Source organism: Acipenser ruthenus, chromosome 2, assembly GCF_902713425.1.
Source record: "Acipenser ruthenus chromosome 2, fAciRut3.2 maternal haplotype, whole genome shotgun sequence".
Taxonomy (NCBI): Eukaryota; Metazoa; Chordata; class Actinopteri; order Acipenseriformes; family Acipenseridae; genus Acipenser; species Acipenser ruthenus.
The window spans coordinates 106,707,010-106,779,098 of record NC_081190.1 but is presented as its reverse complement, the minus strand read 5'-3'; the positions used below and the strand labels follow the sequence as shown (position 1 = coordinate 106,779,098).

Genomic DNA, 72,089 nt, shown 5'->3' with positions numbered 1-72,089 from the left:
TATTATTTTTAATGTTATTCTGCTGGCGATAGAGCAGTGGTTTATTATGTATCGTGCATGTTGTTGAGCAAAGTGTATTTGATATATGATGGCGTATTACTGTATTTAGATTCCTTAATGAAGTTGCCGTAGCTATATGTGGAACAAGGGTTTTGTTATAGCCATATGTTTGGTAACCTTCCAAGAGAAGGGGTAATGCTGATGTTCAGTCTTTAATGGTTAGGGATTCGAGAATAGTTTAACGATCGCGTTTGTAAACAAAGACGGTACAGTGCTCCCCCTATATAATGCTGTAGTTGGGAGCCATAGTTAAGAGACCATGCTATTTGTGTTCCGCCTTATAACTAGAATACTAGTGTTTGTGTAATGGCATTATGGGGCAAAGGGAGCCATGACCGTACCACCTTATAACCTGTTCCGCAGTATAAAGGGCTGCCTAATAAAGGGGGAGCACTGTATTCATGCAGGTTAAACAAATACGTATAAATGAGAAGAAACATGTGTAATGTAAATGATATGACTATTTATTTTAAATGGAATGAATGTTAAATAATAGTTTATTTTTGTATAAAATTATTCCAGGTGTAACCGGTTATTGAATAATTCACTAATTATCATTTAATGCCGTTTCTTTCCTTAGGAGGGAACAGTAGTATTAGGTGGTTAGTGGTGAGCTTGTCTTGTGAATGTCAGTCCGTGTATGTATAACCTGTTAGTCATTTGCAATCTGAGTGAAGTATCCATTATGAAAATAAATATTTATACCTGTGAACACTAGCAAGTTGCTGTTTTCTGCATTTTAAATACCTCCGTGTTCTTGAGAGAATTATTCAAGTTGAATATACCGGTAGCCTCCTAACAAGCTAGGCCCATCATTGAACACCACTAAACCTGCACCCAGTTATGAAAAGCATGAGGCTGGCTGGTAGGAATTCAACTGCTTCCTTGTCTTTGCTGAAGGTAAAAGCCAGTATCAATTGGACCTTGTATGCATGTATTTGCCCCCTGCAGCTAGACTATCTGGTGCTTGGCTGTATGTCTTTGTTCAGCCAGCAGGTCCAGCGAGATATGCTGTTTGCCATGCTGCATGAGGACTGCGATCAGCAATGGAAGGTGATCTGTCTTTTGGTGAACTTTTCAAATGGCTGGCAAGCAATTTCTGTATGAGGAAGAGTTTTACAGTTGATTACCTCACAGATATTTCATTGATTTTTTCTCTTGGAAGGATCTAACCAATTCACTGTATAAACAAAAAAGGCAGACATTTCCGGGCCATGTTTGAATGGCTTCTTGTGTTTGAGCATTATCAAATCCAAGAAGATTTATCATGTTGTAACTGTTATCTTATTGGGCTAGCCTTGATTTAATGATTTTACTGTAGAGGTTATTTGTTATTTTTTGTTATGTGTTTATGAATGAAGGGTTGTGGCAAAGTGGTTAGCAGTGTGCAGGTGCAGGTTATCAACAGACTGACAATTATAATCCAGGTGCAATGTTGTTTAATGTTTTTTTTTAAATCCAATGGCCTGATGGCAAAACAACAGTAAATAATAACAATGTTAATGAAGCAATACAACGGCATGTATTGCTTATTTGTAATCCGCGGGTTTGCCCCGAAATAATAACAGCCCTGTTTCAGTTCACCCACACGTAACACAAACACAAACACAAACACCAGCACACAGTGCATGCTCTAGTGCTCGTGGTGAATACAGTTCTTTAGTGACAACAAAAGTGCAGTGTTGTTGATCCGGGTTTAGTGCTGGCCTTTGTCGACAGCTCCGGATCGTGTTAGCCATCCAAATAATTACAAACAGTATTATTAACGATAAACAAAAACGCTCACGTTTCACAATACAGGTTCTCCTTCTGGTCCTTTAATATAACCATTCACAAAGGAACAGATCACATCACTGCATCCCCTTTTTATAATGTCACCCATGACCCCTTGGTCAATGAGCACATCCGCTCCTCCAATCCGCAGATGCCACGCCGTTTCCCTTCTGGGTCATTGAGTTCATATACCGTAGCTTTGCCCCCTTTCTAGATGGCCGACTTCCACCTAACCCTGGGAATAAACTGTCGTGCCATTTAGTCCAGGGCACTCTGTTCCTTTTATGCAGCTGCCTCGCAGGTCGGGAGGGAGATCTAACACCAAGAATCATTCGATCTCTGTCACAAGGGTGTTTAGCTGTTAAAGGTTAGGGATGATGGCCTAACTATTAAAGGGCTTATATGGAAATGTTGGTTTCTGCTCTGATTTCTGTCATTGAAGGGCTAAGCTAGAAAGATTTCATTAATAATGTAGTAACATAGTCACTACTAAATATTTAAAACATAATTTGTACAAAGTAAACATTATTTTATGTTTATTTATGACTATATAAAGGACATTTTCTTTAGTCTCTGATATTATACGTTGAATGTTAGAGGTTTGTCAATTTTTTGTCGGCATGAGATCATTAATGTGCCATATTTTAGAATATAAGAAGCTTCCTTATCCTTGCATTTATAATTGAGTACCAATCAATGACAATGATTTCTGCATTCTGCAATTTAAAAGCTGATTGGAATCCAGGGCACAGACATTTTTTACTGTTGTACAGCCATACCAATGCCTTAAACTGACAATAAAAATATGCTGCAAAATCAGCAAATGGAATTGATTAGTCATATACATGTTGCTTAAGAGCTACCACTGTGCAAATTGGGAAGTGTATTTTATTTGTGCAATTAACATGTTTTAGTCCATTTAATATTACCTAACAACCTAAACTTTCTTAAAGGGAATTAGTAAGAAATCAATTTCATATGAAATTAGTAGGAAAGCATTTAGTAAAATCTTACTTCCACATTCCTGATTGATGATCATTTATAGCCAAAAACAATGTTCACAAAAAGAAATGTTTATTTTATTTTTTTGTTGTTGCTGTTGCTATATTTTACATTATAATTGTATATTATAAATAATAACCAATGGCTTGGAATGTCCATTCTCACTATTTATGACCTCATCCAAATTCCCATGCTATCTTTTACCATCTTAATTGGAGATGCTAAAAGTCATCCTGTAGCAAGCCATCTTTTATTCTATATTCTTCTTATTGATTCTGTTGTTGATTGTGTTGTCCCTGCAGCATCCCTCCTTGCAAGCGGCAGACTTGATCTCATTATTACAGAGTATATAGTATATACTGAAGATAAAGAAAAAACAACAGTGAAGCAGGTTTCATTTTTCATATCGTAGGTTTACAACACCCTGAGGGAGTTTTAAGTCATTGTAGCTTGTTTCTGGTATTTAATATTCAAAATGCATTTGCGCCTTTTGTTTTGAGGTTCTCTAGGGTATCTATCAACCAAGTTGCCTGGCAGCCACGCAATCTGCTTCCCTGAGATATGCAAGTGACTAATTTTCAATCGACCAGAGACTGGACTTAAATAAATACAGGTATTTCGCCAGGCTGCTCCTGTACCTTATGATAAGCAGTTATTTTAAAAAGAAAGTGAAATTGAAGGCAGCACTTTGTAAAATGTGTTACCTTGAGAATGAAGAATGCTAGCGTCATTTTAATGATACGTACCTATGTTAATTGTGGGACATTATCTTAGTTAACTGACGCAATTCATTTGAAAATATGTACATCATTCTGTAGGAGGAGAATAGGCAAGGGAGGTGATAATGTGGTAACAGTGCAGTACCCAAGTCAAAGAGATAGTCATTTGCATAGGTCAGTGGTAATGTGAAATATAGGCAGCCATTCAGGGATCAAATTGTTTTTCCATAAATTTATATTACACTCTTATAATGATTTGTTATTATTTGTTTATTTAGCAGACGCCTTTATCCAAGGCGACTTACAGAGACTAGGGTGTGTGAACTATGCATCAGCTGCAGAGTCACTTAGAATTACATCTCACCCGAAAGACGGAGCACAAGGAGGTTAAGTGACTTGCTCAGGGACACACAATGAGTCCGTGGGTGAGGTGGGATTTGAACCGGGGGCCTCCTGGTTACAAGCCCTTTTCTTTAACCACTGGACCACACAGCCAATAATGATGACTTAGCATGTCTAACATAGCTCTTTTTTTGGGGGGGGGGGGGGGATGACGGGATGACAGAAAATACATTAATTTTGGAGTGTAAATATTTAGACATTGATTCAAGGGTGAAATACTTGAATGGAACATTGGCTTTCACTGAGATTAATGCTCAATAAAAATGCCTTCTGCACAAGTTGCCATCTTAATGTGTTTAGCATACTAAATTCTGAATATTTTGTTCTGCAAAGAAATAGACAGTAACCAAATGCAATTGTTCTGTGTAGTCCAGAAAAAGAAAAACAAGTCATTTGCAAGAAGTTTTAAGCCTCTGTAAAGTATACATTATTTGCTATTAATATGCTGCAGCTTTTCATGGTCAAAAATAATTGTAATATGCAGTGAAGTGTGACACACTGCCTTTACAGATACTTCTGAATCTTACCTGTAAGACAAGTTGATGCCCTTATGGAAAAAACATATATTTAATATCTGTAATCCATATTCTTTTATATGTTGAAAATATGATGCACCATATAGTTTCCTTAGTCTGTAATCCATATAAAATAAATATATGGATGTGACAGGATAGCTGTAGGGGTGACATCAGACCAGAAAGGAGTACACAGACAGACAGTAGTGGCAAGTGAAACTGAAGCGCTGCGGTGCTCAGTGATTTATTGTAAAATAAAAGGTTTAAACAGAAAACAGTACACCGCACTTGTGGCCAAAATAAACAGAGAAATAAAACGGACTAACACTTAAACAGTGGACTAACAGACAAACAATCACGGTGACTAAAAATACTTATATTTTCCTTTTTATATTTTATTCTATTTGGGTGCAGCCACATTCTCACATGTTTTTGGCAGGGACAGGAATTAACCCCATCCTTGCCAACCATCACCAAAACACACAAACACACCCACGCTATTTACAGGCAGAGCACTTGCTCTGCCACAGTGAGCTCTCTGCTAAGTATGTCACACTTAGTGTCACACTTATACTTTGCTTGAACAAAAGTTATTGTACTTCTTGCTCTTATTGTATTACTTGTATTGTAACACTTGAAATGTATTTGCTTACGATTGTAAGTCGCCCTGGATAAGGGCGTCTGCTAAGAAATAAATAATAATAATAATAATAATAATAATAAGTAACTGTAAAGAAATGCTATTTCTACAGGAGCGATGGTTCCTCTGAAATTAAAGGTCCTGTGAGATTCTGTAAGAACGTAATTGCACTTGCAAATTATTACACTGGACATCACAGCTTCATTTTCTGCCCTGAAGTACTTGATCAAATAATTATAACTATGAAATCTGGATTGCAATGGCACGCCAACCCTAGGCTTATAGCAAGTCCACTGTCCCAAGTCACACCAGAATTATATTTAGCATGTTTATTTAAAGTGTAATATAGCCTACCATAGGATTTTGACATTATATTTAATTAAGTCTAATTAATTACTTCCAGTTCAGGTCTTTGTTCTAACCCTCTCCCTAATTATTGAATTGAATCAATGAAACCCCTGTCCAGGTCCTAATGCATGTACTCATTTTATTATACCTACTGTATGAAACCTGGAATGGAAAGGCTTTGTCTACCCCTGACATAGACCCACACACATGTGAACATGCTCCCTAGATGTATCATCCTAATTGAGAGTGTGCTAGTGGCAAGAGCAGCAGAGATCAAACTTACATATTTTTGCTATAAGTTATATTATCTTAACCATTTCAAATCTACTTGAAGGATACTTTGGGTCTCTTATGGTCCTATCATCACATTGATCAGGGTGTCTGTGGTTTACCTTGTACTTGGATCATTACATTTGCTGAGCAAAATTGCTGAGCTATTCAGAGATCCTGGAAGTGTCATGTGACTCTTTACTGGGAGTAGAGGTGACTCGGGCATTCTATTATTTTGTGTGTGTGTGTGTTTCTCAGGAGTGCAGTTCATCTCCATGACCATGACCTTGCAGATATTTAAACAATGTGACATTGCAGCTTCAATCTCACAGCCATCACACTGATCTTTGGCTGGATAGCACAGCATCAAGAACATGTACCTAATTTCTGCAGAAAATTTTCTGTTGGTGGATTTTAGTGTCAAAGCAATTTGCAGGTTTGTCCAAGCACATGTGTTAATCATTTTAAACATCATGCTGAACAGTTAATTATGAGCTACATTATATATATATATATATATATATATATATATATATATATATATATATATATATATACAGCTCTGGAAAAAATTAAGAGACCACTGCAAAATTCAGTTTCTCTGGTTTTACTATTTATAGGTATGTGTTTGGGTAAAATAAACATTTTTGTTTTATTCTATAAACTACTGACAACATTTCTCCCAAATTCCAAATAAAAATATTGTCATTTAGAGCATTTATTTGCAGAAAATGAAAAACTGGTCAAAATAACAGAAAAGATGCAGTGTTGTCAGACCTCAAATAATGCAAAGAAAATTAGTTCATATTCATTTTTAAACAACACAATACTAATGTTTTAACTTAGGAAGAGTTCAGAAATCAATATTTGGTGGAATAACCCTGATTTTCAAGCACCGCTTTCATGCGTCTTGGCATGCTCTCCACCAGTCTTTCACATTGATGTTGGGTGACTTTATGCCACTCCTGGCACAAAAATTCAAGCAGCTCGGCTTTGTTTGATGGCTTGTGACCATTGATCACATTCCAGAGGTTTTCAATGGGGTTCAGGTCTGGAGATTGGGCTGGCCATGACAGGGTCTTGATCTAGTGGTCCTCCATCCACACCTTGATTGACCTGGCTGTGTGGCATGGAGCATTGTCCTGCTGGAAAAACCAATCCTCAGAGTTGGGGAACATTGTCAGAGCAGAAGGAAGCAAGTTTTCTTCCAGGACAACCTTGTACTTGGCTTGATTCATGCCAAAGCTGCCCGATTCCAGCCTTGCTGAAGCACCCCCAGATCATCACCGATCCTCCACCACATTTCACAGTGGGTGCGAGACACTGTGGCTTGTAGGCCTCTCCAGGTCTCCGTCTAACCATTAGACGACCAGGCGTTGGGCAAAGCTGAAAATTGGACTCATCTGGGGGTGCTTCAGCAAGGCTGGAATTGGGCAGATTTGTCTTTGTGAAGGACGCATGAATCAATCCAAGTACAAGGTTGTCCTGGAAGAAAACTTGCTTCCTTCTGCTCTGACAATGTTCCCCAACTCTGAGGATTGGTTTTTCCAGCAGGACAATGCTCCATGCCACACAGCCAGGTCAATCAAGATATATATATATATATATATATATATATATATATATATATATATATATATATATATATATATATATATATATAATATATATGTAGCTCATAATTAACTGTTCAGCATGATGTTAAAAATGATTAACACATGTATATATACTGGTTAGCCCTGTTGTCTTTGCAGCCGATCACAGTAAGAATGAGAAATTGGAAGCAAGTTAGGTTGTAGCACAAACACACCCCATCACAAATCCAATTGCAACCATCGCAAACCAAGTTTTTTTTTCATCTTTTGCTTTAAGGTTTATAAAGAATAAATAATGTCAGCATGTTAAACAAGTAAGCACTTACAGTATTTGGCTTTTAACAAGCCTTTCTCTTTACTACTTTAAACTGTGTTCCAAGTCTTTTAAGCACTGTAGAAATACATTTCTATAACTGCATTCTTAAAAAAATACCCAGTTTGATTTTGCTGAGCTCCCTGGATCTCTGGAATATAATTTATTTGTTTGCACTGAAAACAATAGAACATTTTTTTGAGTTTACTGAAAACAATTACAAATGAAAAATAATAATATAAGTTATACTCATACTTTTAGAGCTTCTTAATTCATATTAGAAAGTCGCTGTTTGATTAAATATTCTGTGCTTTGCTTCTAATCTCCACTCGTTCCCAGCACATGCCATCACTGTTTGCAAGCAAACAGGCAGATATATAAAACTGATAAGACAGAAGGACTGATTGATTTATTATGGATGCAGGAAAAACACGTTAACAATTATTATTATTATTTATTATTATTAATTTCTTAGCAGATGCCCTTATCCAGGGCGACTTACAGTCGTAAACAAAAATACATTTCAAGAATCACAGTACAAGTAATAATACAATTACGAACAAGATAAAAATACAATGACTTTGGTTCTAGCAAGTACAAGTATGACAAAACAATACGCTGTTCAGCATCTACCTAGAAATCTGTCAGTGTGAACTTCATGTTTTTATTCCATTATGAACCTACACAAAGGGGAAATACAGAAATATAATGTGTTTGTGTAAAAGAGGGAAGATAAAAAAATACATTATCTGAAATCAAATGAACTGAAGCACAATCTCGTAAATGCATCATTGTATTACAGGCTTAATAAGTGCAAATGCAATGAAAGGGAAACATAACGTTTCTGTTTTGCAAAACACATAATAAAAATAAAAATAATGCTAAATGCACTATTTAAGAACACAATATATATACAGTTCCAGTAATGTCTAAATCAGATTGGCAGATTTTACCCGAACTGAAGTCAAGATAGATGCTGTAGCCAGAGGTGAAAGTAACTTTAATTTCTTAGCAGTGTAGTGTTATTTTCAGGTATGCGTTAAGAAGTGATACTCAGCTCATGCATGCCTAAACAACTTCCGCTAAAAAAGCAGGGAATCGCCCATTCAAATCTGGTACATTGTGCTGTTTTCGGTCTTTTATGTCTTTTTAAACTGAATTTATCATATTTTCTAGACTTTTACATCATCTTTTACACATTTTTGAAGTAATTTATCATTTTTCCACCATTAAGAAAATAGTATGCAAATATTTATCATATGCAATACATTGGGTCATGTTTTTTCTTTTTAGAGAAAATGATTGCCTGTTTCCAGTTTAAGTTTGCAAAAAAGTATATATACTTAATGGTAAATTGTCTTTTTGACAATAGGAAAACACCCATCGGATCGCAATTGATTGCACCTGTAACAAAATCTGACTGGGAACCACTTTCTGACATTACGTGGGTCAGGTTTTGGTATGCGTAACACATTCTGACGATGTACCACTTTGTAACACTACACCGGCTCTATAGTCCAGATCACGGCTTCTATCAAAGTGAAAAACAACATCCAGAAACTTGAACTTACATTCAAACAGTATTCCAATTCCAAAAGAAAAGAAAAGAAGACAGTGACGGCCAGGTTAAAAAAGCCATCCAAAATAGAATAATCTAGCTAGAAAAATTAAATCGAAATATATATATTTTTTGTATTTGTATTTTGTATTATTTGTGCATTTTTCCTGAGGGATATCAGACAATGTCCGTTAGGTAAATTGTTCCCCCACTACTACCACTCGGTTAATGAAAATTGATTTGAGTTTGTTTCAAGGACTTGTTATCGAACTCGAGTGTCGAAGTCAAGGCCTCGTGACTCGGACTCGGACTGGAATGATAGTGACTCGGACTCGAACTCAGACTCGAGGTTTGAGGACATGACTTCAAGTCGGATATATATCCTAAAGTCCAACTTCCACTGCCTCCAAGTGGCATGAGGGTGACAACAGGTTCTCAAGATCAAGACAAAGTACAGCGGGGTCCCCTGACTGGAAGGTTCAGCCATGCTGTGAAAGCTTGAGTATCATATTTGGCCAAAGTGGAAGGGGCACTCACCAACCCGCCTGGCCAGTGTGGTGAGTTATGGCCAACCCCACCATGATGAAAACACAGACAAAAACATGGCCCTCATTCTCCGGAGGCTGGATTGCCGCCGACCAAGGCAGCGGTTGGTTAGGCATGAAGGCAGAGGGTGCTAAGAATCACCACGTTACGATTTTAGGCTGCCACAGAACACTGACCCTGGTCATGTACAAATGCAGATCTTTTTCAGGTGAAACAACACTTCAAGAGTTGGAAGAAGAACTTGGAAGAATCAAGTGGGACATCATAGGACTAAGTGAAGTACGGCGAAGACGAAGGACTACTAGAACTCAAGAGTGGACATCTTCTCTTCTACTGAGGCACTTCAGATGGACGAACATGAGGCATTGGATTCATTGACCACAAGAGAATAAAAAATAACATACTAGAGATTGACAGCATGTCAAAGAGGTCCGCAACACTGATAATGAAAGTTTCAAGGAAGTATGAACTTCAGGTCATCCAAGTATATGCACCAACAACAAGCTATTTGGATGAAGAAGTCAAATATTTTAATGAAGAAGTACAAGAACTACACGAAAATGGGAGAGCCACTATAAGTTCATCATCGGTGACTTCAACGACCAAAATAGGAGCTCAGCAAGAAGATGACAATTCGGTCGGCAAATTTGGAATATGGCTAATTTGCAGAGAAGAAAAACTTATTCATCATGAACACCTTCTTCCAGAAGAAACTCATCAGGAAATGGACATGGGGAGGACCCAACGGAGTGAAGAATGAAATTAACTACATACTCACCAACAAGAAGCACACTGTACAAGATGTCTCAGTACTAAACAAATTTAACACAGGAAGTGACCACAGACTTGTAAGATGCAAAATACACCTAAACATAGCACTAGAGAGTGAAAATGATGATGAAATCCAACACAATTAGTGTAGAAATGCCCCAGAAGCAAAGTCTGGTGTTTCAACTGGAATTGAAGAATAGATTCAGTGCTCTTCAAGATCTGCAAAAAGATGAAGCAATCGAGGTAAACAAAATCTATGAGGAAGTGATGCAAGAAGATCACACAAGAGACAAAAGACCTCATGAAGAAAAGAAGGGAAATGAAACAAACAGCAGCTCTATATATATCATCATCATCATCATCATGCCTCCCCAAGATTCTTCCACAAAAGCCTGTCTGCAGCGTCCATCATCCACGTTGCTCCAGCGTGTTTTGCCATAACACTGGCAGCACGCATTGGTTGAAGACTTTCCTCTTGAGGCATAAGGGTAGTTTCCCTTTCAGAAACATGCTTAATCTTCCAAAGGCACTCCAGACCATTTTTGCTCTTCTGTTGATTTCGCACATTTGGTTCTCCGTTGCCGAAACTAACTGTCCTAAGTATACATAGTTATTGACTTCTTCAAGCTTGATCTCATTGACTTTAATTGCCTGTGGAGTAGTATATACCCTGATGAAGGCTTTGCAACCGAAACATTGGTTTCTTTCTCAATAAATTTTGAAAACTTTTAGGAGTATGTTTGAGTGTGCGGCTTCCCTTTTTCTTTGTGGTATATTTATTGAACATGACTTGAATCTTCTTCAGGTTCATTTTCAAAACCGCTTTGATGCTAGCGTTGTATGGTTCTTGCAAATCGTAGGTGATTCAAGTAAGCTCCATTGATCTTCAGCGCCTTATTTTCCCAATCCAGTGTTTTGAAAATGTCTTCTAGGTTGGTCATGAAGAGCTTTGGGGAAATTGTATCTCCTTGACAAACTCCTTTTTTAATCTTGATTTTGTTGCTGTTTTTATGGTTTTTGAGAGCTTAAACAGATCTTGTGTAAACAGAGTCAAAGGCTTTTTCAGTCGGTGAATCCCAAGCAAACTGGTAGTTCGTACTCGTTTCTGGTTTGAATCACTTGCCGTACAACTTGAAGATGATCCATTGTGCTAAATCCACTCCTGAATCCTGCTTGCTCATTTGATTGTGCCGAGTCAAATGTATCTTGAAGTCTGTTGGTGAGCATTATATATTTTTTTAAATGTAGTTACTGGTGTTTACATTATAGACTTCTGAAACTTTTGTTTTTCATCTGACATGTTTATTTTGTTTTTATAAATCTGACCATATTTTTGTCCTGTAAAGTGCTTTGAGATACACCTGTATGAAGGGTGCTATATAAATAAACTTTGATTTGAATCTCATGTTGCCTCCTTGACTGCTGCTGTGTTAGCAAATACAGAGTAAACCAATGGTTACAAAGTTGTTGGTTTTTCTACCCTTTTCAATAATTGTCAACTTCGTCACAAATGACCGTATATTTAAATGTAATTTCTCACCAAAGTGACTTGTTACATCGTACCTTCAGTTTGTGTGTAAATGAGTTGTACGATAACAAGGTTGAATATAACTAGGACAGGGTGCAGTGCTGACAACCCTGAGCTCTGTATTACTACTTCAAAGAAAATAAGTGAACTGGATAAAAACAGTAGTGCATTTAAATCCATGAACGCATGTTAATTATCTATTTTGCACATAACAGGGATCAAAAAGTGGTGCTATTATTATTATTATTATTATTATTATTATTATTTGTACAGATTTTGCTTTAGTGGTAATGCCTTTAATAATTGGTTTTAATTTGTGATTTTAGTTACATACTTTAAAATAATGTTACAATAGAACATACCAGTGTATTCACACTCAAATAAAATATCTTCCTTGGGGAATTCAATACTAGCGATTAAGGTAAATAAATAATTGTTCCATAGTGTGGGTTAGATGATTGTTATAAAGGCTTTGTGCAATAGGTTATTAAATAGATTTTGGCTATGTTCTTGATCTGGCTTGTGACCTTACCTCTGTCCTACTCCCCTCCCCTCCAGACAAATAATCGTTAGGGTAACTTCTGAAAGGTCATATACTTCATAATATTTACTGATTTACAAGGCCAATTGCCTATAGCTCCCTATGGTTTTTACCACCTGTAACAGGGGGAGACCTGTACTGACTCTTCTGATGTGTTCGAAGTGCTGCAGGAAGAGGGCAGCAGCTCGTCAATATCCGCCTGTCAGTCATGGCAGTGACACGGAGAGGTGGGAGAGTGGGTGTGCGGGCTTTCCTTCTCTCTGAGTGGCTGGGAGGCGGGTCTTGGGGGAATTGCTGGCCCTATAAGTTAACATTCTGCTGTTCCCTCAGGTCTGCCCTCTGAGACGTACTAGGCGTACGGAAGCGCTGGTTCGAGAACTGCGGGGACAGAAATCCCAACAACAAGAAAAGGAAGAAAAAAGAAAAAGAATTAGCAGTAGTGGGGAAAACCTTGGGCAGCCCCGATAAACATTTGTATAGCAGGCTGAGGGAGCCGTGAGTGTAGGACGGAGACCCAGGCCGTGCGGGTAGCGACGGTTGGGGTGAAGCTGCCAAGCGCAGCACCTTTTATATGTAGTTTTGTTTATTGTGCTTTATTTTTCCTGTTCCTTTCGCCTTTTGATTATTCTTGTGTTTGAGCACCTGTACTTTGTACCACTCCCGGTATAGTTGTGGCTCTGTCTGTACCATCGCTGGTAAGGCAGACCACAGACAACAGCGCCCTCTGCGGGCTGAAAAGAAATTACACTTCCATAATAAAACTGGGCACCTGTGATGTGTTCCCAAATTACTTTTGTGTCTCGTGTGTGTCAGTGAACTACCCACCACCCTTCCACACCACCACTAATATTAACAGTAAACAGAAGAACTGGACAGGTAGTCTATGTGCAATTCTTGTTAGTGTTTAATTCAATTTTCTGAATCGACTATTATTATACTTCCTAATGAGATTTTTGGGATAGTACCCATGATGAAAATAACATTTTCAATAGAGTTTGGTAATTAAGACGACCTTGCATTGGATAAACAGTTGAAATTGCCACTAGAATAAACACATTGCAGTGTTATTTCAGTTCAAATAATCTGTCTCTTTGATGTATTGCTATAATTCCACTAAGTGTGTGGAGAATGTGTTTAATTCCATTTTTATTAAGGCTGTTCTATGAAAATAATAAATGGGCCTGCTATTCCCCCTACTCTCTTTGTTCTATGCCTCTGATGCAATGCACAGCAGGAGCTTCATTATAAAATAACCTGGTTATTATGCATACAGGACTTATGATTTGAATCTCTACTCCTACCCAAGCTCACATGCTGCTCGTTTTACATAAAATTAAGAGGATCAACATCATTGACGTGTGTGTCACAGGATGACATGAGTGGAAGGGCTGTCAGGCGGCAAGGTAGGGAGACTCGGAGACAGACGGCAGGTGAAAGCTCTACGGCACGTATTTATTAAACAAAACACAACAAAATAAACAGTTTAAACAAAAACAGATCTCACACACACAAAGAACAAAGAAAACCTCTACACTCTCCAGAATCCTAACACCAACTAAACCTGTGCTCTCAGTGCTCCCTTATATCCACACCTGTGTAGCAATTTACACTTAATCAATTAAACCCTCCACCACATTCTCACATGTTTTTAAAGTGCTAGTGAATTAACCCTTTAAATTACCCACCACCACTACAAAACACACATATACACACACACACACTATAAACATAGGGCAGTACCCTCATTCTGCCACATTCCTCCCCCCTTATGTGCGTAGCACATACAGGCCCTCAACGGGCCATCCCCCCCCCCCCCCCCCCCCCCCCCCCATTTGGGAGGGAGGGTGGGAGGAAATGTTGGGGACCAGCCGACCCCTGTCAAACACCAGACGGGCAGGGCCAGTCCTCCCCCCTTGTGCACCCTGCCGTCTGGAGTCCGCTGACCCCAACACTCCCCAGCACTCCTTCACCTCCATGAGGCTTTTGTAAGGGGGCGCCTGTTTAACCCCCATGACTACCCCTGGGCTTCTGTAAGGGGGCGCCCGTTTAACCCCCGGCCTACCCCATAAACCCAGTGTCCTTATTGTCCCTTCTCGTGTCCCTTCTGGATACCCGTCAGCTGGCCCAGGCAGGTTGGCCACCCCTAGCGGCATAGGCACTAGCTTGGGTCCCTCCGCTGGCACTGGAACTACTGGCGCTGGACACTCCGGAACCACTGGCGCTGGACCCTCCGGAACCACTGGCGCTGGACCCTCCGGAACCACTGGCGCTGGACCCTCCGGAACCACTGGCGCTGGACCCTCCGGAACCACTGACGCTGGCACTGGACCCTCCGGAACCACTGGCGCTGGTGCTGGACCCTCCGGAACCACTGGCGCTGGTGCTGGACCCTCCGGAACCACTGACGCTGGCACGGGACCCTCTGGCACGGCAGGCAATGGCACGGGACCCTCCGGCGCGGCAGGCAGGAACACAGGAACCTCAGGTGGAGCAGCAGACAGCACGGCAACCTCAGGTGGAGCAGCAAACAGCACTGCAACCTTGGGCGTGGCCAACAGTGCAGGAACCTCCGGCCAGGGTGGCAGCGGCCAGAGTTCCTCTCTGCTGTTGGCAACAGGAGGTAGAGCCTGCTCCAGCTCCTCTGATGGCGGAAGCGGGAACAGCAGCTCGTCTCTTCTTTTTTTTTTTTTTTCTTTTTTTTATTTCTTAGCAGACGCCCTTATCCAGGGCGACTTACAATTCTTACAAGATATCACATTATTTTTACATACAATTACATTATTTTTTTTTTATATCTACAATTACCCATTTATACAGTTGGGTTTTTACTGGAGCAATCTAGGTAAAGTACCTTGCTCAAGGGTACAACAGCAGTGTCCCCCACTGGGGATTGAACCCACAACCCTCCGGTCAAGAGTCCAGAGCCCTAACCACTACTCCACACTGCTGCCCTCTGGTGGCGGAGGTGGAAACAGCAGCTCGTCTCCCTCTGGTGGTGCTGCCGTCTCCTCCGACAGCAGGGGTAGGGCTGGTGGCGCTGCCGGCTCCTCCGACAGCAGGGGTAGGGCTGGTGGCGGGCGTCTCCACTGGGCTCCCTTCAGCAGCAAAAACAGCGGCTGCTGTGGAGCCTGAGCTTCACACCCCTGCTCCCCCAAAAAAAATTCTGGGGGGTGTGCCTTCAGCTCCTCCCATACCTTCTCTTCCAGCAATGGTCCTAGGGCTTGCAACAACTCCACCCCCTCTGGCTCTTGGGCTGGCAACGGCTCCACCCACTGTATCTCTCGGGATGGCAACGGCTCCGCCCCCTCTGGCTCTCGAGATGGCAATGGCTCCGCCCCTTCTGACTCACTTGCTGGTAATAGCTCCGCCTCTTCTGGCTTACGTGCTGGCAATGGCTCCACCTCTTCTGGCTTACATGCTGGCAACAGCTCCGCCTCTTCTGGCTCATGTGTAGGCAACGACACCGCCCCATCTGACTCTCGAAACGGGCAGCGGGGCGTTGGGTGGTCGCCCTCCCCACAATCTAGGCACCACCATTTCTGTTTCTGCTCCTCCTCCTCTGGCTCACGAACTGAACGGCAGTAGCTCCTGTCTCGCTTGTGGGGTGTCTTGCTCTGACGTGCCTGGGCAGCCACTACCTCCTCCCAGCATGGGAGAATGAAGGGCCACCCCGACCCCAGCTCACCTGCCGCACGACTCCACTCCTCCCCCTCAGATTCTTCCTCTTCCTCATGGGGGCATCGTGTGCTGCAGTGCCCGTACTCCCCACAGGCAAAGCACCCTCCTGGGTCCCCCACGGCCTCAAAGAAATTTTCCAGGGCGTTATCCCAGAAGGTCTGAGCTGCGATGGGGTCCATCCATATTGTGCTAGCTGCTGCTCTCTTTAACTGTTGTCGCTGTCTTTTTCCCATTTCTCTTTTTTTTAAACAAAAAAAAAACACCTACTCTGCGCCGAGTCTCCAGGAGGCGCTTTAATCCCACGCAGGACACCACAATGTCACAGGATGACACGAGTGGAAGGGCTGTCAGGCGGCAAGGTAGGGAGACTCGGAGACAGACGGCAGGTGAAAACGCTACGGCGCGTATTTATTAAACAAACACAACAAAATAAACAGTTTAAACAGAAACAGATCTCTCTCTCTCTCTCTCTCTCACACACACACACACACACACACACACACACACACACACACACACACACACACACACACACACACACACACACACACACACACACACACACACACACACACACACACACACACAAAGAACAAAGAAAACCTCTACACTCTCCAGAATCCTAACACCAACTAAACCTGTGCTCTCAGTGCTCCCTTATATACACACCTGTGCAGCAATTTACACCCACTTAATCAATTAAACCCTCCACCACATTCTCACATGTTTTTAAAGTGCTAGTGAATTAACCCTTTAATTACCCACCACCACTACAAAACACACATATACACACACACTATAAACATAGGGCAGTACCCTCATTCTGCCACAGTGTGATAATATTAATTTTTTTTTATTAGGGGACCACTTAGTGTGATGCACCAAGAAAGATATCATGGCCAAATTAATGCGTAATAAAAATAAGATGTTGGCATACCCCCAAGGTATGAAGTCACGCATTTCAATGAATCAACATGAACTGGCACCATTTAAAAGTTGTTGACTGCCATTAATGTTTAATAAAGGCATTCTGTTTTGTCATTACCTCTATGTATATCACAGTATATATCTTTTTGAAGCAGAGGCAAGAAAACACATTATGCGTACCTATAATCACCCTTTGAACCAACATCAAAATCTCCTGAAACAGCATGACCAGCAATGCACTGCCATCTTTGCTAGCATAAAACAAGAGGCAGCCATTACTTGAAGTTCTGAAAAGACACATCTACAGAACACATTTCAAATAGGCGTTTCTCAATGTCCCCAATTCCTGTCATGTAAGTCATGGCATCCTTGAGTGAATGACATTTCATTCTTTATTTCAGCGAGTCCCCCAGCACTGTTCTCGGTACTGTTGACTCAGCAAACATTGAGGCACAGCAAGATTGTCAAAGCTGCGTTTCTGAATGCTACCTTATAAATCTTATTTGAGTATGGTAAGGGAAAGGGAAAGCTTACAATATTTAAAAAAATAAAATAAACATGCCACTTCTATTTAAATATGTTTTATACAGTCTGCATACAACTTGTTTAATAGCCTATTACTGTATGTGTATGCTCTATCATGTACATCAATAAAGAATGATATAACACACACACATGATATTAAACAGAAAAGAAACGAATTGTTATGGAAGTCTAGATGGACCAAATCTAGTATTTCTTTAAGATGATAGATTTATGTAGCACTACTAAATTGTATTTTAATGGTACTGCATTATTTTATTTTTTTTAGTAGTTACAGGATATTGGGATTTTTAATCTATTTTATGAGAGCAGTTAAAGGGGAAGTCTCATTGGTGCTTTTACTAAACTATTTTTTTAATAGATGTTGGTCCTTTTTGAAAATGCATTGCAATAATACAGTTCAAAATAAAGTGCTATTTTTAATACTACATTATGGTCATTCCACATGAAATGGACCAATGTCCCCATCTTGCATATGAATGCACCTGGAAGTGTTTCAGGAAGAATCCCCAAATATTAGCTCTCAACTCTTTTTATCTTTGAAGCTTTAAGCCTATAATGGGAGGGGGCGTGTGAGAGATGAAAACAATCACTGAAAAGGGGCCATGTTCGAGGTCAGATCTTTCAGAGTATTCAATATATCTTCTACACACACACACATATGACTCTTCTAGTTTAATAATGTGTCCAGAAATTACCTGCTGGTGCCCATGGATGTTAATGCGATGGAAGCAAGTGTATAAAAAAAGTGAAATAACAGCAAGAAAAATGCCATACTGTATGTGCGATAACTCCTGAACCACTGTAGTTTCTCCAGGTTACGTAACACAACACAAATGATCTATCCTCTGTCAGTGTCACAGGGTAATTTGTTACTGAGTTATGAACTCCCAGAAATGGCATCCTTTCAGCACCCCAGATCTCAAAAGGGATAGGAGATACACACTTGTGCCTTTAATATGTCATAAAGCTATGTTCTTTGGAAGTCTGGGGAAAAAAAAAAAACACTGTAAGCATTAAAGGACCCCTACAGGTTTAATAATCAAAAGGACCCCAGGAGGAAACTGGACTCCCTAATTTGCCTGAAATAATGTACAGTATACCTTCAAAACACTGTACATTTCCTTCTACAGAGAATGAAACAATTACAGTATTAAACACAGTTTAAAGAAAGACAAATTAAAAGGGTTATACTTGACCCCTTACACATACAGTAGAACACATGCTCCTTTCGCAACACTCCTACTTATATTGAAACTGTTAAATACAATTGTTTCAAAATCTACTGTCAGACAGGGAATGGGAATAAATCTAAGTCCAATAAAATTGGTAAGTAAATGTCAATTTGCCAAGATTTTTATTTGAGAATGAGTCAAATGGGACAGTTAAAATAAGTACACAATAATTGTGCAAATTGCACAGGGATTGCACATCTCGGTTACAAATTATACAGTAACAGTAAATTAATTTACTACACAGTAACTGATTATTACCGATTGCTACAAAAATTCTAGAACATACATACTGTAAAACACTATTAGAAATCGAGGAAACAGTTCTTGGGTTAAATTTAGTGAAGCAGAGAGAGATTCTGCAGCGTTCACATCACATCAAGTGGCACCTTCTTAAAGATGCAGCTCTTGTGAGATACAGCCATTTGGTGAGAATGAATGTCAAAGCAAGAAAAATTATGATACTCTTAGTTTCAGTTTTACCTCAAAGCCACAAAAGGTAATAGACCTATATAGCAGAGATAAAGCATCGACAGTTTATGGATTTGCAGTGGCATACATTTTAGTAACTTTGGGTACAATGCAGCCTGCAAGTGATCTGATAATGCTTCTGCATCTTTTGATATGATGTTAGCTTAAATTAATATGTTAATTATTATTAATAGAGTAACTAGGAAAATATAAATTGACAGGCCTGAACGGAAATGATAAGCAATATAAGGATTTCAAGGTACTTAGAGAATACTGAGTTACATTTAGCTGAGGTAAGAAACACCTTTTAAGTGTACAGGCATAAAACAGCAGTGTGGAGTAGTGGTTAGGGCTCTGGACTCTGGATCCAACTGTATAAATGGGTAATTGTATGAACAAAAATAATGTAATTGTATGTAAAAATAATGTGATATCTTGTAACAATTGTAAGTCGTCCTGGATAAGGGCGTCTGCTAAGAAATAAATAATAAAACATGCTTGCAGCAGTGGAACAGCCATTCGACAGTCCATATTGCTGGAGGAAGGATGAATCACACACATAATTAATAATAGTTTGAACATGCAAGGTTTGAACTCCTACTTTTAAAATGACATTGTGAATATTTTCATATACTATTGCAAGTACAATAGATGTGATTCCTCCCCACCCCCCTCCCTTCCCCCCTAGAAAGCTTTTGCGTCACACTGATTGAGGCAATTTTAACAACTCATTCATTGTGATAGGGTTATTGGCTACATGCTTTTGCCTGCAGATGTCATTGTCATGCATCACTTGTGAGGAAAAGAGCAACAATCAGTAGGCCTTGCTTAATGGTGTATAGCAGTCAATGCCGGCTCCTGTATGGTACTGCAGTCAAGACCGAGAGGCAGTATAAAATTAGTTTTAGGGTTCATGTCAGGTAATCCTAAAAATGGATTTTAGAAACAGGACACAAGGCTAAAAAGGCTTCTTCATGGACAAAGTTGACCTAATTTGATTAGACATTCAATGTCAGGCACTTTAGTCACCGTCAGCTACGGGCTAAAAAGTTGTGCTTCTTCTGCTCTCCCATACAGTATAATTCATGCAAATGAGCAGTGCCTTATATTTTATTGAAATAATTGCACCGCTACGAGACTGGAAATCTTTTGAAGCTATAAAATATGAATCACATTTCCAGTTTGTCCGCATAGCTACTGTCATGATATTAACAACTTGTTGCAGTAACAGCTTAATGGGCTAATAATTCACAGATCTCTTACATTCAATGGACCAAATGCCATCGCTCTGTAATTTAAGAAAGATATTTGGAGAATAGCTACATCATAGCTGTTTTAATAGTCTACTGCACTTCATTGAAAGTTCAATCAATCCTGCAATATCACTAATGCACATCTCATTTACAACAAACTCATTTAACACGAAAATAGGCTGGAAAAGGACAAAATAAAGATTCTGGTAATGCCATTGCTGGACAACATTGTTAATAATTAATAAATACATTGCTAGCTTCTTTGATTAAGAGGGCTAAAGTATGAAATCACATCAACGGTCACAGACTGCATCGTGATCTACAATAATTATGTTAATGATTTTCACACGCATCTAAGTCATGTGTTAAATCAAGATTATAGTGTTCCTTTTATAGTGCTACTCTAGCCAAAGAAATTATCCTGCTATAGTTTGGTGTTCTGTACTTTTGCGTAGGAGTTGAGTCATCAATGTGGTGGTTAAATACTTCATATCTAATCAGTACCTAACCTCTCAATGTGGAATGTAATTCGTGTGAGATGTAAACTGGGTAACAAAACAGTGAATAAGCATCAGTGTTACTTGTGTCTTTTCTGCAGATTTGTTCAAAATAAATGTCTGTAATGCAGCCATTTACATTGAAACTTGCATGGCAGCTAAGTTGAGGCGATACAAAAGAATATTGGAGAGGTCACTGCGTGACTCATCTGGTAAAAGCACAGTCGTGGTGTGCAGGGTGAGTCATACAGCCCAGGTCTTTGCTGAGGATTCCAAGGGCAGCGTTGCATTGGCTCTGGTGCTCTAGTGGGTTAAGGAGGCAAAACTCTCAGGGACGGTTTCTCCCTGTAGCACTACAGCGAACCTTGCTGGCCAGGCGCCCAGTGAGGCAGACACTGGCAGGGCTGGCCTTTGTCCTCTAGGTCTGTAGCTCGCTGACATGTGCTCTTGAGTTCCTGGGTGTAAAAGAGGAAGCTGGCCCACTTGTGGGATCGGAGGATGCCCACAGAACCTTCAGGTCTCCTGAGCTGTGTGGGGAATTGATGCAATGAAGGGAAAAAATGATTGGACATTCCAAATTGAAGAGAAAATTGGAGGTAAAATAATTGGACACTAAATTAAAAAAAAGAAAAGAAAATCTGGCATGTGCAGTCAGTAGAGGCAGGGGAGTCATTTGCAGTCAGTAGAGGCAGGGGGAGTCATGTGCAGTCAGTAGAGGCAGGGGGAGTCATGCGCAGTGAGTAGAGGCAGGGGAGTCATGCATAGTCAGTAGAGGCAGGGGGATTCATGCGCAGTCAGTAGAGGCAGGGGGAGTCATGTGCAGTCAGTAGAAGCAGGGGGAGTCATGTGCAGTCAGTAGAGGCAGGGGGGTCATGTGCAGTCAGTAGAGGCAGGGGGAGTCATGTTCAGTCAGTAGAGGCAGGGGGGGTCATGTGCAGTCAGTAGAGGCAGGGGGGTCATGTGCAATCAGTAGAGGCAAGGGGAGTCATGTGCAGTGAGTAGAGGCAGGGGAGTCATGTGCAGTCAGTAGAGGCAGGGGGAGTCATGTGCAGTCAGTAGAGGCAGGGGGGTCATGTGCAGTGAGTAGAGACAGGGGGAGTCATGTGCAGTGAGTAGAGGCAGGGGGAGTCATGTGCAGTCAGTAGAGGCAGGGGGGTCATGTGCAATCAGTAGAGGCAAGGGGAGTCATGTGCAGTGAGTAGAGGCAGGGGAGTCATGTGCAGTCAGTAGAGGCAGGGGGAGTCATGTGCAGTCAGTAGAGGCAGGGGGGTCATGTGCAGTGAGTAGAGGCAGGGGGAGTCATGTGCAGTGAGTAGAGGCAGGGGGAGTCATGTGCAGTCAGTAGAGGCAGGGGGAGTCATGTGCAGTCAGTAGAGGCAGGGGGGTCATGTGCAGTCAGTAGAGGCAGGGGGGTCATGTGCAGTGAGTAGAGGCAGGGGGAGTCATGTGCAGTGAGTAGAGGCAGGGGGAGTCATGTGCAGTCAGTAGAGGCAGGGGGGTCATGTGCAATCAGTAGAGGCAAGGGGAGTCATGTGCAGTGAGTAGAGGCAGGGGAGTCATGTGCAGTCAGTAGAGGCAGGGGGAGTCATGTGCAGTCAGTAGAGGCAGGGGGGTCATGTGCAGTGAGTAGAGGCAGGGGGATTCATGCGCAGTCAGTAGAGGCAGGGGGAGTCATGTGCAGTCAGTAGAAGCAGGGGGAGTCATGTGCAGTCAGTAGAGGCAGGGGGGTCATGTGCAGTCAGTAGAGGCAGGGGGAGTCATGTTCAGTCAGTAGAGGCAGGGGGGTCATGTGCAGTCAGTAGAGGCAGGGGGGTCATGTGCAATCAGTAGAGGCAAGGGGAGTCATGTGCAGTGAGTAGAGGCAGGGGAGTCATGTGCAGTCAGTAGAGGCAGGGGGAGTCATGTGCAGTCAGTAGAGGCAGGGGGGTCATGTGCAGTGAGTAGAGGCAGGGGGAGTCATGTGCAGTGAGTAGAGGCAGGGGGAGTCATGTGCAGTCAGTAGAGGCAGGGGGGTCATGTGCAATCAGTAGAGGCAAGGGGAGTCATGTGCAGTGAGTAGAGGCAGGGGAGTCATGTGCAGTCAGTAGAGGCAGGGGGAGTCATGTGCAGTCAGTAGAGGCAGGGGGGTCATGTGCAGTGAGTAGAGGCAGGGGGAGTCATGTGCAGTGAGTAGAGGCAGGGGGAGTCATGTGCAGTCAGTAGAGGCAGGGGGAGTCATGTGCAGTCAGTAGAGGCAGGGGGAGTCATGCTTAGTCAGTAGAGGCAGGGAGAGTCATGCGCAGTCAGTAGAGGCCGGGGGAGTCATGCGTAGTCAGTAGAGGCAGGGGGGGTTATGCGCAGTCAGTAGAGGCAGGGGGAGTTATGTGCAGTCAGTAGAGGCAGGGGGAGTCATGTGCAGTCAGTAGAGGTAGGGGGAGTCATGCGCAGTCAGTAGAGGTAGGGGGAGTCATGCATAGTCAGTAGAGGCAGGGAGAGTCATGCGCAGTCAGTAGAGGCAGGGGGAGTCATGCATAGTCAGTAGAGGTAGGGGGAGTCATGCGCAGTCAGTAGAGGCAGGGGGAGTCATGCATAGTCAATAGAGGCAGGGAGAGTCATGCGCAGTCAGTAGAGGCCGGGGGAGTCATGCGTAGTCAGTAGAGGCAGGGGGAGTCATGCGCAGTCAGTAGAGGCAGGGGGAGTCATGCGCAGTCAGTAGAGGCAGGGGGGGTCATGTGCAGTGAGTAGAGGCAGGGGGAGTCATGTGCAGTGAGTAGAGGCCGGGGGAGTCATGTGCAGTCAGTAGAGGCAGGGGGAGTCATGCGCAGTCAGTAGAGGCAGGGGGAGTCATGTGCAGTGAGTAGAGGCCGGGGGAGTCATGTGCAGTCAGTAGAGGCAGGGGGGGTCATGTGCAGTCAGTAGAGGCAGGGGGAGTCATGCGCAGTCAGTAGAGTCAGGGGGAGTCATGCGCAGTCAGTAGAGGCAGGGGGAGTCATGCGCAGTCAGTAGAGGCAGGGGGAGTCATGCGCAGTCAGTAGAGGCAGGGGGGGTCATGTGCAGTGAGTAGAGGCAGGGGGAGTCATGTGCAGTGAGTAGAGGCAGGGGAGTCATGTGCAGTCAGTAGAGGCAGGGGGAGTCATGTGCAGTCAGTAGAGGCAGGGGGAGTCATGTGCAGTCAGTAGAAGCAGGGGGAGTCATGCGCAGTGAGTAGAGGCAGGGGGAGTCATGTGCAGTGAGTAGAGGCAGGGGGAGTCATGTGCAGTGAGTAGAGGCAGGGGGGTCATGTGCAATCAGTAGAGGCAAGGGGGTCATGTGCAGTCAGTAGAGGCAGGGGGAGTCATGTGCAGTGAGTAGAGGCAGGGGGAGTCATGTGCAGTGAGTAGAGGCAGGGGGAGTCATGTGCAGTGAGTAGAGGCAGGGGGAGTCATGCGCAGTCAGTAGAGGCAGGGGGAGTCATGCATAGTCAGTAGAGGCAGGGGGAGTCATGTGCAGTGAGTAGAGGCAGGGGGAATCATGTGTAGTCAGGCTGAAAATAATTTTTCTATACTATCCTGTACATACTGTTGATATATGTCATGGTCATCCACTTTTTCATTATACTGATAGCTCTAATTTAGAATGTACAGTCCTGGCGGGGGATATGTGTTACCGACATAATTGTTTGAACTGTTAAATGTTGTATATACTGCATTTCCCTGGTAAAAGCCATATATTTTAAATATTGTGAGAACTGAACCAGGAGAACCTAATTGAGAAATGTTCACTTCAAGTAGTACATCATGAAAGAAATGGCTGTGATATTTCAATTTGTTTATGAAGTAAAAAATGAGAAGCATTATATCAAAAGACATGACACATCTTTCCGTGACCTATTTAAAAACTTCACTGCAGTCCTGAATAATATATAAAGAATTAACAAATAATGCTTAGAGAGCAGCATGCAAAATAAAGGAATCCAACTTTCATTATGCATAATGCAAATATACACTGTTTTATGTATGAATTATTACTGGATTACTAAGCAAATAACCAAGCATACAAAATAGTGTTTGGTTTATTTCCAATTGTGCAGGTGTTACCATTGTTCTATTAATACATAATGATGTGGGATTAGTGTTTGAAATGTATATACGAAAATTGGGTTAGCATTGGTAGGCTCTCAAGTAAAAATAAATAAATAAATGCATTTGGGAGCTGTCATCACTGTTTGAGAAATGGAAAAAGCATTATCACTATTGTAAAGCTACTGTATATTCCATTATCCACTGAGGTCTTAATGTCACATATTGAGGCTGCGACAAAGCAACTGCAAACAGACTGGGCAGAAGATTTATACAAATTACAACAGCTGTGCAGGGCATGAAACCTGGGAAGATTTATCAAAAACAATAGGAAAATGTCTGGAAAAGATGGTGCAGCAACCTGAGGAGATGAAACATAACCCCCATTCATATCATCAGAAATGTGCATCTTAAAGCAACATTTTCAGCTAGGGGTTTGCAGGGAAGTCATAGAAAATTTATTTTGTTTAAATATAAAAACAATAGAGTTTAAAAAATAATAATAATAATTAACTCTTGATAAAGGATTTTTCCCAGTACAGCCACACAGACAAGCTGCAGTATTGGGTTTAACAGAAATAAAATGTAGAGGTAAGATTGCGTACTGGATTGACTGTGAATTAATTTTACATTGTACTGGTGTGTGTGAAGGAGTACAATTGTATTGTATTTCTACAAAAGAAAAAAACCTACCCTGGGTGGTAGACCTGCTAAAGCATGTTAATTGTAATGATTTTTTTAAAAACCCTTCCCAGGAGGCTTCCCTAAATACCTATATATATATATATATATATATATATATATATATATATATATATATATATATATATATATATATACCCCACTGTACACTATGTTAGAATGGGGTGAATGGTATAGTAATCACATAAAAAAGAAAATCACATTTTCCTTTCTCTCTTTTTCTTGCTGTTTAAAAGTAACCATGCTATCAATGTTGCTGTTAAGCAAGGCTGTTCTCATTTACATTACACGTTTGCTTCTTAATTTGCTCATGATGCGTTTTCACTTATTCAATTCCAGCACATCCCTGCTGATTTACACAACCTTTTGCAATATATGGATATTTCAGATGAGTTCTAAGATAGGCTCACAGCATCAGCCTCGTTCTATTGCTTAGACAGGGGCTCTTACTGTGGGAAACAATAAATATTATTTCAGATGAGTTCTAAGATAGGCTCACAGCATCAGCCTCGTTCTATTGCTTAGACAGGGGCTCTTACTGTGGGAAACAATAAATATTTGTAAAAAGTTATTGTGTAAACACTTTTCTACCTGCTAAGTATTGCAGAAATACTTTTATATTAATATAAAGACATGTGTTGTTTGAACAGATTCCTTTTATATTTGTTCTCTAACACTATGACCCACAGTCACAAAACTAGAAAAGTTTTAAAGGTTTTTGTTTCTGATGTCTGTTTTTATTAATTAAATAAGGTTTGATATTTATTTACCAGTAGTTTTTTCTTGATGGTATCTAAATGTTTTTTAACTTCATTTTTCAATATTATATATTCGTGTGGTAAATATAAATATGTGTTTGTATAAAGGTTCTTATCTTTGGTAATTGCTTCTGGTATTTACTCATTGGAAAGAAAAAAAAAAGTCTTTTTTTGTGAAGCTATTTCTTAACAATTTATCAGGGTGAATACATGGCAAACAACCCTTATGGAACAAACATATATTTTAATATATGGTAGAAAAGTATGATCCTTATATTTTTCAGATAGGAATTGGCCCCTTTTTATATATTTAAAATATATGGGATATATTTAAAATATACTTTAGTAATCCATATATTTATTTTATAAGGATTACAGACTATTGAAAATATATGGTGCACAATATATTTTCAACATATAAAATAAATATATGGATTACAGACTAAAATATATCTATATATGTAAATATATCCCATATATTTTAAATATATAAAAAAGGGGCCAATTTCTATATATGAAAAATACAAGGATCATACTTTTCTACCATATATTAAAAACATATGTTTTTTCCATAAGGGAAGTTGTTCCCAGGTAAATGATCAATCGGCCAATTTGAACTGTCCGATTTAATATGGTTGTGAATAGTTTAATTTAATTTATTCCAGTTTGTTTTTTTTACTTTCATTGTACAGTATTCCATAAATACAGTGCATTTATTGGGATTGAAGTCTATTACAATATCAAGTTCATTTTTAAAATCTCCCATCCACATGCTTTGAAACCTATGCAATGTTAATATAATACTGAAACAAGCATATTTTATCAAGATAGCTTTCTGCATGTCTGTATGTTACACAAAAAAAAAGTTTTACAAAAATAGGGCTAATCCACTAATAAACCTATTCAAAAACTTTTGTCACTGACCGATTTATAATAAAATCTTATTTATCATTGTGACGTTGTCAGTATTCAAAATGGCTTGTTGTGCCTGTCTAGTGCAGTCTTCAGGGGTTCCGCACACAAAGACAAGCACAAGGTTTGGTTTGGGAACAAAAGGAAGGGGTTTTATTCAAAAACTGAAGCAGCAAACAAAAAACTGTCTCGAGGGCCAGTCACTTACACAATCAACCAATCACTCCTACATTTAAAAAATCAAGCAATGCCATCACCATGTAAGCCTCCAAACTCAGACATGTGCACCCCCATGGGCAGAGCCAATGCTGTGTCACTCTGCAGCTCTGCCAAGAGCAGTTTTGAAAGAAACACATGTTTTTAGCAAATATATATTTACATTTTAAAACATGTTGGACTGTATATACAAAGGTTATTGGTTGAGAAGTCCACCATGGTATTAATAGGTTTCATTTAGGCTGCAATGATTTATAAATGATGTTTAAAGTGTTGTATTGTCTTTTGCTTTGTTTAGATTCAGTCTGTGAAAACCACGCTTTTAAGTTTGTGAGTAATTGTTTCATTTTCTTACATTGATGTATAACGTTAATGCGTTCATGTCATCTGTTTTATCTGAGGCTAAAGGGTTAAACGTTGAAATGATAAGTGAAAATAAAAACTCTAACCAGCACAGTACTAACCGTTTAAAGTCTTGTTTAATGAGGACCTTGCATTGATGTTCTCATGTTGTCAGCACTTGTAATAGCTTGATGAATTGGAAACCACTGTAATTGAATACTGTGTGTGAAAATCAATATCAAATTGAAATAAGGCTACTTTCTCAATGAAACTGTCTATGATATAACCGTTTACAACGAAGGTTTAAATATGTAATCTTTTAAACACAAATTGACAGCCCTGGTTTTATCTGCAGCTAATTTTACCCCCTGAATGAAAGATCCAGGTTACCAAGTAGCTGAGTATCACAATCCTCCATTCAGCCAGGCCAGTAAATCTATGCTAATCACTAATTCATGTTTTACTCATTAAATACACTGTACCTGTATTTGTGCCCAGAGCAAATTCCATGGTCTGAACATTAGGCCTTTGTTTATGTCAATCCAAATTTTAGTTTGGAACAAACTCCAATTTGAAGAGCAATATGGTTTCAGTGCTCAGAAATGCCATTGGCGATGGTATGATATTATGATAATAATTTTGTTTCGACAGTATTTCATTTTCAACACCTTTGTATGTTTCTTTCTCTTAGTTTAACCAAAAAAAAAGTTCAAATTGTGCTCTTTAATGTGGATTACCATATCTATAAATAAAAATGACTGATCATAAAAACAAAAACAATGACCAACGACATGTAATCAATATGCAGGCCTAAGTCAGAAGCAATTTTCCTATCCTTGAGAGCCATGCTTTTTTCTTACTTTAGTTTTCTGGTGCATGTATGAAAAAAAACAACATATTTTAATATTTTTTAACTGAAAATCTGGAACAAAGACATTATCATTAGCTACTAGTACTAATAAATCAAAATAACCCAACATGATATCTAAATAGCTCATGTTTACATAGGTATACAAAAGTTAGACATTCTGTGGATCAGTTTATTTTAGATGCATTGTATTGCCCTCTTTTTGTTTCTAGGCATTGTGATATGCCATAGGTTTGCAAACAATAAAAATAGCAAAAATTAAATAAAATTAACCAGTAAAGTAATTAAAATTGTTATTAATTGACCATGGCTACAAAAATCAATTTCAAAAGGCAGGATCCAAGAAAGACATTTTTCTTGTCACCATCTGTCAGGCTATAAAAGCATAGTCTCTTGAGAAATCATCGTATTGAATAAAAAGCAGGCAAATGGTTCGGTTCTTTATAGCTTTCTATGCATTCAAATTGGGAGTAGCATTATTTGAGTACCAATTATGAACTAAATTCGTTGAAAAGCTGCAGGGGTCCGCTACGCAACCTGCAATCACAATTTGCAATGTGTTTTATTTTCCATAAAGCCCCTCAGCCAAATTTGCTACCCTGCTGCTTTTGTAGGCTATAGCTCTGCTCTGTTGCACATCTGTTGAGCATTCAATATGCACGCTGGATACTAATGAGGCACAACTGAACTAGGTGACACGGTTAGACCTCATTGACGCAATGCCACCACATCCAAAAAGTAAGCAAGTGTGTCCCCAGTATCTACGCCAACTGTAAAAAAAAATTAAAAAAAATTGAAATGATTAGATGGCAGTCTGGTCACAAGAACATTGCATATGCAAATTAGCAGTCACTAGATGAGAGAAGTCCATCTTCAAAGTGACTACAGCATGGATGGGTTGTAGGGCAACGTAAAGCTGGTCACTTAAAGGGAAACGAAGTTCTCTCGTGATCTCAGCTGTTGATTGGGCCAGTTGCTAAGAAATTGACTGAGGGAAGCCCAAAACAAACTGCTATAGAGCCTTACAGAAATTATAGCCTTGCAATCCTATCTAATATTCTATTTTGTTGGTTCTCACACACAGTAATGCTGTTGGGATAAAACTGTACTTTAGTGTGACTGTACAACCTTGACCAGTGTTTTTTTTTTTTTTTTTTTTTAGTAGTTTTTATTTTCAGGTCAGTTGCATGAACTTAAAATGTCATCAGATTTGTAGCTTCCTGCTTGACAGACTTCAAATAAAAAGCGAAGGAAGGAATGCCTTCCTATAGTTCATCATCCATGCTCGACTCACCATACATTATCTATGGATCAGTTAGAGTGATTCCGAGCACACCTTGACTGCAGGGCCCATGTTGCTGCACTGATTATCAATGAAATGAACAGACTTGTGCATTCATTGAACTTTCTAGTCAGGAGTGCCTGAGGCTCATGCGTCATCACATCAGAGGGTTATTATATAGTTATATTATATATAGTAGACACTGATATTGATGTGATACCGCCATCTAAAATGTATATGTATCAGATGGAAATTACATCACACAATGAGCCACTGTTTAATTAACTATATATTATACAAACTATAGATATGGTGCTGTGCATGATAGAAGGTCAGAATGGGTGATGTGCCCACTGGTGGAGCAGATATCAGCTTGCATTGTACAACACTCTATATGATATTCCATACACAACCTTGAAGGTGTCATATATGTATACAGTATACTATAGAAAGGGTATGGGGGTTCCCCTAATGCATGTGTATTATTATTATTATTATTATTATTATTATTATTATTATTTTAAATACAGTATATGTTACTTTAAAAATGTAGGATATCAAACTAATATATCTCTCTCCCATCTCCAAGGTTTGCATATTCCTAACATAACAGGAACAAATAGTCAAATATTAGCACCTCTATTTCCATCAGTTTCTGCAGAACAGTTTGATCCCAACACACCATCATCTTTGTTTTCTCATGAAACATCAGTAATCTTGCAGTCTTGGATATAGAACCTACTGCTAACAAGCTGTCTACTATTAATCCTTTATTAAAATGTGTTAGATCTGCTGAGTCAGACTGCCCCACCTTTTATCTTGTTTGGAGAATCCGTCTTTGGCCATTATGTTAGCTTCCTGATTCCAGAACAATCAAGCTATATGGTACATAGAAGCAGGTGGAGTCAAAAGGTTAAGAAGCAGCTCTAAAAATAGAATACAAATATATGTGGAGTAGTGGTGAGGGCTCTGGACTCCTAACCGGAGGGTCGTGGGTTCAATCCCAGGTGGGGGACTCTGCTGTTGTACCCTTGAGCAAGGTACTTTACCTAGATTGCTCCAGTAAAAACCCAACTGTATAAATGGGTAATTGTATGTAAAAATAATGTGATATCTTGTAACAATTGTAAGTCGCCCTGGATAATGGCGTCTGCTAAGAAATATAATAATAATAATAATAATAATAATAATAATAATAATAATAATAATAATAATAATAATAATAATAATTTGTTGTTTATCAGCATTTACAAAAATACACATAAGCATATTGTTAAAGAAATGCAATATTTATAGCAGTATATCATTTCTACTCAGAGAAAATAAAGCATTTGCATAATCTGTTAACATAAACTGGATGCTTTGACATATAATATGAAATTAGAAAAAAAAAAACATATACACTATACTGTAGTTATAGTAGTCTAACATGACTGAAGTAATAATATGGACAATACTGCCACCTAGTGTAAAGATTAATACAACAATTAGTTGGTAACATAGAGTCCATACAGACAGTATACTACAGTCGAATACCAAGAGAATAAAAGGTGCATGGCAGAACTCAATCAATTGATAGTACAGTACTGGTTTTGTTATTAGCATTTAAATGTATTTTATTTTATTATAACTAACGAGGAGGCTGTGTGGTCCGGTGGTTAAAGAAAAGGGCTTGTAACCAGGAAGTCCCTGGTTCAAATTGCTAAATAAACAAATACTGTAATAATAAAACAAAGGGTTTTAAAATATGAGATGGATTTTTAAAAAGTTACAAAATAGTTTGGTATAAAATGGAGAAAGATGTGTCTATCTGTTGAATCTATCTATTTACACAAAACTCTTATTGTTAGAACAGTGTATTTATTAGCAGTGGATAGCGCCCAGTCAAGTATCCCTGCAGATCTAATCAATGACTTGCCCCATTCACTTCCAAATGAGCAGAAAATTGTCAACATTTCAAACAGACCTTGGGAAGGAGTGAATTGTGTGCTTTTTTTTTTTTTTTTTTTTTTTTAACAAGGGCGGCTCTGTTCACTTTGTGTATGAGAACCAGGAAGCTAGGTCTTTCAACGCTTTGTGTTTGTTCTATCTAGAAACTTTCAGATTTGATTGAAGAGTATTTAGGTGTCAGGCACCAGAACGGCTGGAATGAATAATGGTTATTTTTATTTCAGCACTGTGAAACCTGTTGTCTAGCTACCATTGGTCTGTGCCAACTATTTATCTAGTTTATTTATTTATTTATTTATTTATTTATTTATTTATTTATTTCTATTTAGATGTGGTCTTCTGCTGGTTCTTACATCTCTCGCTGTAGGGATGACTGGAACTTTTCTGAATGAAGTGGGTTTTTTTTTTTTTTTTTGTTTGTTTTGTTTTTTTACCCAAAACGTCTTTATGTCTAAAAAAATATTTTAAAAAAATGTAAACTTTTTTTTTGTATCTATATCTATTTAACGCTGTTTATTTACCCGTTGCTTTGCAAATAAAACCATCATCTCTCTTATTTGCACCAAAAGGGTTAGGGTTGGGGTTACCATTTCTAGATTTTCTGATCAAAAATGACTGGTGAAAGGTTAAGGGTTGGGGTTAGAATTAGGGCAGGGTTTCTTTTTCCTATATCCTTTGTCCTGATTAATAAGAGGTCAGGTACACAGGACATCTGTAGCACAATTTGGATGCGGCACAAACGAAGGAACATAAAAAAAGATATAGGTTTTGGCTAGTAATTGAATAATAATAATAATAATAATAATAATAATAATAATAATAATAATAATAATAATAATAATAATAATAATAATTTTGGGTTTTGTTGCATTTTGGCTGTACTCTCTACCAAAGACTGTCTTGTATTATTTTCAAACCCATAAACAGATTAAAATGCATGGATGGCCCAGAGCCATCTGATGACGGCCGCCCTCATGTATAGCATTTTTATTTATGTATGCCGTTTGCCGCCAGCTGGACATGAAATGTGTGTTATTACAGCACATAATAAATGCATAATGTATATATTTTTGCATTTCCACTACCGCCTCTTTTACTGGGAATCAGGTTCCCGTGCTTTGGGGTTGCTTGTCATGTTTTAATAGTTGTACTAAACCTTAGCCGTGTAGGGTAGAATACTAAACCGGCTTCTAGAATACCTAAGGCAAGTATCAATACAGTCGCGAGAACTATTCTACAGTATGTAAGAGCTGCTTCGGCACAACTTCACGTTGCTTTCGGTGTGCAGAACTGGACTGCAATAAGCACCGGTTATCTGATGGGGCCGCTGTCTAAATGGCTCGTTCATAATTTAGACAACTGCAGTACCTTCTTTTTGAAAACTTCTTTCTGGTTTCAGCTTCCGGGTCGAGCAGTTCCCGGGATAAAGTAATCAAAACAGTGGCTGAGACGGAATACTGGAGGTAGAGCGTTTGGATTTATCTTTTAATTATATTTTCTTCTTTTTAAAGCCACCGCTGAGGACTAACGATGGCTGGTTTACCACCCGGGGACCCAAAGCTCGTCTCCATGATTGTGAATCATTTAAAAAGTCAAGGGCTTTTTGACCAGTTCAGAAGAGATTGCTTGGCTGATGTGGACACAAAGGTACTGTGTGAATATTAATAGTAAAATAACGAACAATGTTACAATCCTGTGATCATGTGTTGTGCATACTCAATGCATCCTATGTTTTACAATTGCATTTTTCATCATTATAGTTACTCAAAAAAAAAAAAAAAAAAAATTGAGTATGATTTTCCGTAAAATATACGTTCATGGTAAAGTGTATAGTCAACAATATGTTTCTCGTGGTTAAACAACCGATTGCACATAAACATAATGATTTCACAGCAATATATCGTAACCCGCAATTACTAGAATGTTTTGAAGCCTCCACTGATCCTTAAGTTATGTTAATACTGCAGAATTTTTTAATGTTGTTGAAGCTGACACCCTGGGATCCTTCAAGAAGCTCCTTGATGAGATTCTGAGATCAATAAGCTAACCAAACGAGCAAGATGGGCCGAATGGCCTCCTCTCGTTTGTAAACTTTCTTATGTTCTTATGTTATGGACAGCAATGCTTTTCGCATACATACACGAGTGAGATTTCGGTTATCATCACACATGACGGTTTTATTTTAAACACTGTAATTATCTGACTTTAATCGGTATGTGTTTTTTTGTATGTATTTATTTATTTTTGTGTGTTAACACAAGCTACTGTAGTTGCTCCGTAATTATAACGTACCATTAATAGCTTTCTTTTTTAATTTGTTCCCCCTTTCAGCCTGCTTACCTGAATTTAAGACAGCGCGTGGATAATTTTGTGTCCAACCACCTTTCTAATCATACCTGGAGCCCGCACCTAAACAAGAATCAGCTAAGGAACAACATCAGACAACTGGTTCTGCAGTAAGTCACGCATGCAAGCGACTCCGAACATTAACCCTTTTGTGCTTGCCGACTGCATAGGAAGCAATTGACATACCACCCCCCTGGGATTAGTAATCGGGACCTGTGAATCCAGCAGTTTTTGTTTATAGCACTTTTGTTTGAGAAAACATGTTTGAACAGTGCTGGATTAAGTGACCTAAATGACTACAAATTAAATCGTCTACATTACTGAAAGAGTAGCAAGAAAAAAATGAAGTTAAGACTATAAAATGCATGCATTGTATTCTGATGGTGAGTGAACAGCTACAACCTTGTTTATTTCTCATTTCAGATCAGGAATGTTGGAGGCTGGTGTTGACAGAATAATTACCCAGGTTGTGGATCCCAAGATCCACCACAAATTTAAACCACAGGTGGAACGAGTTGTTCATGATTATTTAGCCTCTATAAACCAAAAGGAGTCTGATCAGCTAGTTAGTTCAACCCAGATTGAAGAGAAGCAAGATTATTTCATAGCAACTCCAGGTATTGTATTTTTAAAAGATTTATCTTTGGATATGTGTGTACATCCATCCATCCATCCATCCATTTCACCCATACTAACATGCTTGTACTTTTAATATGTATGTTTAGCATCCCTGTAATTGCTGTTTTGCTGAATTGGCTCAAATGTTACAGCGAGTCCCCAAGTGTCTTTTTATGTGCTGTGTCACAGTTATCATTTAAACCATGCCACCAGTCCCACACTTTTGGTGAACCAGGATGGCACTAGATTTGGTTTCTTATCTGTCCTACAAAGAGAGCTTTAAGCACTCTATTATATGCAGACCAACATAGCTCTATAGAGTTCTTTTTAAATGTGGACAGCAGAAAGGAGGCTGTGTGGTCCAGTGGTTAAAGAAAAGGGCTTGTAACCAGGAGGTCCCCGGTTCAAATCCCACCTCAGCCACTGACTCATTGTGTGACCCTGAGCAAGTCGCTTAACCTCCTTGTGCTCCGTCTTTCGGGTGAGATGTAATTGTAAGTGACTCTGCAGCTGATGCATAGTTCACACACCCTAGTCTCTGTAAGTCGCCTTGGATAAAGGCGTCTGCTAAATAAAGTAATAATAATGGTAAAGAGAGTACTAAAGCTAACACACACAGAGAAGGAATTTGATTGTTTAAACTTTAACTTAACACTGTGCCTTTTAAGTGAGTTTTGTTAACAACAATATCTAATTGGTTTTGCTATTCAGGCACTTCCTCTGGGGCAAGTACTACCGTAGCCAGTGATGCCATGTCTATTCTGGATACAATTACATCCTTAAACCAGGAGGCAAGCGCGGCCTGGGCATCAACAGAGAGCATAGCAGGGAAGAGTGTTGACAGAACAGCCAGGAGAAGTTCTTCGCAGATCGCTGATGGTGGTTTAGAGAAAGATAAGTACCTGGAAGAATCGCTGGGGAAAGAGAAGGCAGACCTGGAAGAGGCAGTGGAGGAGAGCTGTGCCGTTGAAGAAACCCCAGAGAATGCACTTCAGGCTAGCAAGGATGCTGTACACACAGCCCAGGAGACCAGCGACCCGACTGAGCCAAGTAAAGAAACTGCAGAGGAGAGCGAAGACCCTGAGAATATGTGTGATAAGCGAGAGGAAGGAAAAGAAAAGAATGTCTCTAAAACAAAAGAAGCAGCAGCAGCAGCAGCAGCTCCAATGGAAAAGGAGGGAGAGGAGCAGAAAGCACCCAGCGAGAAGCATATCATTAAACAGAAAGCCAGGGAGAGATTAAAAGAAGGTAAAAGAAAACGAGAGTTTATAAAGCCAGCAGTGAAATCCTGTATTAGCAGTTAAAGGATTAGTGCCATATCTGTAAAGGTTTCCAGGGCTATGTAACATACAAGCAACTTTTATACAGAAGACACCAATTAAATCATGATCTTTTTCAGTAGTGGAAACAATATATATATATATATATATATATATATATATATATATATATATATATATATATAATATAATATGCACACACACACACAACACAAAAACACATTTTGTAACTGGGTTAGCAGACAAAGCAGCCAGTACATTACATAAAGCATTAAAATACAACATAATTATAGTAGAGTCAATTATCCGATCTTTGCTCAACCTCAATGTCTAATCAACTGAATGCACCTGTAATCACGTGATGAATTACATGTGGTGTATTACGCACACAGCTTCTGCTGCTAAAATGGCTATGAGATTTAGCTGCCAAAAAAGGACCAGGAGACTGAGGCAAATGAACGTTACTGAATTATTCAGACCACCAAAACCTTTGATTCCTAAAGTTCTGTAATGTGTCAAAGTTGTTTTGAATTGTATTCTTTGATTTTCAAAGTTTGGTATATGGTATGTTTAATTACAGTTTCATTACCTTAACTGTAGGTGTTAAAGTTTTACTGAATTGCATTAATTTAAAGATTTTTAAAGCTTTGTAATTTTGTATGCTTAATGTGATAGAATAGGTTACTAGCTATATATCATCAGTAGGTACTTGTCTACTAAGTACGTGTGTGTTAACTTTATTCTACACATTATTAAAGGTACAGTAATTATTATTAATACCTGTTCGATTATCCATACATATCGATTATGCAAACTAGTATCGGTCCCAGTTAGTTTGGATAATTGACTCTCTACTGTATTTTTTTTTTTTTTATATAAATATATTTCAGAGTATTCTTTGGAGGACTCAGATCTGGAAGGGCTTAGTGATATCTCTGTGAGCTCCGTCCACACCAGTGACTTGTCCTCCTTCGATGAGGAGAGCGAAGAGGAGCCTCCGCTTTCTGACAGCACAGAGGAGGGAGAGATCACCTCGGAGGGTAAAGCATGTGTGGCAGTTCAACAACAGATTACCTTTATACTAGTATGCCAGCAGGTTTTTACTGTATGTTACAGTGCAATTCCTCTAACAACCTCAAAGGGATGGTTTTAATGGAGGAAAACCCTCAGATTGTCTACTAATTAAGACTGGCGAGCTGGTCGCAAGTAGAGATGTTTATACTGTTTTCTGGTCAAGCCAATGTACAAATATAAAATACTTGTCAAGTTTATAAAAATGATTAAGAAATCAGTAATTTGATTCTTTAGGTGAATTTTATTTTTTCATCAACTCAATATTTAACACAATATATAAATAACAAGTTTTGTACTAGTTGTTTCATGATAGTTTTGTACAGTTAAAATAGGTTTATTTGCCTTTATTTTGCACAAAACAGGGCCCATTGTGTGAAACTGTTCTTTATTTAGCATCTGCATCGCTAGAAACAGACATCTGCACTCTTCACTAGATATGAACACAATCAAACCACAGGTTTCATTTTCAGTTGCTTAAGTCACATAGTTTAAAGATGGAAATAGTTTTAAAACTGCCACAGGAACTTTGCAGCAGCACTTTAAAGTTTCAAACAACACTAACTTACGAAAAAATGTAGAGATTGTAAACCAAGTTAGAAAATCCCATAGTGTGCAAAGTATACCAATTGATGTGGTCACATGACGCAGTGGAAGTCACCCAAGTATTCCTTTAATGACTGGAAACCTGCCAATAAAAAGCGGGTCATGGCAGCTTGAACCCTCAGGCAAGTCCCTTCTTGGTTTAAACATTCCTCAAACAAGATCTCAAACAGTGCCTTTATAAATGATCTTGGTATTAAGAATGAATATATGTTGGTAACAAGTGGACTAGCTAAGCATCTGTCATTCTGTTTTTACAAAAGATGAAGAGTACCAGGAGACAAAAACAAATAGCACAGCAAAGCAAGAGAATGAAGATCGTAAACCCAGAGCAGGACGACAAGCCTATGTCCACAAGCCTTTCCTTTACTCCAAGTACTACAGTGATTCTGACGATGAGGTGACTGTGGAACAGCGACGGCAGTCTATTGTAAGTAGAGGTCTCGTAACTGGTTTACATTTATCGTGATATACTGGTCTCCAATGTACTGTATGTTAGTCCTTTACATTTTCTGTGGCACATGCAAGAACAGACTGACAGTGGAGCTTCATCCTGACAAGTTTTTTGTTTTGTTTTCACAGGCTAAAGACAAAGAAGAGAGGCTGTTGAAGAGGCAGCAAAACCGAGAGAAATTGGAGGAGAGGCGCAAACACAAAGCAACAGAGAAAGGAAAGCATCAAGAAGCTCTGCATTCGGTAGAACAAGGTACTGCCACCCAGGATGTTTTGTTCTGTCTTGTTTGTAACCATTTCAGACTTTGACAAAATAACTTCAGTGGATCATAATGTAGATTTTCTTCCAATAGGTAGTAGCACACGTTAGTCTTTTTTTCTATCCTGCTCCTTTGTAATGCACTTTATATATCCAGATGGTGAAGTCACACTTTCAGGTAAAGAAGCTTGAGGGACAAAACAAAAAGTTTCAGGTCATAGTTTTGAAAGTTTAAAGCTAAGCAAGGTGTTTCTCAGTCTGCTCCTGTTTAACCCACAGATGTCCGGATAATTAACGGTTCGTAAAGCAAATTTTGTTTTGCATGATAATTCTGTGGTTATATATATTTTTTTATGTTTAACGTGTTTCTAGTTTTAGTGACCTTTCATATCTGTTTCAGACACAGTTCAAAGGAAGACAGGGACAGTGTCACCAAGTTCAGACTCCCAGGGAGCGAGTGTTAAAGAGGCACTTAAAGAGCAGAAGGTACTGGAAAAAAAAGTGGCCATCAGCAGGAGAAGGAAGAGAAACTCAAGGTAAAAATGAATAAATACAGACAAAAGTACTCTGTTACAGTATGGGAATTTACCACCTGTTTTGTAAGGAATAAGAACAAGCATCCTGTTATTCCAGTAGAGAAAATGAGAATTAACTGCAAATCTTTTCTCCTGCACGTTTAGATACACTCATGCTACACTCGAGTCATTTTTATTTTGATTCTTTTCTTTATCAGGAAAGACGGGGATGATGGTACTAGTCAAAAGAGAAAACGTGAACCAGAAGATGAATTCAAGGAAATACTGAAGAAGGCTGAGGTAAAATGCATCTTGACTGTCAAATACAGTAATTAATACCGGCACTCAAAACATTTTGTTTCTGTTAGCGATTCAGTCTAAGGTCCATTTTTTTTTTTCCTCTGTAACAGACACAAGAAACATATGCAAAGGAACCAAAACCACCTTCTTCAAAAAGCCAGTTGCTGAAGCCTGTCCGAAGACTTTCAGAGTCTGTTCAGCCTGCAGAAGAAAGCAAGCATGAACACAGGAGGAAAAGATCAGGCAGCACTGTTTCCACATCTCCACAAGCTGAGGAAACTACAGCAGAAGCAGGAGAGTTGAAAGAACCCAAAAAGCTGCCGGAAAAAGTTAAAGTCCACTCTTTTCTATCAGACCTTGATCCCAGTTATGACGAATCCTACAAACCGAGAGTCACAGGAAAAAATGAAAAGCATCTTAAAAAAGAGACAATTTCTGATGCAGAAACAGAGTCAGGGAAAAAGAAGGAAGTTAAACATCCGAAAGAAAAGAGTGAAAAGGAAAGAAGTCTGCTGGACGATAAAGTCAAACACAAGAGCAAAAGTGACAAGGCGCAGAAAGCAGGTGATGCTGCTGAGCATCATGTGTCAGAAGGTAAAGGGATGGAGAATTTGCAGAAGGACAGTGGTCATCAGGCTAAGGCTGCATCTGACGAGAAGTCTGATAGAAAGAGCAAAGTTAAAAATGACAGGAAATGTTCGACCTCGTTCAAGGATATTAGGCTGGTGATTTCAGAGGCGACCTCCGAGGATGTCTTGCACAAAGACGGCACAAGAAAGGTCAAAATATCTTTAACTGAGCAACCGAAAGCGGAGCAGAAGGTAAAGGGTGACAGGTCATCGGTTAGAAGTGACACTAAAGTTCAGCTCAGTGCAGGGTGTAGTTTGAAGGAGAATCCTGTCTTTCAAAATAAAGTGGAAAGTTCTTCTGAAGACAGGTCTGATATAGAGCTTGGATCTGAGAGTGGTAGAAAAAAAGAAAAGCTCCTCAAAGATATTAAAAAGAGATCCAAGAGCTATTCTGATGATAGGCATGCGGAAAAGGTTAGATCCAGGGCTGAGAACAAAGAGGCCAAAGCAAGTGACAAAGAAGGCCTGGGTCCTGAAAGCAAGTCAAAGGTGGATCAATCATCAAAGGATAGCCATAACACTGAGAAGAGTCACTTGGGTGCGGATGTTGATCGAAAATCCAAGGATTCTGACTCCTGTTTAGAAGTAAAAGCAGCTACAGAATTGGAGAGCGAAACCTCTGGACGATCAGTCTCTAGTTCACAGAGAGACAGCAGTCACAAATTTAAAGCAGAAAAGCCTGCTTCAAAATCTGCTAAAGTTACATCAAGTTCAAAGACAGAAAAGAAATCTCAGGGAACTGAACACAAAAGTAAAAGTGCAAAACCAAGCCATAGACTGGAGACATTAAAGGAGAGGAAAAAGGAGAGTGGTATCAAGGAAGAAAAGAAGGCTCCTGTTGAAAAGTCTCAGGTTAAAACTAAAGAAGACATCCAAGAGATAGAAAATGAGCAAGAAAGCAAAGAGGTCAAGAAGACTGTGGATAAAAAATTCAGCATAAAAGAAATAGAGTCTGATAAGAGGAAGGGTAGTACATCTGTATTGCAGGTTTCAGATAGTCTGACTGATGTTTCTGAACAAGAAGGTAGTACCACAGAGGGCAGTTCCACATCACCACATGATATTGAAGTTGCAGACAACCTTACCCATTCTGTACAGGAAAATGTGCCTGTGGATATGGACGTGAATCTGACAGGTACGCATGGTTCTGCAGCTTCTGAAACTACAGAACCAGGGCAAGGTGCGTCGGTGTGCAGGTCTGAATCTGATCATAGCGGTTTGGAAGGAGAAGGCAAACCAACAGAGATTATTTCAAAAACAGTTTCAGCTAAAGACAACGGTAGGGCACCTGAAGCTGTAGATACTGTTTCATGTGAAACTGCTGCAAGTGATTTGACTCTTGAACTTGAAGCAAAAACACCAGTGGCAGCTGTTCCAGTAGTGGGTGGCACTGGTTCTGAACAGGAAATGAAAGAGGCTGAGGCAGAGAGTTCTAAACAAGACACACCAGCATCTAAAGAAGTAGAGGCTGAGCTTGGAGACCCAGCTCCTGTACCTGAAGATGAAACCAATGAAGAGGCATCTAAAACTATAGAGGAGGCTGATTTTCAGGTGAAGAATGTGGAGTTGGAAGAAGAATCGGCCACTCCAGTGGAAATTAAATATAACCAAGAGGGCGAAGTAGACCATTTTGACCAACAAGAAGCAGCAACTGAAGGTGTCTGTAAAGAAGAAAGAAAAGAAGTCCAAAGCACTGGTGACGTTTCTGTACACGAGGAGCTACCCATTATTAACCTGCCCAGCAGTGACTTGCTTACCAATATCAAACAGAGAACTGAGCAGCCTGCCCCTGTTTCCATTCAAGAACATGAAGAACCAGACATGAAGACTAAAGAAGCAGCCTTGGCATTGCTTTCCATGGATCCACAGATCCCAGCTCAGGTTGAAGAAGAAGAAGAAACAGAGACACAGTTATTAGCTGAAGCCATACCACCAGTGATGCATGATGCCCAGCAGGAAACCTCACTGATGGAAGCTGATGTGGGTGGTTTAAGTTGTACTCAGAAGTCAGACATTATACCAGGAAATGAATGTCTTGGAGCAGCAGAGCTCAAAGAGTCTGCTCTACTGGCTGGAGAACTAGAAGAAAAGAAGGACGACACTGGGGAGATGGTAAAAGTGGAACCATCACTGGGAACCGATAAAACTGAAGAACCTCCGGAAAAAGACACTGCACACAAAGGTAATGTACTTTTTATTTTTGTATGTATTTAATTCTCATATTTTTTTCTATTTGGTATACCTGATATTGGAGCATTTCACGATTTGTGGTGTTTTAACTTTTGAACAGATGAAGCCACCAATGAAAGTGAATCTATAGAGAAGGATAAAGGAACATCTGGAACCACATCTCAAGACAAACAGGTTTGTATATGGGGGGGGGGGGGGGGGGTAATTATAAAGACATTGTTTGGTATAATATAGCTATTTAAAAGAACGTACACTGTTCAGTCATTGATAAATAAAAATTAATAAATGTAATTTATAACACTCACAGCTATTTTCACAGCCTAATCAGCCGTGTACATGTTAATCGTTGATTAATTTATGTTAAAGGAAGCAGAAATAAAAGATCCTTCCAAAGAGGGAAAGACTCCTCGAAGAGGTAGACCGCCCAAAAACTCTGCAGCTCGTGTAAAGGATACTGGTAGGTGGAAGTATCGTCTTCCTGTATGTCTGTCTATATGGGGTCCAGTCCTGGATACTGTGGCTGCTTGTTCTCACACCACAGTAAAACAGAGTGGAACAAAGGACCTTTAAATATGTACAGTGCCTTGCGAAAGTATTCGGCCCCCTTGAACTTTGCGACCTTTTGCCACATTTCAGGCTTCAAACATAAAGATATGAAACTGTAATTTTTTGTGAAGAATCAACAACAAGTGGGACACAATCATGAAGTGGAACGAAATTTATTGGATATTTCAAACTTTTTTAACAAATACAAAACTGAAAAATTGGGCGTGCAAAATTATTCAGCCCCCTTAAGTTAATACTTTGTAGCGCCACCTTTTGCTGCGATTACAGCTGTAAGTCGCTTGGGGTATGTCTCTATCAGTTTTGCACATCGAGAGACTGACATTTTTGCCCATTCCTCCTTGCAAAACAGCTCGAGCTCAGTGAGGTTGGATGGAGAGCATTTGTGAACAGCAGTTTTCAGTTCTTTCCACAGATTCTCGATTGGATTCAGGTCTGGACTTTGACTTGGCCATTCTAACACCTGGATATGTTTATTTGTGAACCATTCCATTGTAGATTTTGCTTTATGTTTTGGATCATTGTCTTGTTGGAAGACAAATCTCCGTCCCAGTCTCAGGTCTTTTGCAGACTCCATCAGGTTTTCTTCCAGAATGGTCCTGTATTTGGCTCCATCCATCTTCCCATCAATTTTAACCATCTTCCCTGTCCCTGCTGAAGAAAAGCAGGCCCAAACCATGATGCTGCCACCACCATGTTTGACAGTGGGGATGGTGTGTTCAGGGTGATGAGCTGTGTTGCTTTTACGCCAAACATAACGTTTTGCATTGTTGCCAAAAAGTTCGATTTTGGTTTCATCTGACCAGAGCACCTTCTTCCACATGTTTGGTGTGTCTCCCAGGTGGCTTGTGGCAAACTGTAAACAACACTTTTTATGGATATCTTTAGAAATGGCTTTCTTCTTGCCACTCTTCCATAAAGGCCAGATTTGTGCAGTATACGACTGATTGTTGTCCTATGGACAGAGTCTCCCACCTCAGCTGTAGATCTCTGCAGTTCATCCAGAGTGATCATGGGCCTCTTGGCTGCATCTCTGATCAGTCTTCTCCTTGTATGAGCTGAAAGTTTAGAGGGACGGCCAGGTCTTGGTAGATTTGCAGTGGTCTGATACTCCTTCCATTTCAATATTATCGCTTGCACAGTGCTCCTTGGGATGTTTAAAGCTTGGGAAATCTTTTTGTATCCAAATCCAGCTTTAAACTTCTCCACAACAGTATCTCGGACCTGCCTGGTGTGTTCCTTGTTCTTCATGATGCTCTCTCCGCTTTAAACGGACCTCTGAGACTATCACAGTGCAGGTGCATTTATACGGAGACTTGATTACACACAGGTGGATTCTATTTATCATCATTAGTCATTTAGGTCAACATTGGATCATTCAGAGATCCTCACTGAACTTCTGGAGAGAGTTTGCTGCACTGAAAGTAAAGGGGCTGAATAATTTTGCACACCCAATTTGTCAGTTTTTTATTTGTTAAAAAAGTTTGAAATATCCAATAAATTTCGTTCCACTTCATGATTGTGTCCCACTTGTTGTTGATTCTTCACAAAAAATTACAGTTTCATATCTTTGTTTGAAGCCTGAAATGTGGCAAAAGGTCGCAAAGTTCAAGGGGGCCGAATACTTTCGCAAGGCACTGTACCTGACAGACCAGATTGTTGTGCTCGTGGAGAAAGAAATGATCGTGTCTTCGGCTTGTGAGAAATGCCTGAAAGTGCCATGGCCAGAAAAACTTCTGGGGTGGAAGCCAACAGTCCTGAGCCCAAATAACTCTACTTACTTATTTTTTTTATCTTTTTTGAAAACTAAAAAACTAAGATCTAGGTGGAAGGTTTTAGAGTTTGCATGATTTTAAATCAAACCATTGTTTTTCTTCTAAAATACATTTAAACAACTTATAAATGCCAATGGTTCTCATGTTATCAAATTCTATGATAACGACAAGTATTGCAATATTTTGCTCTTTATGGCTATCGCTATTAAGAATTCCAGGATTATTCCAACACTAATATAAATAAATTCACCCACATTAAAGCTCACGAAAACATAAGCAGGAAATCTCAGACGTCCTGGCTGCTGCTGTTGCAGAAGGAGATCTATTAATCTTCGCCACAGTTCACTTAAAAAAAAAAAAAAAAAAAAAAAAAAAAAAAAAATCGCTGAAAGAATATAGCTAAGAAAAGATAGTCACATGACCATGTTTTCACAGTTAGTTAGATAGTGTCCTCTAACACATGCCAAGGTTGAGAAACACTGCTGCAGATGATATTTGTTCCTATGTTTCTTAGAATTGCATTTCTTTTTTGGTTCATTTTAATTAACTGCTTTTTGTAACGTACAGCAGATGGACAGGTCAGTGGGCATCATGTGGAAACCAAGATGGGAGAGAAGAAAGATTCCCCACTGATTTCTCCCGATGTAAGTTTTATATATTTTATCAAGTCCTGTATATTTAAAATATACTGCCGGTTTATTAAAAACCTCCATATTAAAGTAGCGTCCCTTTTGTCAAACTATGATCATAATACCAATTTGTTTTACAGAATGTATGGATTAGTAGTTGAGGTTGGTAATATCACAAATATATTGTTAATTATGCTTCATCTTCTATTATTAAATATATTTTATTTAGGAAGGAAACACTGATATTCCTTTAGACAAGGACAAAACTGATCACACAGAAAGTTCAGAGCGAAATCCTGCTACAGAAACAGGTAACTGGTATTTTACAAAAACTTTTTTTTTAATTTAGTTGTTAAAATACATACAAAAATCATAAAGTGTGATGCCATAGTTTTGATATCCTAGAATTTCTGATATTTTAATATACACTTTTTCTGTTAATTTGCAGGAAAAACATGCAGTAAACTAGAGGCAACAGAAGAAACTGAGATGTCAGCAGAAACATCGGTGGAGGTCAGTGTTTCGTTATTTAGTTTTATTTTTTTTAAACAATATTTCACATTTGCACTAGATTTGGACAGGAAAAGATTGTTGGTATTTGTCTGCTTCAGGAAAACAAGCCTGAAGGTCTTGAGAAAGAGACCTCCCAGGAAAATGAACCTAAACGTGCACAGTGGCAGCAGTTACAAACCACAGGAGATGAAGGTAGGAATAATGTGATCTTCTTCATCCTGTGAGTGAACAATACCTACTCTCCTCCTTTTCATTAAAAACAAACAGAACTCAAGAACACACCTGTATTTCTGCTGTTTGGACCTTCTCCACTTGAATGCTTCTAAATTAGACTGAGCATCCTATTCTTTAAATTGGTGAAAAGTCAAGCAAGTTTACTTAGTAACGTTTTTTTGTAGTAAGTTTTTACCTTAGCCAGTAGATTCTAAAAGCTGTTGCAGAGGTAGGAAGATCATATTTTGGACTGTTATATAATATAAACAACTCCATGCTAAATGTGTTGACCGTAACATTGACCTTGTGACTATTTTTCTGCTGTACAGAGACTGTACAGTATACATTCAGTTATTGTCTTTGCATTTGATTGATAAGATCCAAGTTTATTTTTCCATATGGATGGTACAGATTGCATGTTTTGAGTTGGTGCCTTTACAGTTTGTACACATCTGTATTCTATGAATTTCTTAATACATTTGAAGTATTGGTGTTGACCAGTACATATGCTAGGAATTCTTTGTTTTTTATCTCAATAACCCCCAGTTTTGGATTTTATTGAGTAAATGTGGTCTTTTTTTTTAACTCAGGTCAGCAATGTTTGGGTCAGGAACTGGAGATGAAAGAGGAGAGTAAAGAATCTGAAATCACATCTGATGTAAGTTGGGGAAGGATGAAAATATATACACAACACTCTAGTTTGGTGTTTGTTTAGTGAGATAACCTTTTTTCTTAACTATAGAATGGAAAGTCAGAAACTACAGACAAGAAGAGGAGAGGAAGAGGAAGACCGAAACGAGTATCTGTTTCAAGTAAGTATATATCTTCCTTAAGCTATCAATGCAAGTACTTGATGAAGTCTCTCTTTTAAACAGATTTAAAGATTGCTGGTCTGTGATTTACAATAAGAGTTAGGAGGTGTAATAATTGATATTGAGATGACTTGTACTGTAATTCACTTATTCATTCTCTATTGTATTTGCAGGTGAACCAATGCTGGTGAAAGAAGAGGAAGCTGACAGAAAAGTAGAGAGTGCGGAAAAATTAGAAGAGGTAGCCAAATTCATTTACTTCACTTTACTCCTCTTCAGTTTGTTTTACATAAGAAAAAAAGACTAGCTCCCTAAGATCATCACTGCAGTCTTGAGGTGGTTTGCATTCCTTAGAAATAAAAATATAAACCAGTGGTTATGCTTGTTTAGAAGTCTTACCAGGCCTAATTCCCTGGATTAAGTGTAATTCCCCCTTTACAATATTTGTGCAGAAAAGTGACGTGCACAGTTAAGTATTAAACTCATGGCTTGATTTTTATTGGACAGTACTCGCTAACCTTTTAGATCAGCTGCATTGAACTGTGTCTGACTGAGTGGGTGGAGTTAAATAATGCGGAGTGCACGCATGTTAAGGCCATAAGAGGACTCATGTTTAACAGTGCATCTTAGACTAGATCACTGCAGGTCTTTCTCACACACTTTAAGCATCTAGGTCTAGGACATAAGCCCCTAAAAACATTATTTAAAATAGTACCTAAAAAATGTAGTGAATAGGGCCCAAAACCTCAGAAAAGATTTTGTGGTTTTTAAATCAAGAATCTGAAACCACCTTTATATCTGTATTTGATATGATAGAGTAAAGAATCTGATCAATCCGAAAATGAAAAACAGACTGCTGGAGCAGAAATGCCCACAGAGGAACATTCCCTGGTGAAAGGAGCAGGTAAGTGTTGAACAGTTAAAATAAATTGTTTTATGTATAAACGCACAAGACCTCAACACTAAACCTGATATTATGTGCTGTAATATTTGTGCAGGTGAACCATCTGTGAATAAAGATGAAACTGGTGAAGCTGAAGATCAGGTCTCTGATGTAAGTTGCTTTATTATTTGCCGTTGATTTTATAATATCACTGTTAAGATGTTGTCTTTGTGTTGCATTCACCACATTTCATGTTTAATATGTAGAAGGAAGAAGAGAGGAAGTCAGCTCGCAGAGGAAGACCTTCAGGTAAGTGTGCATCAAAACTGAAGAAACTTGTCGTGTGATTGAAGTGTTAAGGCAGTGGATGCATTAATACCTTCCGTTTTAAAGGCTTCAATATATCCACAGAGCATGTGTACAACTTGTTAAGGTAGTGTATCCCAGCACCTGCCACTTAGTTATGATTAGGGGTCTACTTAAATCGCGGTAAATTTACGTATTTTTCACGGGTATGTTGCGGAATAAAATTAGGATTTCGCGGACCTGTTTAAACATTAAATAAACCTAAGTATACAGTATTTCAGAACACTATAAAGCCTGAAAATACTGGTACTTGCTTCCTTACTAAAACAGAGTGCTGTCATTTGTTAAAGGCAAGCATGCAGCATCCCCCTGAAGTTGACTTGCCCATACATTGAGACTGCACGTTCTGCATCCACTGGAAGTTAAGGAAAGCTTTGCCAAGTTATACAGATGTGGAAATCGATTAGAAACAGCCCAAATACTAGGTTACACAAGGGCATCTGGCATAATTTAATAAAGGCAATGTATGTAGCAAGTTCGTTGTCATGTTATTTGTCTCCTCCAATAATTTATTTTATTAGTACCGAGTTAAAACAAAGAAAACGTGTCTATTCGGGTCTAAAATAGTAAGCAACAGGTTGAAGCGAGGTGGCTGTGCTAGATCGTTTTAGTACTGATTTAACTTGCAGACAGAGATACTTCTTGTCTGGGCTGACTTTCCAGTTTGGTTTCTGAAAGCTGTTTATTTTACGTTCTGTTCATCAGCCTCTGTAGTAGCCTTTTGTTTAATGTGTGATTCTGAAGCTAAATAGCGATCGATCGTATTTTCTCCAAAGACACATTAAGATATGCAAAACAATTACCTCAGTCTGCATGTACAGTTTCTTTGGGAAATATCTTGAAACGATCATCAGCCGAAATATACTTTGCTTTTTTGTCGTCCATTTCTACTATTTTACCTCCAATGCTGAAAACTAGATTTTAGCAACCTAAATCAAAACAATGCAGCACTGCCTGTGTCCCACCCCCTACTGCACAGTACAGGTCACATAAAAGCAGTAAAGACGCACTGATAGGATGATTTAAAACTTTGTCATTTGAATAGTAAACAAGAACGTTTACTGCTGTGGATGTTTTTTGTTTATTTGTTTTTTGCTTAAGTGCAATGCACACGGGACGGCGAAGGAATCAAAAAGGGCTATCTGCAGAAGGAAGATACATAGTTTGCGTCGCTTGCGTTGTGCAGTAGTTCATTTAAACAAGGTTTATTTTTTTTTACTCTCCGTACTTGTTTGTATGCATTGACCCCTAAGAGGTGAATTTCGCGGTGGCCCCTCAATTTCACGATTTCCGCGAAATCCGAGAAATCGCGATTTAGGTAGATCCCTAGTTATGATAGATCAACCATAGCAAATTTTAATTCTTGAGAGACTTGCTAGAAGGGGACTGTACAGCAATATTAAGACGTGGATAGTTCCCATGTAATAACCTACATACCTAGCTTTAAAATCAATTGACCCTTGAGATGCAGTAGGTGGTTTTTAAGGTTGTCAGAATTATATTCAAACTACATACATTTGAGGTAACAAATAATGTTTTTGTGAAGTATTTACAGCATTTGTATTGGCTGTCCACTTCATCTGCATGAATGTTGAATAACTTCAGTGTACCTGGACATTGTCGCTGATCTAGTCCAGCTCACAGTTTCTACCCAGGGATACTATCAAGTATGTAATGCAACCAAGGCGCACGAGTCTTACTTCAGTCATATTCCTTGAACAGTACAGTTTTTTAGCATCTCTAGGATGCATGTTGCTTTTGTGGATTCAGTCCTCTCCCTACCTCGTATGATCCCTTCTGGCATCTTGTAAAGTCTTAGCCTTGCCGAAACCATTGCATCCTAATAAAGTGGCCAGAGTGTGTATATGTAATTGACATTTAAACTCAGCTCAAATGCTTTATCTTCGAATACAAATTGTTGATGATGATGATGAGGATTTCCTGGAATGTTCGCCTAGGTAAACACACCAAGAAGGAAGATGACGAGAAAGAAGAACGAAAGAAGGATGATGTGGATGAGAAAGAACAGAACTCTGATCTATCAGAACCTGTAAGTTATATTCCTTGATAAAGTTGGTTGAAATATATGAGGTTTTAACTGGTTTGGAGTGGTGACAGTTTATGAAGTCCCTGTTAAGACTAAGACACGTATTGGGGGGGGGGGGGGGGGAGGGAATACTACATTCTGTATTAAAATCTTTAGACTTGCATTGTGTCTGTATTTTATTGCAATTTTAACAGTGCTTCTACAAAAACAAATAATTAAGATGCCCAATCAAAAAAGTAGTACGTTTTTGGCATGTCTCAACTTATTTTTACAATACATTTTAGGAGGACGAATTGGTTGAAGACAAAAGGCCACTGCGTCGGGGAAGATCGTCTGAAACGCCTGCGAGAGCAAAGGGAACCAGTACGTTTCTGCAAACCTATAAGCGATAAATCCACGACTGCTGCTGGTACTGTCTAGGGAAAATAACCACCTGAAACAGCAGACCAGTTTGCGAGTCATGGTTTTATATACACACGTAGTGCTTTCAGTTTATAAAGTTGTGTTGCTGTGTAAAAATATTTCTCCAGCTTAATGCTATGACAACATCCAAGCCAGCATCCACTCCAGCAAAGGAGACCAGGACAAGTAAAAAAGAATGTCAAGAAAATGTGCTTGTTTTCTTTCAACAGGCCCATGACAAGCGTACGTTTGTAACACTGAGATTAAATCAGTATCTGACTTCATGGCAAGCCAAGAGTTTTTGTGGTGATGGGTTCTATCCTAACAAGCATTGAGTTTGATCATCAAAGTCTTGGTCTGCACTGCCGCGCGCCGTGCAAGGTGATTCATACAACCAGATCGCAAGTTCGAATCCTGGTTGTGCGAGGCAGCCGGTCTTCTCTTTGGCTTTGGTACTGCCGGGGTTGGGGAGGTGAGATCCGGCTTAGACCGTTTCTCCTCATTGCTCTGCGGCGACTCCTACAGGCCAGGGGATGGAGATTTGTTGGGCTGGTCTTTGTCCTCCAGAGGCCAGTAGCCTGCGGACATCCGCTCAAGTTCCTGGGTGTAAAAAGACGCCGATTGGCTCGTGGGATCGGAGGACGCCCACTTAGCCTCGGGTCCCTGAGCTGTATGGTGAATCACCGGTGTGAAGGAGAAAAAAAATAATAACTGGGCATTCCAAATTGGGATAATTTAATAAAAAAATAAAATAAATAAAAACTTCAAGATTCTAAATTAAAAAGAAAAAAAAAAAGAGGCTTGGTCTTGCCAGTTGTTTGATATCGATGACTAATCCAGTCTAGCGAATGTTACATTCCCATTGAATGGCCACAAGCTTTTTGTTTTTTTCATCCATATTATAGTGGTTACTAAAAATAAATAAATAAAAAAATGCCCAATGGGAATTTGGTCTTTTTAAAACCATTTTTATTATTATTTAAATTTTAGTAAATGTAACAAATGTTAAATTTCCGTCCTGTTACCCTAATAAAACAGATATTTAGGGACCCTAATAAAACAGATATTTAGGGACCTGATGGTTGTCACACAAGCCCCAAGGGCCAGAGCAGCACAGTTACGCGTACTGTTTAACCTCTCTGGGGTAACCCCTAAACAGCAAAATTATTAGCAATGCACAAACACAGAAACAGAAAACATTTATTCAGGATAAATGTGCCACACTGGTTTTTACCACAGAGTTCACCACAGCTCTGATTACAATGCACAAGAGTAACTTTGCAGACACATGTTTGCAATCATTTAAATCAACGTAGATAAACAGTGCAGTTCCAAATACGTATAAACATCTGTAGCACACTATCAGCAATCCTTGTACAAAACAAGACAATAATTATGATTCTTATTTTTGAAAACTGTTTATTATGTAACATACTGAGTTACTTCTTTACACAAAATGTTGCTTAAGTAACTACTATAATATGGGTGAAAAACAAAAAGCTTGTGGCCATTCAATGGGAATGTAACATTTGTAAATTATACAAGCTTAAAACCACAGTGTCTTACCACTTCTACGGAGAGAGAGCGTGCTTCAAATCAGCACTTCCCTAAATAGCAGCACGTATTTCTCTCTCTACCCAGAATGCATTTTAATGCACGATTTTAATTGTGAAATAAAAAAATTATCTGCGTTCAACTGTTTAGTTGATTAATCGGTGCGATTTAATCTGTTGATCAGAGCAGCCCTAATGTTTAATATATAATTTTTTTTATTTTTTTTAAGGCAAAACACCCAAGGAAGAAAATAAAGATGATGATGATCAGAAGTTTGAAAGTGTAAGTATGTGGGTTTGATCTGCCAGTCATAATGTCTGCGTATGCACATTCAACAGGCTTGAGTTACCTGTTGCAATGACTTGCAGGATGAAGAATCTGAAAAGGAAACAAAGCCTCCTCGCAGGGGAAGATCTTCCAAACAGCCCTCCACTCCACTCACTGGTAAGCAATTTTATTAGTTTCATGATTGGCACTTCCAAGTGCGATGAAACTGTAGAATCCTACTTCGGCATTAGTGTGCTTTATTATTGTGGGAATTGATTGCCTTTAGTAGATTTAGTTGGCTTTCTGTTTTTGGCTCTTGGCTTGAATAATGAAGTTCAGACTTTGTTGAGCTGCTGAAGACTAGATCTCATACAGCTTACACAACATATACCAAGTTTATGACGCCTGGATATTCTTGCTAGATCTGTTTGTTTTAAATTTCTTTCCTCTTTTTAGGTAAATCATCTAAAGAGAAGGAAGAGGAAAAGGCTGAAAACTCTGGAGATGTAAGTTTAAAAAAAAAAAAAAAGGAAACCAGTCTTGTTTAAGTAAACACCACTCAGGCAAGTAGCTCACCAGTAGGGTTGCTTGGCCTGTTAATAACTGGAAGAAACACAAAACAGAGTGACGCTCAGCTGAATCCTATGGATACAGCCGCAGCACAAATCAAAGATAGCAGCTATATTTGGTTGCTTTTATTTTAATTTTAGCTTTGATGCTGCTTGCACCACTTACATCATTTTAATAAAGACAGTGAAATATAGTTGGGAAGAATGCTGTTAACACTGTTTGATTTTAGAAAATAATTCCTTCTGATTTTTTATTTATTTATTTTTTTTTATAGGAGAAAAAATCAGAGAAGGTTGAGAAGAAAACTCCTGTACGCAGGGGGAGACGGTCAGCTGCACAAGGGAAAGAAACAGGCAAGTGTGAATGAAAATCTACCTGTTTGAGTAGCTGACGTAACCCTTTAAGGACCGGGATCGTGGTAACACGATCATACTGAAGAGGGCTTCTAGGACCGTGATTGTATAAACACGATAAAAAAAGCACCTTTGACTTGCAGGGCCACCGTACTTTGCAGTACAGGCTTGAAACACACATCAATGGATAGGGGAGGGACTGATGTTCACTTCCTGTGCTTTTTGTGTGTGACATCACTGGCATTTAGTGTCCGCAGAGAAACAAAACATCACAGGAACTTTTTTCTTCCTCCTTATTACTGGCAATAATGGAATGAATGATTGAGAAAATAATCGAGGGTAGTGTCCATTATTGCTTATAAAGACCCTGAGAATAAACGTGTATTATGTCATCGCAGTCACTCAGGGGAAACAATGTTGTGTAATTTGCCCAAACATCAATATTTTTCAACAATACTTTCAAGAAATATTGCAAGGTCCCTCGGGTCATAGAACAACGCGTTTTTATACATTTATCTCTAAAGCAGAATACATAATAGAAAATACGAGAGTCAAATTCAGCCAAAAATGGTCCTGGGGGAGCATCCCACTGAAAAATGCTTGGTTCTGAAAGGGTTAAGGTATATTAGGTTACATTAATTCCTTTGTTTTATCCCATTCATTTAGGCAATCAAGATGAGACTGAAGAAAAGCCAGGTGTTGACTCTGATCAAAAACAGGATGAGGTATGTAATTAACTACGTATTAAAACTGTAGGAGCTTTGTGAATAGGGTCTTGGTTGCATGTCCAGTCTAACAGTCGGTACTTCAGCAAGCACAGTCCTTCCGTAACCCATGCTGGATTGTTTGTGTGTTGAGAAAAGTTAAGGATCATAGCACATGCTAGGTGCTGGAGTGCTTCCCACTGGAGATCACCACATGTGGCATTCAAACCTAGGCCTCCAATTTTGAAAGTAATCCGAGAATTGTGAGCTAGCTTGGTGTGCCAGGTAGAGCAGTACAGTTGTGTTACACTCGTGTCACTTCGTGAGCTCACACACTTCTCAATGGTAGTATCAAGCATGCAAGAAACAAAACTCCATAAAAGTAAAGCTTTTTATTTTAGAAAGAAGACGAAAGAACTGAACAAAAGATACCTGGGCGCAGGGGAAGGCCTCCAAAACAGCTTTCCAAAGAAACAGGCAAGTTGATAAAAGTGAAGCAATAATATCAAAGCTTCAAGGGCATAATGTTCACTGTTATACAACCCTGGATATGTGATGTGTTTTATACTTAGAAAGCAAGGAGCAGTAGTCCTATTTTTTGCATGCTTATAACGGTTGTTTGGTTATGTGTCATACATGGTAGCAGCTTGAGAAATCAGCATCACCAAGGGAACACTAACTACATATTCTTGAATAATACTTGTGTACAAGCATCTTTCAAAACGTAATGCAACATATTACCTTCTAAAAGTGTAAGGAAGCAACATATTTGGTATCCGATTTATTGGTTTATCCAGACTTTTTTTAGGTTGCTTTAATAGCTGTTTTTTAATACTTGTGTGTTAAGTTTAGATGATTCTAAAGTGGTATTGCTCTTTTTAAAGCTAAATCGATTTTATTTATAGATAAACCATCAAAGATGCAAAATGAAGAAAAGGATAGACAGACCCCTGATGCAGATTCCAAAGATGTAAGTTTGACTCATTAGGTACATTTTATTAAAAAAAAACAAAAAACTCTTGTACCGATGTGGATTTTTTTTTCATTTAGGAGGAAGAGCCAGAAAATGACAGTAAAGTCACAAAAAGGGGAAGAGCAAAGTGTCCACCCAAGGAGTCCAAAGATACAAGTGAGTCAAATGACTAGAAATGTTTAATTTCTGTGGCCAGTGCACCAGATTCTATTGAGGTTTACATAGCTAAGCAAGAGAGGTAGACTGTTGGAATTGTTGTAACTTTCTACTGATTTCAAATTGTTTTATTTAGGCCCCTGGGCCATTTATTTATTTATTTATTTATTTATTTATTTATTTATTTATTTATTAGGCAAGTCAACCAGAAAGAGAAAGCGTTCTGAAGAATCTGAGGAATCAGATGATGTGAGTGTGTTTTAACATTTTAAAATAAACAATCGTTGTTATAACTATGAAAATATGTGTAACTTTTTCAAGGGCATTTTCTTGAAATTTGCCATACATTACACATCTCCATGTAATCTTTGTTCACAGCAGACAAAGATATGCCAACAACTCCTTATGAAATTAAAGTATTTTTGTCTAGGCCAAAAAATAAGACCAGGTGTATGTGGACCCTCAATCCCAGACATTTACTTTTGATCTAAATGTGTCATTTCAGGAGAATGAACCTGAAAAGGCTGAAGATCAGAAACCTGCACCAAAGAAACGACCTCCAAAGCGTGCATGTAGTGACAGTGGTGAGATTTTGTCAAAAGTGAAGAAGGATACATAAACCTTCATAGTAGACCTGCATGATTTCTTAATTTTTCTCTTTGCAGGTAGCCCAACCGAGGAGCAAGGAGATGAGGAAGAAGAAGACGACGAAGAGGAAGAAGAAAGCACAAATGACACAAAAGCAAGAAATGTAAGCCATCTTTTGAATACACAGCTGCTTGCTTAACTCAGAAAAGGGAAAGGGACAAATCACTGCCCCATTTCTGATTTTCGATGATATGCAAAGCTTGAAACAAGCAATATTAGCATTACATCTTGACGTGAAAAAGTGAAGCCTGCATTTTTACATTTCTGTATGCTGTAGTTTGGGTTGCGGAAATCAAGAACATACAGTTTGTAGCATATTACAAGAAATGTTAACATGAACAGTCTTATTTATCTGGTGGAAACTGTTAAATGGCAATTTGTATGTTATTTTTTCTATTGTAGGATGAAGACAAAGAAAAAACAATGGAGAAGAAAAATGTTCGACGAAGGTCCTCCAAAGGTAGTCCAGCAGAGGAATCGGGTGCGTCCATTTTTAATTCCTCATTTAACAATACGTGAACCTTAATGTGAACTCATTGGGCAGCACTTGAAGTCGTAACGGATCACCACATACCATAGATACAAAAGAACTTGCTGAAATGCACATACCTGTGTTGTGGGGTTACATTTGTTAGTTCCTCAACATCATTTGTCAGTTACTTCACTTCAATATGGCGGAAGACATTACTCCCTTTTAATATCGGCAGACATGAATCCTGCATGAAATGTGCGTAATCTACATATATAAGCTATTTTATTTAATTTTTTTCAAAAAGAAAAACAAGATTCGGATAAGAAAGATAAAAAAACTGAGCTGGAAGGAAAAGAGGATGAGGAAGGAGATGATGATGATGAAGATGATGAGGAGGAAAGGGAGGAGGAGGAGGAGGAGGAGGAGGAGACACAAATAAGAGCTACCACACGTTCTGCTTCGAGGCTGGAGGCTGAGAGGTAATGCCTTAGTCAACATGAAGGGAATTGATCGAGTTCCTGTATATGGTGTAAGGCTGGATTAAATGTACAGTGAATAGTACATGATGTCAGCATTTAAGTGTGCCATAACGAGAGTGTCCTCATTTTTTTTTTTTTTTATTGTAAGCAAAACTTTTGCCAAATCTACAGTAGAAACAAAAATAGGCTTGAATTGAATCTGTTTTATTTAGGTTGTTCTGTTTTTCATTTAGTTTTCATTCTATAAATTCCCCACTAATGCAATTTTTTTAAAAAATATGAATAAAAATGTGTTATTGTTTCATTACAATCTTTGTTTTGATGCTATTCCGTTCTTGTTCTAGAAACAAACCCAGTAAACCACCTACACGGGCAGTCAGGAAACTCGACACCTCCGACTCTGTGCGGGAAAAACCTTCTACATCCGCCAAGGAAAAAGCATCCCCTGCTCTTGCTACAGCAACACGGTATGGGTGGATAATAGAATGAGACTATTTATGTTTCTAAGTAGGATCCAGTCTTGGGCTCTGAATGGTCCACTCCTTCGAGTAATTGGAACATCAGAAAATGCGGCTACATTATTATTTTATGACTCCTTCCACAGATACGCCTTGTTTCTTGGTCGGCGGTAGCAGTTAACAGTTGATTAGTTGATCTGATCAGTTCAAGAGTCGGTTCAATTAGTTCAAGAGTCCTTGCAAGGATGTCATTTATTTGCGCACTGCAGTGGTGTACAGAGTGTGTAACTTATGTATACTGTGTATATAAAGCCTGTAAACGGTCTCACATTTATAAAATGCTGCATGTTGCATTAAGATGATGATGTATTGAGAAACCCAAACTGTATTTTCCCTATTTTGTTTTTATATAGATCAAGAGTCCAGCCCTCCCCAGCAAGTAAGCAAGGACGTAAGCGAGAAACCAGTCCCCCTGTGGTGCGCACACGGGGGGGGCAAAAAACAGAGGAGCCCCCTTCTAAAAGGACCAAGCGATAAACTGAAATGCTGTCAGAGGTACTGAATGTTGTGGGAGTTCCTAATCAAGGACTGACTAAATAGGTAGTTCAAGGTGGCAGTTTTTAAATAAAGATACATTTGATGTTTTGATTTAATGGGTTTGGTTTGAAGACTGAGCATTTCTGCATAAATTTTATTAAATGGATTATGAGTGTCAGTAATCAGCATAGTTTATAACCATCTGTACAGCATGTAAAGAATGTTTACTTAAACTGTATATTTCTTGTGCCAGTGGCCATAGAAGGAGTCATTTTGCCTCTGTTATACATGCAAATTGATATTTTGGAAGCCTATGGAAAACTATGTAAATATATCCAAAAATATGCTTTTATATGTTTAAAAAAAACAAAAAAAAAACAAACAAAAAAAAAAACTGTACGACTTATGTTGTCATATTCATTCTATGAATGTTGTAATGCAGTGCAGGTGTGTATTTCTTTTTTATTATATTGTAACTACATGTTTTGATTGGTTTTCTTAATTTTACAAACATTACCTGTAAAATTCGCTATAAAAGAAAACGGAAGACACAAGAAAAAAATTCTCCTTTTTAATGCACCATTTTATCTTGAGTGAAAATGTTTGTTGAAACAAATGATGTGCTGTTTCAAATTGGTATGCACATGTAAAAAGCTGTAGCCTTTCTTTCAGTTACTGTGTTAGAAGCGGTTCTTTTGTCATCATTGTACCCCTTTTAGCATTAAAACATCAGTTTTGGAATCCTGATCTAAGTGTTTTGCTACTTTCAAACTTATAAAACCAGGATCTATCAGCCTTCTGTATGAATCAACCAGGATAGCTGTCCAGACATTTATTGAAATACACAGATATAATTTATAAATGGAAGTAAACTTAAAAATAATAATTTACTATAGTATAATACTAAAACAATGCAAGATCAAAAATCATTGATGCTCGTCTCAATGTAGTTCAGTACATTGTGACTGATGTGAATGGTTATGTCCTATTTTGTATTATATCCATAAGTCAGTAGAAATTGTATTCCTGGCTGGCAGTCTTGATTCCTTTATTTCAAATGTGTCTCAGATTCAATGTCCAGTTGTTTTAAACCTAAGCAAAACAAAACAAAACAAAATAAAAACACTTTAGGTAAGCTAATTGGTATTATACAGATTTATCAGCAGTGCCTGCTTAGCATTTCAGACTTAATTGGATGTATTGGTGTTTTTTAGTTCTTATTTCAACTGTAATTTCAAAAATGTTTTCTTAATATATGTGTAGAATTATACCAGTATACAATTATTGTTAATTTAGCCAGTACTTTCGTTTCATCAAACAATCAATTAGAATATTATAATATCTACGAACTCGTACGTGCTTGCAATCTTGTTAAAAATAATATTATTTGCTCCCGAGTGGCGCATCCAGTAAAAGCACTGGGCGGCGCTCAATTGGCCGAGCGTCGCCCGGGGGGAGGGAGGGTTAGGTCGGCCAGGGTGTCCTCGGCTCACCGCGCACCAGCGACCCCTGTAGTCTGGCCGGGCGCCTGCGGGCTTGCCTGTAAGCTGCCCAGAGCTGCATTGTCCTCCGACGCTGTAGCTCTGAGGCGGCTGCACGGTGAGTCTGCAGAGTGTAAAGAAGCGGGCGGCTGACGGCACACGCTTCGGAGGACAGCGTGTGTTCGTCTTCGCCCCTCCCGAGTCAGCGCAGGGGTGGTAGCGGTGAGCTGAGCCTAAAAATAATTGGGCATTTCAAATTGGGGAGAAAATAATAAAAACTGATTGGCAACGACTAAATTTAAGAAAAAATAAATAAATAAATAAATAATATTATTAGGTGTTTGTTTTAGGTTTGTAAAACAAACATAGATAGATAGATACATACATACATACATACATACATACATACGATTTCCTTACTTTGTTTTAAAGGAATGTCTTCTTGCTCAGCCCAAGATAGCAGGTGCTATGGAAAACAAATAACACATATGACATTATTTTAAGAGAATTAAGTGGTGCATTTTAGTTGTTGTTTTTCCTTTTTTCCCTGGATGGTCTATTCCCAGAAATACATGCCAAATATTAGACCAATTAAATAATAAAGGGCTGCTAGTTAGTAGGGTCTGTTGTAACCCCTGAATGTTTTATATTTAGTAATGTTAATAAATCACCCAGTCTAGAATATGTAGCAGACTAATAACATCGATTTAAAGGGTAAAAGTAGAGCCTCTGCTGTTTAGATCATTAAAACAGACCCCAGTGGGTTCTGTGATGTAAAGAAATATGTTTATTGTAAAGCAAGTTGATCAGTCATTTAGCCTCTTGACACGGGTGTTATACATGGGCTCTGTCAATTACCAAAACTGCATTTAAAAGAATGAAAACCAAAATGTCAACACTTTAATAAGGCAGAAATGCTACCTGAGGTGTGACTCCCGGCTTCAACACAGGACAGCACGTCTGTCAGCTTGAGGATTTGTAAAGCTTGTTGTATTTCTCCTTTTGTCACAGGCTCCCCTTTTTCTCGTTTCTTCTGTTTAATCAGCTGCAGCATCTGATATTTCTGCTCTTTAACATCAGATAAGTGTCTCCGCTTAATTCCCTCCATTTCAGTGTCAGTGAGGCCAAGGATTCTCATTAAGTGTTTCCAGTCTACGTCAGTGACGTTACCCAACACAGTATACAGGAATTTGTCGCTGACACCTTAAATGGAAAAATAAAAAGACTGTGAGGCCTCATTTTAAACAACTGAACGAACACAAATATTTGAGGGTCCTTTATTTAAGGGGTTGTAGTTGATGAAATAATTCCATAGATCATAACTGTCATGCTCTTCCTTTTGCATTGTGATCTTGTGTGTGCACATTAGAAACAAGCACATTTTAAACATGTATTTTCAATTTTAAAAATGACAGCTCTCAGTCTGCGTGTCTTACTGAACACTGGCTCTTTCTCAAAAAAGTCTTCATCTTATGTCAACAAACAGTTTTCTTATAGACACAGATTTATACATCATAGAGAATATCAAAGTGGCTATAATATAAAGGAACCTACCTTCATTCTGTTCAGGCGTAGTAGTGAGTAATCGTCCTTTATCTGGAAAAATATATTTAAAAAGGGACAGGTTTAAATTCAGTTTTGATCAGGCCCCCTCGAGTGGTTCACCTGGTAGAAGCGCAGCAACGTGGTGCGCAGGGTAAAGGGTGGTCTTCAGACTCCGACATCGTTTCTGGTCAGAGTCCAGGGTCTCCGACCCTGTGCGCCAGCTTGGAATTACGTCATCCACACTCCTGCAATGTGCGTCTTTTTTGGAAAGTTATACAGCCTTTGCTCATGTGTCTGTTACTTGAAATCTCATGGAGTCGGATGATGCTGAACAAGTTCAACATTTGCTGCATGGCCGTACGCTGGTAACCACCATGGAGCAAGATTTCGAGGAACTTTTAATAGAAGAAGCTCGTAAACATCCATGTTTATATAACCCTTCACTTAGACTGTAGAGATACCGTTGGTGTGCATTAGGGCTGGTTCATACTTCTGTCACAGATGAGTGCGATACGTTAGGCACAGACAGCTATAAAAGCTGTGCAGCTTCACCCCAACCATGCAGCAAATGCATCTGCGATTTCCGGTCGCAGACGCATGAGAAAAGGCTGTACGACTTTCCAAAAAAGACGCACATCGCAAGAGTGTGGATAACGTAATTCCGACCTGTCGCACAGGGTCGCAGACCCTCAACTCCAAACAGAAATAATGTGGGAGTCTGAAGTGTGAACAAACTTTAACTCAGAAAAAAAAAAAGAAATGGACTGGAAAGAATGTAAAGCCTGATGGAGAAAACTGTGTGATAGGTTTGTGAAGAGCAAGAAAACCCTGAAGTAAAGAGTGGAGTCGGAAGCTCGTGGCCACACTGCTGAGAAATGCCAGTTGCTATGTGCGGTGTGATTGCAAGTCGTTCGTTCACTGGCATCGCTGTGTATTTTTGTGCTGAAGCAATGGTTCCAATCTGTTTAACACATCGTAAAACCTTTCACCTGTCCTTCTAAAAATGTATGTCACTGTCAAATACCTGCATCTCTTTAATGTATAAGATTATATCAATATAATCAATATACACACTCTCCCCGGCTTTGTCACTTCAATTAGTGGTTTGTAAACGCTACAGAAAAACACAAAAATACATTTCTGCACATTATCCACTCTGACACAGACCTTGAAAATGTACTGAAATCCGAGACCTCATTATTACATTTTTTACTCCTGATGAAACAACAGCGCCTTGCACGCACAGGAAAAAAAAATGAATTCAGTGCCGTCTCAACTCCGCCTCCTGATGTGGATTCAACACATCAAAAATAAATATTTACTTACTTTTGCATGTTTCAATTAAAATCAATGTACTCAACTTAATGGGGTAAAAAACAAAATGTTTTGCCCTTTTCAAATCCACTATTTTACCTAGATTATAAATGCAGTAAGGTCCTTCAGGGTGTCCGTATACGTCCAATATACAGACTTCTCTGTGGTTGAAGGCACTTGACTTCGTCTTGTGCCGCACAACACCCCGAGGCGTCCATATATTCGATGTATACGGACACCCTGTTGGGCCTTATTGCATACAAATGTATGAGTCAACAAACAACAATTTTATTTTTATTTTTGCCTTAATAATCTAAGTGTTGGAAAATAATATACATTTTATAAGAAAAAAAAGATTATACCTTTTTCCAAGCATGTTTCAATGCAATTTAGTTTGGTTTCCATTGATTGAAGCAGTTTCAACATTTCAGTGCTTGACTCGGAGTCACCTTTCTCTGGGTAAGGGGCCCTTTCATCTAATGAAAGAATAATGTTACGAAAGTGGTAGACCATAATAGCACTGGACTGAGATAACAACTTGAGTTTGATACAGTCTAAATCGATGTAGGCTATTCTCTGTTTTTACCAGACTACTTTCATAGTGTAATAGTTTGATGGATTCTTTTTTTATATGGTGTTAATCTGAATAAATTCTAAAAAAAACATGCCCACCATACTATTTACAGTTAACATATATCTTAACAGTAAAAAGCCCAAGTCTGTTGTATAAACAGTTTATATAGATTAAAATAGTTATTGTAAAAAATAGTGCATTTTAACCTTTCTTGACTAAAAAACAGTGGAGAAAACAGTGGAGAATTGTACCCCGCAGGACCTGCCTCATGATTTTTATTGCCACTATAAATAACTCGACTGATCCAGTAATATCCAAGAATGGGAATGGGATGGTTGATTTTCTGAAAGGAGGCGGGTCCCATCATCTACTGTCCATATAATTCTCTCTTTGCTCCATTCTCATTTCGTTTTGGTCGATCAACATTCACCTCCCCATCCACCACCTTGTGTCAAACTTCTCTAAATGACTGGCATAACCACCAATATATTAGCGCATGCATGCTCAAACAAAGCATTTCATTCTATCACGTGGACAGCCTTCCTTTCTAGAAGAATGGATCCGAAAATAATACAGGAACTGAGAACAAAAGCTTCTTGGTTGTAAGCTGCAATAACTGGTAACAGTAAATTCCCTTTACAGTCATGGTACGTATTCTACTACAGGTTCAGGGTGTGGCTTGAAATGTTTTTGCTTACGATTGTAAGTCTGCTAAGAAATAAATAATAATAAATAATATGAAACAAAGTACTCATGAGATGTGTCATGTGCTTGACTGCACTGTATCTCAGACTGTAGCGGAAACTGAGAAATCAAGGATCCCACCATCATTCCACTTGAAAGTGATAGTAGCTAACACAATGTTTCCACTTGAAAGTGATAGTAGCTAACACAATGATTCCACTTAAGTGATTGTAGCTAACACAATGTTTCCACTTGAAAGTGATTGTAGCTAACACAATGTTTCCACTTGAAAGTGATTGTAGCTAACACAATTATTCCATAGATTTTGCCTGTTGTGTACTTTTGTTTCTAACAAGCAGTTTTGAAAGGAACAGATGTTCTAGTAAACAATTATTCTTATTTCAAAGCATGAAGATTGGTACTACACTAGGTTAAAAAAATCTGTTTGCAAGTTATGCTTTCAAATAGTGTTACACTTCCTTGGTCATTCCACCTGGATGGCCACAAACTGATTGAAAATAAACCCTGAGGTTTTGTTAATTGGTTTTAAATGTGTTTTAGCAAAATGTAATCCAATCAATATTATTTTGGATGGAAATTCCATTTTACCTTCCACTAGAGCGAAGAACCTGGGTGTTGCCCTGAACCAAATTAAAATCTGTACTGGATGTGAGGGATTCAGAGATGTTGATACATGCATTTATTACTTCTCATCTTGATTATTGCAATTCTTTGTTTCAAAGAGCTGCCAAATTGATTTTAAAGTTGCTGTAATAACTTATAAGACCCTTCATGGATTAGGACCATCCTATCTCCAAGAACTACTAACTGTATGTTCCTAGTCGTTCTTTGAGATCAAAAAATCGCCTTAAAACAACTGGAGCCAGTGTTTTTGCTGTTGTGCTCCTCAGTTGTGGAACTCTATTCCGATTACCATTAGGCAGGTTGAAACATTGGATTCTTTTAAATCTAAATTAAAACATATTTATATATATATATAAATTTAGTTGTTGCCAATTAGTTTTTATTATTTTCCCCCCAATTTGAAATGCCCAATTATTTTTAGGCTCACCACCCCTGCGCTGACTCGGGAGGGGCGAAGATGAACACACGCTGTCCTCTGAAGCGTGTGCCATCAGCCGCCCGCTTCTTTACACTCTGCAGACTCACCGTGCAGCCGCCTCAGAGCTACAGCGTCGGAGGACAACGCTGCTCTGGGCAGCTTACAGGCAAGCCCGCAGGCGCCCGGCCAGACTACAGGGGTCGCTGGTGCGCGGTGAGCCGAGGACACCCTGGCCGACCTAACCCTCCCTCCCCCCGGACGACGCTCGGCCAATTAAGCGCCGCCCCCTGGGAGCTCCCGTCCACGGTCGGCTGTGGAATAGCCTGGACTTGAACTGGCGACGTCCAGGCTATAGAGCGCATCCTGCACTCTAGCGAGTGCTTTTACTGGATGCGCCTCTCGGGAGCCCCAAAACCTATATATTTTTAATGTTTTTAAATCATTGATTGTAACTGGAGTGTACACATTAGCTATTTTGTTTTGTTTTTAACTTTGTACAGCGCTCTGAGAAGGGTGCTGTATAAAAATAAATGTACCGTATATTGTATTGTATTGTATTGTCCACAGCTTCTTTCCTTTCCTGTCATTAACCAACCATCTGCATCCCAGCCAGCAACATGCTTTTGACCCGTAAGACCCTGGTATCACATGAACTAGGAAGTGCAAGTATAACACATTTCCCTCATGTAGTATGAGATATAATGTTTTAAAATGAAAAAGTAAGTGTGCTATAGCATTGTTATTTTAAAGTACATTTGAGACCTATGTAGCTGATGTAAGAGCAAAAAAGGTTTACGATTTATGAAGTTATTTTGTTAGGTACAGGGACAAAATAACTACTGCTTGGTCTGCATGCAATCAGAAGTGATGATGGCATCAATCAGTATAGACAGTTATCCAAACATTGACAGCACAGAAGGTAGTTTTAAAGCTGTATTGGCCAGAACCGGGTGCAGAGGGTTAAATAAAATAGGTTCACTCATTATAGAGAGAGTGAACACAAATGATTGTTAGGAGGACATTCCAAGCATTTAGATATTGTTTTTGTTTTTTTTCACTGTGTGTCACAAGAACAGACTTGCTTGTTTAAACCAGGGACTGAATGGTTTAACTGGGAGGGAAGGGAAATGGTTATACCTTCTTGGATAGGCAGGTCTTTCTGCTGGCAGGCTTTCTTCAGTATGTTTCCAATTTTCTCTTCCAAGGTTTGAAGTCTGTGTGAAACCTCATACTCATCTCTAGGAGAGATAATATTGCTGTGCTCTGAATTAAAACAGACAGTATTCAAGCAGCGTTGCTTTCATCCCAGATCAGCAGGCAAAAAGAAATCCAAGTAAAATAAGAAAATAAGACTAGAAAAGTATTTAGTATGACCACTATTAAAACATTTTGTTTTACCTACAGAGGGCTTAACAATAGTGTATAACGTCTTCAGGTAGGGTTATTTTAAAAAACAATCCAGCTTGTTACAATTCTTTGATCTATTGATGTTGAGGTTTAAAAGTTTTAAATTTAGACGACTCAAAACATACATGATGATAATTGGCCAGTTAAATGCCAACAATTCCCTTTGAATCGAAAGCACTCTGCAGAATCGAATGATATAATTTAAGAGCGTCACCATGTTCAAATTAAATGTCTGTTGGTTTTTTGGGGGGTTTTGGGTTTTTTTTTTTTAAACCCTACATGAAGACGTTACACAGTGTTATGCTTATGTGTTTACAATGTGGATCTGCATCAGCCACGCGAAACCCACCTGTCTACAGATTAAACTTTTTTTGTTTTTTAATTGAAAGCACTTTGGAGATTATACACACAGCACAACCTAAGTGTGTGATTTAAGTTTAACCGGCTTTCAATTGAAATGTGTCGGTTCAGTGAGACCTTAAAGGAAAATTATTCGGAACCACTGTATACATATACAGTGCCTACAGTAAGTATTCACCCCTCCTTGGATGTTTTCACAGTTTGTTGAGTTACAACCAGAAATCTTGATGCATTTAAATTGGATTTTTTTTCCTTTTGGGGGGGTGAAAAAACAAATCAATTAAAAATAAAAACCTGAAAAGTCTTCATTAAATAAGTATTCACCCTCTTTGCAACCAATTGCCTTCAGAATTCACACAATAAGTTAAATGGAGTCCATCTGTGTGCAATAAAAGTGGTTCAGATTTCAGATTAAATACAACTGTCTCTGTAAGATCACACAGTTGGGTAGTGCAGTCAAAGCAAAGATACTACCATGAAGACCAAGGAGCTTTCAAAACAACTCCGGTATAAAGTCGTGGGAAGGCACAGATCAGGGGAGGGGTATATAAAGATTCAAAGGCATTGAATATCCCTTGGAGCACAGGGCAAAATGGATGGAGCTAAATACAGGCAAATCCTTGAGGAAAACCTGCTTCAGTCTGCAAAAGACCTAAGACTGGGACGGAGATTCACCTTTCAGCAGGACAATGACCCCAAGCACACAGCCAAAGCGACACTGGAGTGGCTTAAAAACAAGAAAGTGAATGTCCTAGAGTGGCCCAGTCAAAGCCTGGACTTGAATCCGTTTGAGAATCTGTGGCAAGACTTGAAGATTGCTGTCCACCAACAATCTCCATCCAACTTGACAAAGCTTGAACAATTTTGCCAAGAAGAATGGGCGAATATTGCACAATCCAGATGTGAAAACCTGGTAGAGACTTACCCCAAAAGACTCACAGCTGTAATTGCTGCCAAAGGTGGTTCTACCAAGTATTGATTCAGGGGGGGTGAATACTTATCTAACCAAAACATTTTTTTTATTTTTTATTAACTGTTGTTTCACAATAAACATTCTCTTGCCTCTTCAAAGTGTTGAGTAGGATATATATACTGTGTGTGTGTGTATATATATATATATATATATATATATATATATATATATATATATATATATATATATATTATACACAGTATATAGTTTTGGATTTATACATAAGTTGATTAGTTTGTTCCTCAGTTAACACATGGGCTTGAATATAATTTATAATAGTTTTACATTATGTGTATCTGCCAATTTTATGCCCATTGAATGATAAACAAAGAAAGTGTATTTGAAGGTGCAATGCAGTATCTGATAAAGTAGTGATGCTCCATGTATATTGTTTTTCTAATTGCATAAATAAAAATAAAATGTAAATGTGCAATTAAATGAATAATAGAAAAATAGCTAATAAGTTAATGAAGTACAGTGGTGATTCAATTTTGTCATAAGTTGCAGATCTGCAAGCAAAGTTTATCAGTATTGTTTATTTTCAGCTTAATAAGTGACAGTCAGCTCCTTATAAATTTCAAATGAGTAACAGTTAATCAGGTCTACCTGGTGGTGATTCAATAACGGTATCTTGAGTCCAACTAGCCATTATCTAGAGTACCAGCACAAACACAGAGGTCATCCTATGTTGCCTTGCCACAGTATCTGTTAAAATAATACAGAATCAACCAAAAAATATGCATTACATAATTTAGTTTTAATTTAGTACCAGTATTAGATTGTATTGCTTTTGAATGTCACCTGTTTGTCTTTATTATCCAGATATTCAGAGCCATTACTACATTTCCAAACCTTATCTTGTACCAGCAATAGACTTGATCTTTATGACAGCTTGTAATGGTAACTAACTTGTTTCTCTGCTATATAAAAAAAAAACAGTATGACTACATAGGTTCTGTACCTGGAGGTGTCTGTCTGAAGATAATGGCAGAGAGATAAAATGAGTCCTTCGTTCAGATAAACATAACAAGGGAGGTTGCACATAGTAATTCCCTAATGTATTTTGCTAACACAGAACAGCTCAATTCAGACAAATCCCTCGATCACAGAAAATGCACTAAAGGTTCAACTCTGTTGACAGCCTAAAATCAGGACCCAAATCTCAATTTAAATTGTTTGTCCTAAATTTCAATTTAATGTGCTTCACTGTGAAAAAATAAAATGTATTCCTTGGCATTTTATTCATGCAAGAGTTATCATGTTATGTGCCAATAAAATAAATAATATTTCTACAGTAAATCCTCTTTTTGTAGCTTTTTTCTCTTTCTGACAATGATATATTATTTATATTTTAATAAACCATGAGTGGCCATAACAAAATAAGATATAAAAAATGGGAATTTTGCTAAACGCTTTTTTATACTAACATGTCCTCTTGTCTTTCTACCAAAACATGATTACCTTACTTGAATTGAAATGTTACTTTTCAACAATGTTTTAAATGAACAGAAGATGTATATACTTGAATTATATTGCTGTTAGAGTAAATATTAACAAAAGAAAGACTCAAATGGTTCGGTCTTTGTACAGACAGGCAGATGACTCAATAACTAAAGATTCAGGAACTCTCATGAAATAAAGTGTAATAAACTTAATCCAAATTGGAAAAGCGTTTTTCAAGATTCTGTTAATGTGAGAAAGTCCTTCGGAGGTTTAATCATATTTGGATGTGCTTGTATCTCCTCCCCCTCCCACACCACTAGCACCACTACCACGGCACATGCACCCCCAGAGGAGGAATAATAATAGCTTAACTAAATAAAGCCTTAATGATTTTGAACACAAAAATAAAATCTTTACTACAGCAACCTTGTATTTGTAACATAAGACGCTTTTAATGATTACACTGCATGCATATTTGAAAGGTATCTGCCTATGTCCTCTGGTATAACATATTGGTACATTTCTACAGTCTTATCCCTGTTAAACTCAGTAAAATAAAAATAAGTATTAAGCCTAGATAATTGTTTGCCTATATATGTATATGTATTTGCTTATCTCTTTTAAAAATATAGATACCAATCCAATACAGCTCTATATCCAAACTTTGACTAAGTTCTTACCTTTAGAGCAGGTTCAGAACTCAAGGGAGACAAAACAATCAAAAGCTTTTTACAGTAAATGAGGTGTTTCTTCCTGTTACTGAAGACTTACCTGAAATCAGGGAAGGAAGTGACATACTGAAATGTAATCTGATACTCTATATGTCACTGATGTGTGTTGGGCAATTCCCCTAAGCGCATATGTTTTTATGTCGCATTATTGTCTCATAAATATATATATAGAGAATGTACCATATCCACTCACAGTACATGACTCATTTAAATTCTGGGTATGAGGTTTGATTTATGGTTCCTGTCAGGGGTTATGTTTGCGTGACTTTACAGGTAAGTATATATTTTTTGTAATAATCTTCTCTTCTATACCCCCCAGGTAGTTTGGATCTCAGACTGACCACCTGACCACCTCAGACAGTTAAATAAAATGGTTGTTCTTTATTATGTCATGCAACAAAAAATCAACAGAACACAGTTTTTTATATCCCCTAAAATAACAATTGTTTTCCCAGAGATGCTGTAATTTAATATCCGGTAAGTAAACAGTATAGTTCAGTCCCACTGGAGGATTCCAAAATGGCCCACCCTTTTTAGGAGGTAGATCAATTATGTCCACAATGGCAGCCGAGTGTCTCGTTCCTCAAAGGACAAAAGGCAGTCTTCTCCAAAGTGGTCTTCACCATAATGCAGGCATTTTAATTTGTCCATGAAAGTCCAACTGGGTCCTTGCCAGTACTTTGCATCCAGATCCTCCCTCTGTCCGTGATCCTGGAAAAACAGTGAAAATGATCCGTCCTTAATACTCGCTCTCCCCTCCCCGTCTCACTCTCTGAGCGGGGCTAATTCACACACCCCTCATTTGGCCCCTCCCTACAAGAGCATTAGTCTTCCTACCCGGCCACTGATACTTAACTCTAGTAGGTGACAGCCTCGCTTATTGGGGTGTCTGCCGGTAATACAACAGTCTGTTTTCTCCACAATCCTTCTTCTGGAATGAAGGGAAAGAGAAGGCAAGACCTAGAGACAGATAAACTTACGGTGTCCATTTTAGGACATCCTCAGTCATCATCCCTCCTTGAGTCAGTCGTCACCCCTCCTCCAGTCAGTCGTCACCCCTCCTCAAGTCAGTCTTCACCCCTGCTCGAGTCAATCCTGACTCCTCCTCGAGTCAAACCTCAGGCATCAGTCCTCCTCGAGTTGTTTTTTTTTTGGGGGGGGGGGAGTGAGGGGTTGGACGGAGTCATCTGAATCACCCAATCAAACAAGAGCAAAAAAACATTTGGTGCTTCCATTAGATGAAACAGATGTCAGTGTAGCTGCTGATTGGTGCAGGCGTTTTTACCTTTCTTCAGCATTTAATATGTATACTGTAAGCGTTTTAAAAAATACTTTAAAAGTCACGATGTGCAATTTCATTATTTGAATTTGTTTGGATATAAATTGTAAGGCAAATCTTTTTTTTTTGTTTGTTTTTTAAAGCTTTTAAAGTTATTTTTTTATTTAATTTAATTTTGTTATGTGATGCCCTTTCAGATGTCTTACGTGAAAAGCGCTATATAAAAATATTTTTTAGGCTCCCGAGTGGCGCATCCAGTAAAGGCGCTCCACGCGGAGTGCAGGATGTGCCCTATAGCCTGGAGATCACAGGTTCGAATCCAGGCTATGTCACAGCCGACCGTGACCGGGAGTTCCTAGGGGGCGGTGCACAATTGGCTCAGCGCTGCCCTGGTAGGGAGGGCTTAGGTCGGCAGGGGAATCCACGGCTCACCGCGTCTTCAGTGACCCCTGTGGCCGATAGGGCGCCTGTGGTTCTGCAGTGGAGCCGCCAGATCTGTGTTGTCCTCCGGCACTATAGGTCTGGTGGCATTGCTGTGGATCTGCAGTGCGAAAAATGACGGCTTGGCAGGAGCACGTTTCAGAGGACGCGTGTTCCAGCCTCCGTTTCCCGAGTCAGCAGGGGGGTTGCGAGCAGTGAGCCGAGGATACAGATAATAATTGGGCATGCTAAATTGGGGTGAAAACCGGGGTAAAAAAAAAATAATAATTGGCGACGACTAAATTAAAAAAAATATATATATATATATATACATTTTTGTGTGGGGATTGGGTAAACCCGGAATGGGTGTCAGATGTTATAAAGTAACAAGCAGAAAAGTTTTTGTTGTGCCAAGCTGGCTTACTTTTATTTATCCAAACCGGAATGAGGAACACAGGAACAAAATTGTACGTGGTACAAATGTGGCCACAAAAGAGGAATACAAAATCAAAAATAAATAAATAAATGAATAGAAAAATCAGTAAACAGTTGACTGTCTAAAGGAGGCTATACTCTGATAATCAGGTTCCCCCTCAGCCCTTTACACAGCACCAACCAGTTTAAACCAACCCACTGAGTGTGGGGCTTGATACAGGCTATTTATACCCAACTTAGTCCCTCCCCTTGGGACATACCAAATTACAAATAAGTAAATATAAAAATATTTATTTATTACTTTATTTTAAGCAAAATAGCAACATTACATTTATTTTAACTAGTCATAAATCATTATTTTTCATGGTAGAGGTACTTTCAAAAGACTATAAAACCATTTTCCTAGCTTTAATACTTCCCTCCCCATAGACTTACATTATGCGTGTTCACTATCATTTTTAAAAAGCGCGCCTCAAATTGTGCGCTCCCTTT

At 38.9% G+C, this 72,089-nt stretch overlaps 2 protein-coding genes across 2 annotated transcripts; one reads left to right on the top strand and one right to left on the bottom strand.

Moving 5' to 3' along the window:
- Window positions 1–33,620: 33,620 nt before the first annotated feature.
- bod1l1 (biorientation of chromosomes in cell division 1-like 1) lies at window positions 33,621–58,635 on the top strand. Its single transcript, XM_034015150.3, has 39 exons — window positions 33,621–33,896; window positions 34,581–34,705; window positions 35,019–35,212; window positions 35,925–36,461; window positions 37,384–37,533; window positions 38,431–38,597; window positions 38,750–38,873; window positions 39,280–39,415; window positions 39,613–39,694; window positions 39,805–42,505; window positions 42,614–42,687; window positions 42,880–42,970; window positions 45,420–45,496; window positions 45,711–45,792; window positions 45,930–45,994; window positions 46,093–46,186; window positions 46,798–46,865; window positions 46,950–47,019; window positions 47,193–47,260; window positions 47,836–47,923; window positions 48,018–48,073; window positions 48,169–48,211; window positions 50,227–50,318; window positions 50,600–50,678; window positions 52,501–52,553; window positions 52,640–52,715; window positions 52,995–53,044; window positions 53,383–53,461; window positions 54,128–54,186; window positions 54,567–54,642; window positions 55,071–55,135; window positions 55,216–55,294; window positions 55,491–55,543; window positions 55,800–55,878; window positions 55,960–56,045; window positions 56,345–56,423; window positions 56,719–56,893; window positions 57,238–57,360; window positions 57,765–58,635. Exons 1-39 carry the CDS (start codon window positions 33,780–33,782, stop codon window positions 57,886–57,888), a joined length of 6,636 nt encoding a protein of 2,211 aa, XP_033871041.3. The 5' UTR covers window positions 33,621–33,779; the 3' UTR covers window positions 57,889–58,635.
- On the bottom strand, window positions 58,263–69,488 carry LOC117409313 (uncharacterized). The gene is made up of 8 exons (XM_034015151.3): window positions 69,413–69,488; window positions 67,896–67,994; window positions 65,687–65,812; window positions 62,591–62,704; window positions 60,924–60,965; window positions 60,291–60,572; window positions 59,790–59,835; window positions 58,263–58,980 (listed from the first exon to the last, which is right to left on the bottom strand). The coding sequence occupies exons 2-7, from the start codon at window positions 67,936–67,938 to the stop codon at window positions 59,816–59,818; spliced, it is 627 nt and encodes a 208-aa protein (XP_033871042.3). The 5' UTR covers window positions 67,939–67,994; window positions 69,413–69,488; the 3' UTR covers window positions 58,263–58,980; window positions 59,790–59,815.
- Between the last annotated feature and the right edge of the window lie 2,601 nt (window positions 69,489–72,089).

What these genes read in the sequence shown, in the direction of transcription:
- bod1l1 (XM_034015150.3), top strand. Translation starts at nt 33,780, where the DNA reads ATGGCTGGTTTACCACCCGGGGACCCAAAGCTCGTCTCCATGATTGTG. An exon ending in CCACATCTCAAGACAAACAG is followed by an intron (nt 42,688 to 42,879) that starts GTTTGTATATGG and finishes TTTATGTTAAAG; the next exon opens with GAAGCAGAAATAAAAGATCC. An exon ending in TAGTCCAGCAGAGGAATCGG is followed by an intron (nt 56,424 to 56,718) that starts GTGCGTCCATTT and finishes TTTTTCAAAAAG; the next exon opens with AAAAACAAGATTCGGATAAG.
- LOC117409313 (XM_034015151.3), bottom strand. Translation starts at nt 67,938, where the DNA reads ATGGCTAGTTGGACTCAAGATACCGTTATTGAATCACCACCAG. An exon ending in AGACCTGCCTATCCAAGAAG is followed by an intron (nt 62,705 to 65,686) that starts GTATAACCATTT and finishes TTCTTTCATTAG; the next exon opens with ATGAAAGGGCCCCTTACCCA. An exon ending in TGAAACATGCTTGGAAAAAG is followed by an intron (nt 60,966 to 62,590) that starts GTATAATCTTTT and finishes ATATTTTTCCAG; the next exon opens with ATAAAGGACGATTACTCACT.